The following is a 72,089-nucleotide window of genomic DNA, read 5'->3' on the forward strand; positions in this document are numbered from 1 at the left end:
GGTGGGGTGGTGTGTGAGAACGAGGGGGATCCTCTTTGGGCGGTTGTGGCGGGGGCGGGGTGTGAGAGACGTGTTGCGGGAAATACGGGAGACGCGGTCGAGGGCGTTCTCGATCACTGTGGGGGGAAAGTTGCGGTCTTTGAAGAATTTGGACATCTGGGATGTGCGGGAGTGGAATGTCTTGTTGTGGGAGCAGATGCGGCGGAGTCGGAGGAATTGGGAATAGGGGATGGAATTTTTGCAGGAGGGTGGGTGGGAGGATACACCTCCTCCCACCCACCCTCCTGCAAAAATTCCATCCCCTATTCCCAATTCCTCTGCCTCCGCCGCATCTGCTCCCACAACAAGACATTCCACTCCCGCACATCCCAGATGTCCAAATTCTTCAAAGACCGCAACTTTCCCCCCACAGTGATCGAGAACGCCCTCGACTGCGTCTCCCGTATTTCCCGCAACACGTCTCTCACACCCCGCCCCCGCCACAACCGCTCAAAGAGGATCCCCCTCGTTCTCACACCCCACCCCACCAACCTCCGGATGCAACGCATCATCCTCCGACACTTCCGCCATCTACAATCCGACCCCACCACCCAAGACATTTTTCCATCCCCACCCCTGTCTGCTTTCCGGAGAGACCACTCTCTCCGTGACTCCCTTGTTCGCTCCACACTGCCCTCCAACCCCACCACATCCGGCACCTTCCCCTGCAACCGCAGGAAATGCTACACTTGCCCCCACACCTCTTCCCTCACCCCTATCCCAGGCCCCAAGATGACATTCCACATTAAGCAGAGGTTCACCTGCACATCTGCCAATGTGGTATACTGCATCCACTGTACCCGGTGTGGCTTCCTCTACATTGGGGAAACCAAGCGGAGGCTTGGAGACCGCTTTGCAGAACACCTCCGCTCAGTTCGCAACAAACTACTGCACCTCCCAGTCGCAAACCATTTCCACTCCCCCTCCCATTCTTTAGATGACATGTCCATCATGGGCCTCCTGCAGTGCCACAATGATGCCACCCGAAGGTTGCAGGAACAGCAACTCATATTCTGCCTGGGAACCCTGCAGCCTAATGGTATCAATGTGGACTTCACCAGTTTCAAAATCTCCCCTTCCCCAACTGCATCCCTAAACCAGCCCAGTTCGTCCCCTTCCCCCACTGCACCACACAACCAGCCCAGCTCCTCCACTCCACCCACTGCATCCCAAAACTAGTCCAACCTGTCTCCGCCTCCCTAACCTGTTCTTCCTCTCACCCATCCCTTCCTCCCACCCCAAGCTGCACCCCCATCTGCCTAGTAACCTCATCCCACCTCCTTGACCTGTCCGTCATCCCTGGACTGACCTATCCCCTCCCTACCTCCCCACCTATACTGTCCTCTCCACCTATCTTCTTTTCTCTCCATCTTCGGTCCGCCTCGCCCTCTCTCCCTATTTATTCCAGAACCCTCACCCCATCCCCCTCTCTGAAGGTTCTAGGCCCGAAACGTCAGCTTTTGTGCTCCTGAGATGCTGCTTGGCCTGCTGTGTTCATCCAGCCTCACATTTTGTTGTCTTGCATGTACAGAAAGCAGTTGGGACAGCAATTTATACATTCGCCTTCGTAAGATCATTTTGCATACAGGAGAAGGAAATCTCATTGTATCTGTATGGAACATTAGTGAGATCATACCAAGAGTGCTATGTGCAGTTTTGGTCTTCTTACTTCAGGTATAGAGAGCATGCAGCAAAGTTTACCATACTGTTTTGTGTGATAGCAGATATGCTCTGACAAAAGATTCTGTCAAATGGGACAAGATTTGCTGGAGTTTAGAACGGAAGGCAATTATTGAGACACATAATTTTGACAGGCTGGAGGGATTGGATTGAAGAATATGTTTGCACGGACCTGAGATCCAGAAAAGTAGGTCACAGTGTCAGGAGCCACAGTGGGTATCAGGCTGGGATAAGAAATGTCTTCATTCAGAGGGTGGTAAGCATATGTCATTCTTAAATATAGAAAGTTGTGGAGGTAAAGTCATTGAATAGATTTAGAATGAAATAGATTTTTGAGATATTAAGAACTATGGGAGTTAGTGGGAGTACTGCATTGAGATACAGTATCACTTGATAATGCTGGAAAGTGAAGTGGGCCCAAGAAGGCATATTGCCACTATTTAATCTTTTATTTCTCCTATTTTCATGTTTCTGTGGAAAGGGGTGGGAACAATTCAAAGTGAGAGTGGGAAGTGGTAGAACATGGGGGAGCAGGGAGTGCCTATGAAGGGCGTATTGTCAACAGTTACCAATACCCTGTCTGGCATGACTGAGTCGGATGCCTGTGGCTCAAAAGGTTCACGAGAACATAGGAGGAACATTTGAGGACTCTGGGACTATATTCATTTGAGTTTAGAAGGCTGGGGGGGGAGGGGGATCTCATTGAAACTTACAGCATACTGAATGGCCTGGATATTGGGAAGATGGGTCCATTGGTCAGACTGTACGACCTGAGGGCACAGCCTTAGAGTAAAGGGAAGACCTTTGCAAATGGAGATAAGGAGAAACTTCTTCAGCCAGAGAGTGGTGAATCTATGGAACTCACTGCCACAAGAGGCTGTGGAGGCCAGGTCACTGAGTACAATTAAGACTGAGATAGATAGGTTCTTGATTATCAAGGGGTTGAAGTGTTATGGGGGGAAAGCAGGAGAATGGGGTTGAGGAGCTTGTCAGCCATGATTGAATGGCGGATTGCTTGATGGGCTGAATGGCCTAATTTCTGCTCCTATGTCTTATGTCTTATGGTTAACTGGGAAGGTGAAGAATTAGACTGAAAACAAGAAACAAAGAACTGCAGATGTTGGAGATGTGACTTCTATCAGAAGTCACCTAAAGCAAGGGATCTATGAAATTCTACCACTGTTGTCTTCCTTCCTCATCCAAATAGCAAATGTTCTATGGAAAAGAAATGGCTGTGTCCATACCCAATGTATGCACAGTAAGTTTCTTTTCTCTCTCCAGCAGGGAGTTCCACTTTTGTGCAATTTGAGGCCCTTCAAAAAGTAATAGCATTAAAGAGATATCTGCATAGTATAAATAAAAGACATCTGCTATCACAGAATGCTGCATGGAGATCTTGTGCATTGATCCAACACACTGACTAGAAGTCCGAGTGATAAGTGACATTCTTTCTCAGCTGCATATGTACTGCAACTCTAGGGTTCCAGAAATGGTGATCGGCATCAGAAGACCAATCACAGCATTGACTTCCACCTCCAGAAGTTGGGTCTCAGAAACCTTTTCAGCTGGGAAAAAAAAATTACACGGAATGCTGGCCACAAGCACTCTTGACTAAACATTACAAACATATCCCACCAGTGGCTGTGAAGCACAAATAACATCTTGTGGCCTGGAAAGATTTACCTTTGTTGTTAATGTTGCAATCACCTCCCATGAATCCATAGCCTGCAATTAGTTTTTTGAGCTGTTCACTTCACACCTTGAACCATAAAACATCCCCATAATTATCCTATATGCACTGTTATCTCCATTGGATATGGCAGATGTTATGGGAATCAGGAGAGGATCTCATTACGGTTGCTACATGTTCAAATTGCCACTGTATATATGCTGAAAAGCTCTGGTAACAGAAAACTGAATCAGAGTAAAAATCTGTGCAACATCCATGAAGAGACAGCTCTCTGGCCGCCTTGTTAGGGCCTCCATGTCCCAGTGTTTGGAGGGTGCCATTTAAATATTATTTGTGTCTGTAACTGAGGAACATGCATATTTTTGATGAGCAGCTTTTTTTCTGATAGTCTGCTTGGAGCTAACAACTAACTCCATGAATCCAGGCACAGAAGCTATGGCTGTCCCTATATCTGCTGGACTCGGGGCTGCTCGACAAATGAACAAGGGTCACGTGTCCAGAAGACAAGGACCAGCATCGATCTGCTGAGGATGTAGAGCCATCCACACACTGAAGCTTCCAGCAATGAGTGCCCTCATGATTTAGCAAAGGTGCAAAGGGCAAGAATTACTTGTCTTCGAAGAAATCATGCACATGGGAGAGAGCAATTGTGCCAAACTGTGCAGAGGTGGTGGTAATTGCATTCCTTCTAATTTTCCCATTGCTGCGCTGACCTCCAAGCTCTGTGTATAGCGGCACCTTCTGGAAGTCAAAGCATCTGTACACCAAATTGCTGCACAGCTTTGAAATAATATTTCAAAATACTATGACAATATCTCCTGCTATGCAGCACCACTTTCCACAAGAGCTACTAGGCTCCATAGAATGGCCCGGCCATTTCCACTCAAGTTTCCATACATATCAAGTCTAAATCTTCATCCTGGTACTGTTCAGAAAGAGGATGCTGTTTTGATTCCCAGGATCTCCGCTGTAGACAAGTGGAAGCTGCTCAGAGTTTATGGTATGATAATGGAGATCCATGAGACATAGCATTGTGCTCAGTAAGAACATGCAAATGTTCTACAGGGGAAGCAATACATGCAGCACCCTACAATACTTAAGCTGGCTGAGGATACACGAGGCAGTCTTACTGGATGTTCCTCCAAGGAATCTGTGGCTTCTTCCTCCTGAGGTGGTGGATAAGGAGATGGTGTTGTAAGACAAAAACAAATGGCTGGAAAATCTCAACATGTCTGGCTGCATCTCTGGAGATAAATCAAAGTTAACATTTCAGGCACAGGGCTGAATTTCTGAATCCAGGTCTCTAATTTCTGCTTTTGTTTCAGATTTCCAGATTCCACAGTTCTTCTTTTTTTTTGATGTCCTAAGAGGCTGGTGTCCTCACAATGCCTACCACGTAGATGTTGCCTGTATGAAACTAGAGAGAATGAGTTGCTAAAGAGAGATAGAAGTATAGCCATGCTAATATCACATTCGTGGTGGTAACGATGGAAGAGCAGCACAGCACTTGATCTTTTATCATGGCATTATCGACATCACCACATGAACGGTCATTGTCCTCTCATGCTAAGGCAAGGATTCTTAATATTTACCATACAATTGAATCTGAGAGGCAAAAGGGGTTGTGAATGAAAGGTTTGATTGATAAAGAAACTGGATTGTTCTGAAGAGAATTATTTTCTCTAAAAGAAAGAAAACTGTCAATGCTGGAAAACAGAAAAAAAAATCACAAATTTCTGGAAAATCCAACATCATTTGCAGGGAGAAAGCAGAGTTAGCATTTTGGGTCCAAATCTTCTTCAGAACAGAAAAATTTCTTTACCTAGAAAAGAAATTAATATTGGAGCAAAACTGCTTGGAGTCTTCTGCAAGTTAGTGTTACTGTGTTGGAAAAGATCAGGGAATATTATGTTAGTCAGGTTTGCCACATGTGTGTTGCTTCAGGGCTAAATTTCTTTAATCATTTTGAGAACTTTTGAGGACTAATTCACCTAAACTGCTCATGGTTCAAATACGCTTCACTCAAGTGGTGTTGATGTTTCATAATTTATTGTCCTTATGGCATTACTGCATTGAGGAAATTAGATCAGCATGGTACAGCTACTCCCTTAGTCAGCTGGTAGAACAGGGGAGGTTGACAGCTTTGCTTACTACAGTTTCTACTGCCTGCCTGTTATGGAATTGGTCATACTGTCATCAATGGACTGGATCCTTTCAATCTTCTGGAGTTGATTTGTGCAACATCAAAGTGGAAGCAATTGTGATAGCCATGTAGCAGCTCACACAGATTTGTAGCTACTATAGGACCTTCCCATGGCCTAATGTGATAGAGGAAAACCATTCTGTAGTCTAACAAGAAGAGACTCCTGCTAAAATAATTATGCAGTTACTTTGGTGTGAGAGGCATCATTACTCAGACAAAGGGGAAACCTGGACTCTAAGTCCCTCTCTCTCTTTCAAGGCCCAGAGCTATTCTCCCATTCAATGTTGTATGACATCATCAAATTGGATATTGCTGAAGCATTTCTCACCATTAACATTTTCAGAGCACTATACATGACACCTGAAAGTGTTTATCAATCACTAATGTTTATATACTCATGCCTATAATTGCATTTACCAACGACCACCAAATCTCACCCTCTAATTTAGGCTTCATAAATAGAGGTAGTCTGAGTACTCTGCCAGAACATGTTTTGTTTGGATATGAAGATTGGTGATTGTTTGGATTGGAGGACTTCTGTCCAATAGAAACAGATTCGATGGAATCTTAGATTTCTGAACCGGGTCTTTCTGACAGTTTATTGTGTCTTTTTTTTCAATAATATTTCTGAATCTCCAAGTCAGACGATTTCATTTTAACTGTGTTTGGAATCTTTGGACATTGGTTGTTCCTATCTTAATGGTGTCCTCCATGGAGTAGAATACAGCCCATATTCAATCCTTGTTCTCAAACTACTGGAAAATCTGTGCAAAAGTGGAGACTCTACATTTCAACTTGTTCACTAGGTTGGATGCTTGAACTATACCCTTGTGGTTCATTTACTGGTGAACTCAATATGTTTAGTTCCTGAGACATACTACTGGAGGATTGCTCCTTACATGGCCTGATCTCTGTTGTTTGTTCTGGTGATCCAGTGATTCTTCCTTGGAAGATAAAGAAGTGAAATGTTTGTGAACTTTTGCCTCCTTAACACCTGCCAGCAGATTTGAGTATGCTCTAATGGTTCAATCCCCAGGCTGTTTTGCTATCTGAATAACATCAGTTAAAGACTCATTAAGAATCTCAAGTGTGGTGTGCTGGGAATTGACTTTCTCTTCATTAGGATCTCGTCCCAAACTTTAACTCCTGCTGCCTGAACTTTCCTCAGTCGAATTATGAGAAATATTACAGCTAACTGTGTATTGTCACTGCTTTTCATCTAGATGACGACAAAATAATTATCTCATGCCGACATAGTTAATTTTTAGTGTATTTATCTTTTTGGGCTCCTCCAACAGGCTATGAAAGCCAATAAAATTTTTAACCAGTTGCTGCTTGATCAGTTGTTCACTGTCTGAAATTTGTTTGAGCAAACTAACTTTCTTTGTTTGTTTCTTGGCTTGTCATGCATTAACTAGTTACATTCCTTCCAACACTGAACACCAGAAATTCATGTTCAACTGAGTTCTTGATTAAGGCGGCTAAATGAGATCCACATAGCTGCTCCCCATGTTCCACATTGGATCCTCACAATAATTCCCCTGGTGAAAGACGCATGTAGTGAAGTTGCTGGCACCCTCCTCATTTAAGGCTAGCATCTGAATGGTCTGTCTAGACTACTGTGCCAGAGGAAGACTATTTGTTAGCCTAATGACCAGAGGTTCTTATCTTTAACATGATGCAGCTCTCTTGCGTAATAATAATCAGTTAAAGTGTATGATAGATATTGCTAACAAGGCCATAAGAGACATCTGGGAGCCTGTCTATCTCCCTCAAGATCCAGAATTATTCTAAGTCCATATGTCATCAACATATTGGGAGATTCTTTAGGCACTCCTCAACATTAACCTTTTCAGAATATAACACCATATAACAAATAGCTGCAGGAGGCTATCATGATGCTTTTATTGTGAATTATTCAGCAATTTACAATCTCCTCCATTCAAGAGGAGATAGATTTACTCCATAAAGGCGAGAGAGATAATAAGGAATGTCAGCACCTGTGAGGTTGAGAAAATGATCAACATTGATATGAAACAAGTAACGGTGAAATGTGGCTAATGGATAGTGAAAAATTGTTAAGAAATTAAATGAAAGACAAGACACAGTAATAAGCCTTCTTTTTTGCTCTGTCATGTAACTCTATCACAAAAGGCCAACAGATGCTGCATGGGAAGTATATGTAAGGACGGCGCATCTTACTAATGCGGGTTTACTTTTGAAGAAAGCATCATAGAAATAATCAGTCAAAGATAGTGAATAATGGACATCCAGTGGAAATTGTCGACTTGAAACTCCAAAAGACTTTTTTTGGTAAAGAGCAATATTAGAGGTTTCAAAACAAGAATCAGAGCCTTTGTTTATTAGTGACATCCTACTGTGTTGGACTGAGAATTGTGAGATAGTAATCAAAAAATAGTTAGAAATTAGAGAATAATAGGAGAGGAGCAAGGCCTTTTGGCACATCCAGTCTGCTCACTACCATTTGATATAGATGTACTGAGTGGACAGTAAACGGTAGTGTCCAACAGAGATTCATTTTGGGATTTGCCACAGTATTTTTATAATAACATTTACTCTAGTAATTTTACTAATAAACAACAATAACAACTTATATCTTGCCACATGCATAGCACTTCAAAAGATCACTATCAAACAAGTTTTAATTAAAATCTGATTGAACTGTTGAGGAGAAGAAAAACCCACAGATTTTTGATAAATATTCACTGTAAGAGCCACCTCCTAAGGATGTTGCTCAAATTCAACAGATCTGGATGTGCTGGGGAATTAGATCATGACTGACAAATTATGTTGAATATATTTCAAGAAAGAGTCAGTGGAGGAAGAGAGTGGTCTGGTCATTAAGGTTTGTAAATCTCTAAAGTTCATGATGAATTGTGTGAGGCAATAGCAAGTTCAAACAGGGCAGGACATTGTGAGAGAAAGCATGTCATGCTTTTTCTTATCCAGACCTTGGTTCAGCCTCATTTCAAATTCTGGGATTTACTGGGATAACATACTGGAAATGCTACTCCCAGAGTTGTAGCCAATATTAAAGTTTTTTTTAAAATAACTACACAAAATTCCCCAATTTATTTGATATTCATAGTCAAGTTGTTTGAAAACACCAACCAGGTCACTGTACTTGACAAGATTTACTTCTTATTAGAAGTAACTAAATCTAGCTACAGGAAACAAACACAGCAGGTGGAAATCTGATCACATCCCCTTATCTTGTTCTCAATCCCAAGCTGTTCAGTTCCCTGAGAACTCATCACATCATGTTAGAAGGCAAAATGCTTGTGTTGTCAATAACTGGTCACTAGTCCATAGACTACTCAACATCTTGTTGCAAACTAAAGATTGGATAGGCAACTCATTCAAACCAATGAATATACAGCACCTCAGCTTCACTTACTGTTTATTCATAAAATGTATGCTTGTTTTGAGTGTCAGTTTACTTGTTTTCAAAACATGTAGCAATCCTTGTAAAACACTAGTTTTAAAACAGTTTGTGTATTTTGCATTTCAGTCCACATTTTTAAAAAGTACAAAAGATGAAATCTTTACAATGTCACAAAGTTCAGTAATATCAAAGTTTTGGAAAGAGAAAGGCCATACGTTTTAATACCCAGCTTACGCTACCTTATTTACCAAGGCAGCCACAAAGATCAATGTGACTTTAGAGATACATTGGGCTGGATTTGCAAAATGGTCAAGTCAAGATTAGAGACTGGCAGGTACCCAATTTTCTGATACCAGTACTCTGCCATCTTTAATGAGAGTAGTTTTGTATCAGATCAGTTGCCCGCCATTTCCTGATGGGCAACCCATTCGAACCAATTAATAAGAAACAAGTCTTCGAAAGATATTTTTTCCACTCCAGTTCACACAGCCCATATTTATCTGGACTACATTTCAGTTTGATGGGCTTTAATGTTGGGTGGGTAATGGAACCACAAAGGATGCCCTCGCTTGATCGATAATGGCTGCCTTATAATGGCAGTAGCTGGATATCCTGTGGAAGGATTGCCCCTCTACCATGCAAAATTTTTTTAGAATTTTAAAGATTATAGGTGTATTCATGCAGGCAACTCGTTTTAAATAATTCAGGCTAAATTTACTTGACTTGAAATAAAAATCAGGTGATATGTAAAGTTGACTTTTTCCCAATTTAAGCTGACTTCTAGATTCAGATTCGTCTCTTATTTTTTTTCTCAAAGCAGGGTAGTTTTTCTGACATGATTGCAACGCTCAGAAATGTATTGTGCAATGAAACAAACACAAGTATGTGTTTTTCTTCTATTGAATGTTAAAGTTAATTCATTATCAGGATTCTACATAATTCCTGACGCAAATTTGGATCAATGTCCAGAACACCAGAATTGTTGAAAGCATAATATTTGTATCTAAGTGAGATGTGAAGGGATGGGAGCCAACAGAGAGCGGTATTAAAATAGGCAAATAAAGGTCTTGAAAGCCTTTAGAAAGCCTCTGACTAAGTGGACTTATGCCGTTGCCTTGGCCCATGGGAAAGGAGACAATGAAATTTCAAGACAAAATAAGAAGAAAGCTAATTCAAGATGCAGGAAAGAAACTACAAGCAAATGATTGATCTTTTCATCGTTCGCTTCACATTTAATAGCTGAAAATATCCAGGAATGTCTGAAATATATCCTCAAATTAACATCACTGAACCATTAAAATTAACTTCAGTATACTTATTGTTGCCTAGCAACCGTGGATCCGCAGCTCACATGAGAATAATTATGACTGAAAATTTTATAGAATAGGACATTGAGAAATGGTATTCATGATACCTCCACTCACAGTAAAATGAAGCTCCTGTCCCCTGTAGGTGGTTGCCTTTTTATAAGTGTAGCTATAGAATGTTACGAGTATATGATTTAAATTTTCGAGCGCTAGTTCCAAAAATGTGGAATTGATTGTGGTCTATATCCTTGAAAGGGCATTGATAACTTCATAAATACTGAGGTAGGTTCATGGTAGTATAGATTGTGTCAATGTCATTCTCTTCATTTTGCTGCACCAGTTATTCGAGGTTCTGTTTTGTTCTGTACTTCCTGCAAGTTAATAGGTCACCCCTTTGCTTTCTCAACACATTTGGCAAGCACATACATCATTGCTTTTGGGGTCATTTTCCCATTCTGGTCTCCATAATCAATGTAAATTGGTCAGAATAAGTGAAAATCTCTCTTTTTTTTAATATAAGAAGTTCCCTTTGTTCAATAAATTATTTTTAAATTGAGTATTTAAAATGCCAGTGAAATATAAATTCAGCTAATAAACCTGGAGTTAAAAGGCTCTCTCAGTAATGTGAAAAGAGACCACAGTCAGCACGGCTCTGCTGGAGGGAGATCATGTCAAACAAATTTGGATGAATTTTTTTTAGGAGGTGACAATGAGGATAATGCAGTTGATGCAGTTTATCTGGCTTTCAGCAAAGCCTTTTATAAAGTCCAACATGAAAGGCTGATAAAGAAGGTTAAAGCACATTTGGATCCAAAGTAACTTAGCAAATTGGATCCAAGATTGGCTTCATGGTAACAGAGGGTGGTGATAGAAGCCCGTTTGTGTGGCTGGATGCTGATGTCCAATTGCATGCCATTAACCACAAGTATTTGGTGCCTTACAGTTTGTGAAATATATATCAACAATATAGAAGGAAGGGGGAAGATGATGATAAGTAAGTTTGCAGATGAGACAAAGATTAACCATGTGGTTGACACTGAGGGAAAAAGTCTTGGGATCAAGGCATATTTAGAAGGATTGGTCAAATGAGTGTATCAGACAGAATTTAACCTTGAGTGTGAGGTCAATGCATTTTGGACAAAGTAATAAGTCAGGGGAATACTCAATGAATGGCAAGATAGCAGGAAACTCAGGATCATAGGGATCTTGCAGTACTTGTCCACAGATGCATGAAGGTGGTGCGAGAAATTTATATGGTAATAAGGAAGGCATCAAGGGCACTTGCCCTTATCAGTTGTATAATAGATTATAGGATCAGGGAGAATATGTTGGCACTGTACAAAACCTTAGTTAAACCACAGCTGGAATACTGTGTGCAGTTCTGGTCACTGCACAATCAGAAAGATGTGACTGCACTGGTAGGCTGTAGAGGAGATACACCAGGATGCTGTCTGGGATGGAACTTCCAGATAAGAAAGGCTGGGTTGTTTTCTTTAGAACAGAGCAGGACCTGATTGAGGTGATAAGGTGTAGAGCTGGATGAACACAGCAGGCCAAGCAGCATCAGAGGAGCAGGAAGGCTGATGTTTCTGGCCTAGACCCTGGATGCTGCTTAGCCTGCTGTGTTCATCCAGCACTACACCTTGTTATCTCAGATTCTCTAGCATCTGCAGTTCCTGCTGTCCCTGATTGAGGTGTATAAGTTTTGAGGCATGGCCAGGGTGAATAAAAAGAAACAGTTCTTTTTTGTTCTAGGGCCAATAACAAAGTGGCTTAGTATTAAGGTTAAACCCAGAAGCTTTGGAAGGGATTTTAGGAAACCAATGTTCCCTCAGATGTCGGTGGGAATCTAGAAAGGAGTTCCCAGGAGGGTAGTTGAGACAGGAAACCTCGCAATATTTAAAAAGTATTTGGGTGACATGCAATGTTGTGGGCAGGTGCTGGAAAGTGGGACTCATGTAGATTTAGAGTAGTTTAGTCAGTGCAGATTCAATGAGCCAAAGGATACTTTCTGCCCTGTATTATACAATGATTCTAAATCATTGTAATAATACTTATTTATTAAACAGTGATGGTTACGTTTTCAAGGTGAGACTTAGAATGAGACAATCTTGGAACGTTGCAGCACTACTGCTAGAAATTGTTGTATTTACTAGTTAGAACTCTGAGAGAATGACTACAGAGTGCTCAACAAGGCCTGACTAGAATACTTATAGTGTTTACCCAAGCAGACTGTGTTGGGGTGAAACTGTAATCTCCACAAAACTAGCTTATTACCTGCTCGTGTTACCATTGTCGTCATAACATTGGTCCAGTCCAGTTTCTGGTCAATGGTTATCTCCTGGATGTTGGTCGTGGAGGGATTTAATGGCAGTAATTTCTTTGAGCGACAAGAGGACATTGTTAGATTCTGTTGTGTTTTGAGATTGTCATTGTGGGAACTTGTGTATGGAAATGGACAGCTTCAGTATCTGAAGTGTTGTGAATGGTGTTAAATAGAACATCCCCACTTCTGACCTTGTAATGGAGGGAAAATCATTGGTGAAGCAGTTTAAGATGGTTGTGCCTGAGGAATTATATCAAAAATCACAAAATACTAGTTTATTGTGCTAAAGTGCAGATCTTCGTCTCCTGAAGAAAGACTGAAGCTCCGAAACTTTTTGTTTTCAAATAAACCTGTTGAACGATAACTTGGTGCTGTGTGACTTCTGACCTTGCCTACCCCGCTCCAACACCGGTAGCTCCATACTGAGTAACTACTGCCAAGATGTCCTGGAGTTGAGATAGCTGACCTCCAACAACCACATCTTTCTTTCTTTGTGCGGGGTATGACTTCAACCAGTCAAGTGTTTTCCCCCGCTCCCATTGGTTCCCGTTCTGCTGCTTCTCATTGATTCAGTAATCTGTCAAATTCCACTTTAATAACCAGGGTGTTCATTACAACCTCACCTCTAGAGTTCACCTCTTTTGTCCCTGTTTCGATCAATGCCTTAATGAATTCAGGTTTAAGTGACCCTGGTGGAACCAACTGAATTTTAGTCAGCAAGTTATTTCTGAGTAAGTGTCAGTTGAAAGCATAGAATAGTTTAAAGGGTGGCAGTTAGCCAGATTGTATTTGTCCTGCTGTTTGTAGACATGACTGGGCAAATTTCCACACTGCTCAGTAAAAACCAAGTTGGTCGCGAGGCTTGTTCAGGCTGTGGCAATTTCTGGAGTGTAAGTCTTCAGTGCTATTGCCAGAATACTATCAGAGCCTGTAATCCTTTCCATATCCAGTGCCTTCAACTGTTTCTTGAAATCATGTTGAATTAATCACACTGGTTGAACACAGGCAACTGTGACAATGGGCAGCTCAAATGCTGGCCAGATTCACAGTCTGTGCTTCAAAAGTGTTTGACTTTTATTGCCTCTACAGTGGCCAAGCGAACTATTCCATTGTATCAAAATATAACAAAGCCAAAAGGGAATGAAAGGAGATGGATTATGAATCATCAACCCAAGCACCAGAAATGACAATTGTAAACCCAGCCTTATCAACCCTTCACAATTTATCTCACTAACATCTCGAGGCTTGCCCAAAAATTCGGAATGCTGCCATACAGAGAAGCTAAGCAACAGCTTGGTAAGATCTTGTACGTATGACAATGCCCCACCTTTACAAACCCTGGGCGAATCTATTTCCACCAGCAAGAAATGGTCACTAAAGGTCACTGCACAGTGGCAGACAGTTAGAAAGAAGTTACTCTGAGATTCCTCAACATCCACCCTAGAAACCATGTAATTTCATGGCATCAAGTTTCATTTGGGAAGGAAACTTCCTCTTCATTACTGCCTACTCCTCCGTCCCAGATGATAACTCAATCCTCTTTAATTTTTAAAATGAGTTAGAGGAAGTTCTGCGATTGTAGCAACAAAACAACACTGCCTTGACCTCATCTTCAGAAAAGTGACCTGTCACAAATGCATCTATCCATGGTAGTATTAATGAGAGTCACCACATCAGTATGTTCTTGTGGAGACAAATTTTACCTGAAAATTGAGGGTACGCTCCATCGTATACTGTCGCAGTAACAAGGGGCTAAATGGATTCAAGACAGTGCCAATATTAGGTGACTCTTTGTGAGATCCCCAGAGCAGATCTTATTCTCTCACTTCTTATAACCAACTGTTCTGCACTTTTAAACCTCTCTATGTCTTAGAACCCTATGATCTGTATGTCCTGGTTTGCTCTAATCTGACTATACTGTTCGCAAAACAAAACTTTACACTATTCTCAGGTGCATGCAACAAAAATAAATCAAATCAGATTTTGAACACCTCTAGCAACTCAAAAGTGGGCATTCGTGAAGCCCTTTAGGCTATTAGCCATCAGAACTATATTCACGACACAAGCTATTCCTTCTTTGCCAGTACATCTACCCCCCCCCCCCCCCACCTCTTGAACATTGCTCTCAAATGGGTCAACCCTTATTAAATAAAGAGGGGAAGAGCATGCTAGGAGAAGGACCAGGCATACTTGAAAATGAAGTGTCAACCCAGTGAAACCACAACATATTCTTCACAACTGTCAAACAGAGGAAGCAGTATGTGATTACAGAGAATAGTTATCCTAAAGTGAAGGTTAAGTGAGCATAGTCTTACCAGACCACAAGGTTGCCCACCCATCAGACAGAGAAATATCTGGTGGTGATTTACCCTGAGGATTACCACTCCTTAGATTAGGGGGAGAGGTTGTGAAGGACAGTCTTTCCTTGTAACATTAGCCAATACAGGAATTGAACCACTGTCATTGGCCTCACTCTGCATCACAAACCAGCTGTCGAGTCAACTAAGCTAACCGGATTGGATTTACAGTTTGCACTTCTCATTTGGATCAGCTATGCACATAGTGTTGTTACAACAGCAGCTCTGAATTCTGAGGTGAATCCCTCACTTCCTGACTCCCCACTGCCTATCCACATTGTAATCTCCAAGGCACAAGTTAGGAATGTGATGGAATGCTTCCTACTTGTGTGAATGTGTGCAGCCCTAACAATACTCGATGATTGACACTATTCAGAGCAATGCAGCCCAATCGATTATCATATTATACACACTCACTGACACACAGTGGCAGCAATATATACTATATACAAGATGCAATGTAGCAACTCACCAAGGTTCTTTCAAAAGAGCCTTCAGAACAACAACCATTGTGACAATCTTTGCCACCCAGAAAGACAGGGACAGCAGACGGATGCAAACATCACCGCTTGCAAGTTTCCCTTCACATCATCCTGACTTGGAATGATGTCACTATTCCATCATTGTTGCTGAATCAGAATACTGGAATTACCATTGTTAGATAGTGTGGGTATAACTGCACCCCACGGGTGGCAGCACATCAAGAAGGCAACTCACCACCACCTTTCCTCAGAGCAAATAGGTGTGTGCAATAAATGCTGGCCAGCTAATATCAGTTAACATTTTTTCTCCAAATGATATAATCTTCATAAAAATTCAGATTATATGTATTTGAAGTTACTGTGCAGTGCTTCTTGTATGATAATTGTCTATGCTTTTGAAACACATTTGAAGCTATGAAAACATATTAATGTCAGTAAATCAAGATTGGCAGGTCAGTGTATTTGTTTCACAGCAAAGAGGGAGCACTGGGATGTTTTACTTTGAACAATGTGAGATCAATTAAAAAGTAAAGGAATTTGAAAATATATAGAAGAAAATCAAGATTCAAATGATAAACACAAAATACTAAGATATTGATACTGTCAAGAATACCACAGAAATGCAAAGCGATTGAAATGGAGTGTTATGTCACCAGTCTTGAACATTTCCAAATGTTTCAGGTATTTTGTTTTCACTTTCCTATACTTTAGTATTCATTCATCACTTTGTGTTTTATAGCTAGCACCACAACACGTCTTTTCCTCCTACAGGTAGAACAGAAGACTGAATCATAAGTAAGGCAGAATAAACACCCCCAGAAAAATGCAAAACCTGATATCTCCACAGATTGCTCAGCTTAATTAGCAGAAATGTTATTGAACAATGCATAGAACATATAGAACGTTACAGCACAGTACAGGCCCTTCGGCCCTCGATGTTGTGCCGACCTGTCATACCGATCTCAAGCCCATCTAACCTACATTATTCCATGTACGTCCATATGCTTATCCAAAGACAACTTAAATGTACTTAAAGTTGGCGAATCTACCACCATTGCAGCAAAGGGTTCCATTCCCTTACTACTCTGATTAAAGAAACTACCTCTGACATCTGTCCTATATCTTTCACCCCTCAATTTAAAGCTATGCCCCCTCGTGCTCACCGTCACCATTCTAGGAAAAAGGCTCTCCCTATCCACCCTATCAAACCCTCTGATTATCTTATATGTCACAATTAAGTCACCTCTCAACGTTATTCTCTCTAATGAAAGCAGCCTCAAGTCCCTCAGCCTTTCCTCGTAAGACCTTCCCTCCATACCAGGCAACACCCTAGTAAATCTCCCCTGCACCCTTTCCAAAGCTTCCACATCCTTCTATAATGCGGTGACCAGAACGGTACACAATACTCCAAGTGCGGCTGCACCAGAGTTTTGTACAGCTTCACCATAACCTCTTGGTTCCGGAACTCGATCCCTCTATTAATAAAAGCTAAAACACTGTATGCCTTCTTAACAGTCCTGTCGACCTGGGTGCCAACTTTCAAGGATCTGTGTACGTGGACACTGAGATCTCTCTGCTCATCTACACTACCAAGAGTCTTACCATTAGCCCTGTACTTTGCTTTCTGGTTACTCCTACCAAATTGCATCACCTCATACTTGTCTGCATTAAACTCCATTTGCCACCTCTCAGCCCAGCTCTGCAGCTTATCTATGTCTCTCTGCAACCTACAGCATCCTTCGTCACTGTCCACAACTCCACCGACCTTAGTGTCGTCTGCAAATTTACTAACCCATCCTTCTACGCGCTCATCCAGGTCATTTATAAAAATGACAAACAGCAGTGGACCCAACACCGACCCTTGCGGTATACCACTAGTAACTGGTGTCCAGGATTAACATTTCCCATCAACTACCACCCTCTGTCTTCTTTCAGCAAGCCAATTTCCGATCCAAACTGCTATAGAACATAGAACATAGAACATAGAAAAGTACAGCACAGTACAGGCCCTTCAGCCCATGATGTTGTGCCGTGGAATAATCCTAATCCAAACATAAAATAATGTAACTTACATTCCTCTCAATTCACTGCTGTCCATGTGCATGTCCAGCAGTTGCTTAAATGTCACTAATGACTCCGCTTCCATGACTACCACTGGTAAACTATTCCAGGCGCTCACAACTCTCTGGGTGAAGAACCTCCCTCTGACGTCTCCTCTATACCTTCCTCCTAACACCTTAAAACTATGACCCCTCGTGGCAGTCAATCCTGCCCTGGGAAAAAGTCTCTGGCTATCGACTCTATCCACTCCTCTCATTTCCTTGTACACCTGGATCAGGTCACCTCTCTTCCCTCTTCTCTCCAGAGAGAAAAGTCCGAGCTCAGTCAACCTCTCCTCGTAAGACAAGCCCTATATCTCCCACAATTCCATTCCTCCGCAATACCATAATAAAGGTGTGCAAATATCTTGAGAGACTCAACAAAATGAGTGCTATGTACAAATAAACTATGTTTCTTTTAAGCTAACTTAATTAACAATTGTTAGGGATACAGGCTTCAGATCTGCTTCAAACTGTAAATGTTACTATATGAAGCTGGTTGAAAATAATAAATGCTTCCTTGTCCTGAAAGTTCACGTCATTGGTTTAATGAGTGATATTACTCATTAAAGAGCTGCAAATGCAGAAACAAACCTTTCTCTATTTGATAACGTCACTTAGAGCAGCACAGCCCATTTTTACTTCATTTGGAGCATGTTGTGAAATAATAATTTTGAATTTTGATGATAGGTAACTATTTTTGCATTCTTCCTGATTTTTATTTTCTACATTTTATCTTATTCGCCACAATGGTGATTCACTCTTACCCATTTTATACACTTTCCTGAAATCAAAATTACACTGAACATTTGGTTGTGCATTGAAGCATTAATTTACTGGGGAAAATATACACCATTTAGTGTACAACATGAAGAAAAGCTGAAGTATTCAAACAAAATGCTAGCAAACTCATTAAGACTAACAAAGCAATTTCAAAGTGGTAGAAAAAAGTATCAAGTAAGAAAGAATAGAACATAATAACTGTAAGAATAAATCAGTCCTCAAATTGATAATATCGGTCAAAAATCAATACTCTGTACATTTCATCCTGCTGTCATGGAAATGATAGATTGAAGAGCAATTCCAATTAATCTTCTTATTTTATATCTTTATCCCAGTGACTCAGAACAGATTGATACCCTGCAACAACAGAAAAAGGCCTTTTTGAGTTCATCAAGGGGATTGAGATGGTAGGAGTGAGTTGCTCTGATGTTTCTTGGCCTGCTGTGTTCACCAAGCTCTACACCTTGTTATCTAAGGGGATTGAGATCATTTTTGTACTTTCTAACATTGCAGGTAACTGCAATGATATTGTTATTTTTCTTACATTGGACCTTGCGTAGTTGTTTTCTCTTAGTTTAAGATACACAAATTTACAAAGAATTGGCAACAGTCGTGCACTGAAAACATGATACTCTGCACAACAGAACTGTTGCTGATAAAAGCAATGCCTATTATGTTTGAATGACATTTTCTCTGTTCATCATTTTAATGGAAGCCCTAAAATAAACAAATTAATGTCATGATTAAAATAGCATTCAGGGAAATAGTGCACCAATGTGTTAAATCTGACTGTGTGGAGTTTGCACATTCTCCCAGTGTCTATGTGAGCTTCCACTGAGTCTCCAGTTTCCTCCCACAGTACAATGATGTGCAAGTTAGGTGGAGTGGCCATGCTAAATTACACATCGTGCCCAGTGATGTGTAGGTTAGGTACATTAGCCATGGGAAGTGCAGGATTACAGGGATGGGTCTGGCTGGATGCTGTTCAGAGGGTTGGTGTGGATTTGTTGGGCTGAATGCCCTGTTTCCACACTCCAGGGATTCTACAAAAAAAGCTCTCATACAATCACTCAATTTCTGGCTTAGAGTGACAATCATTTTAAAGTTCAAAACGTATGGTGGGATTTAAAAAATGAAATTCTTGATGTAAAGGAAAAAAGTCATTTTTCTTAAATCCAAGGTTTGAATGGAGAGTTGTGAATTTTGCTAATATGTTAGTACCTTTTCTTACATCATTTTTATGTAAATTCTTATTCTCTCAAACAGCAGAGACAAATTTCATGACAATAATTCCTGAAATGAGCCTCAGAGCAGGAACCTGCTTGTTCAGTTTTTGCTGCTTGCTCCTTCTAGTATCTACCTTGGCTTGAAGACCACAACATCTCAGGGTATACTCACTGAGCAGCAGCTGTCAGTGTCCCCTGTCCAGAGATTGGCATCAGGCATGCACCAGCTTCAACATGGAACATGACACATTTCAGATGAATTTGGAATACAGTTGTTTATGTCGATGCTAGAAGTTGGAGCCTGTCAATAACTTGCGATGCTTTTCACAGGGTGACAGGCACATCACAAGCATCAATGTGGGCTGTTCACTTTCTCCCCGAGTACTCATCAACCTCACTTCTACTTGGATGCTCACAACATTCTCTGCCTTGTCATGGAAGCCTTTTTGCACTTTATTGCCTTCTTTCAGAACATACAGACTGACAATAGTTCAGCCTTGCTTTCCCTTTTTAGCACAGATACAGAGCTAAGCAGCTCATCTGTAGGTCTACCACTGCACACTCCTCCCACCAAGCATCGTGATCTTTTACTATTGCATGTAGCATCTTCCCACAATAAATCAATCCCAACCCACCCCACTCAGGCTATTAGCATTTCCAGCCATCTGCGATTCCTATTCACATCCACCTTTTCTCCACCTGCACCAGCACTAACAGTTGTGCCACCCGCATTCATATCATTCAATCCTTTTGTTTCACTCATTCCAAGAAAAAAATAAACCACTACCTGGCTGAAAGAGCTCCATGATGCTCCACACTCATCTCTTCATCCCATATGAGGAGTGGATGCTTCAGTTCTGGTTGAGCAGTGAGCACTTATATGATGATACCAAGATCTCCATGCCCTACTAACCAAGTAAGATTCATTGACAATTGCTGCATTGCTCTCCTTTTACCAGCACTGAATATATTATTGATCAGCCCAAGCTTCGACCTTTATTTGCAAATCATTCCTCATGTTTCTGTGGTCACCAGTGGCAATTGTGCAGCTGCCATGAGGAGCTCAGCCTGTCAAGGCACAACGTCCTCCATCACTTCTCAAGACATCGCGCCTCCCCCAAAAAAAAACTGAGAAGATTAACTCCTTCACCACCTCAGATACGAACATCTTGGTGGATATTCAATCTCGATTAGAGTAGGGAATACTTCACTGTCATGTCTTCACAACTGGTTTAGGAGGAAATGGCCCAGGCCGTAGGCCCTCAGAGCGCTGCTTGAGAACAGGCATCTTCTCAGTGCCCAGGCAGGAGTGAACCCCATGGTGTTGACCATTGTTATCCCAGTTAAAATACACAAGCTGTTCCAGAAGCAAGACAGGTATATCAGAGACACTCGGTGAATGGGATTAAATATTTGTCGGAGTCCCCTCACCCAATGTTGGCTCTGCCATGCTGTATCCAGTCAATGAGAAATGATTTCATGTGACATTATTCTGTTGAATGTAATTGACAAAGAAGTCCTGTCTGTGATGCTTTGGCTGACAATGCCGCTCTTTAGCATATTGAAGGTTTTATTTCAATTGTATTTTTCTACTCATTATTTTCACAGATCCTCATGACACCACTGAATTCTCCAGTTCCACGGGATAAATCATCCAAGGTTTAAGCAACACCTTCTATGCTCCAGACCCACAATCTTGGGAGCCTAAACCTGATATTGAGGAGACATCTTACAGCCCTCATTAGCCCCAGAAGATGTTGTATTGTGTCATGATGTGGGATTCTGGTTGTGCATCGTGTACAGCACCACTGCCTCTTTGTCACATCTCACTGGGTTTGTGTGCTGGAAATCAAGCTCCACAAGAAGTTGTTACAAAAATTAAATATTTTGTCAAACTACCAAAACTTTCCGATTTATGTCTTTTTAGACAAAGATTAATAGAAAACACAGGGCAAGATTCTGTACTTAATAAGAATGACTAACTATTACAAATAAAAAGATTCTCGCTGCAGGCAAACAACTGTGAATTGTCTAACTCTGAAAACTCTAAATCCCTCTTAAAACTTCTGTTACACCAACATACAAATAAATATACACAGATGAGAAAATGTCGATGTTATAGGTTGAGTGAAAAACTAAGAAGGCAGTTCAATGGTGCCTGTTCAGTCTTCACTGAAGTGGTCCTTTTGGATCCCCAGGACTTGTTGCTTCCTGACCCCTCTCCTCTTCAGGTACTGTCACTTGCTTGTAGGGGGCACACAGCTAATGGTTCACAGCTTATATAGTAACTAAATATTTGGTTGGAAGCTATAGTTTACAGCAACCGGTGAGCGAAACTAAAAACGCTTTCTTTGGATTTTAGATGTTGTTTATTTTTGTGGGAAGGACACCATCTCCCCTTCTGGAATCTGAACGCTTCTCACTATATTGCTCACAGCCATAAGCTATCAGCTATCTGGAAGCCAATCGCATAGTTGTTGTCAGACAAGAGACCTTTATTGTCAGAGATAATGGGAACTGCAGATGCTGGAGAATCCAAGATAATAAAATGAGAGGTTGGATGAACACAGCAGGCCAAGTAGCATCTCAGGAGCACAAAAGCTGACGTTTCGGGCCTAGACCCTTCATCAGAGAGCATGCTCTCTGATGAAGGGTCTAGGCCCGAAACGTCAGCTTTTGTGCTCCTGAGATGCTGCTTGGCCTGCTGTGTTCATCCAACCTCTCATTTTATGACCTTTATTGTCAACAAGTTTATCATTACAACTCAACTTCATACACCATACTTGGGGGTTGCAAGATAAGTCTCACATTATATATACCTCTTGGTATCAGTTTGGGAAGTAAACATCACAACTGCTGAACAAACAACAATGTTGATAGCACGATCGATAATTACTGGTGTTTTGCTTTAAAAAGTTCGGTGATCCCTGCCACAATCCTCGTTTCTTTCTTTTTTTTAAAAAAAAAAGGCTTTTCTCTTATTTTAGTCCACAATCTAAAATAAAAAGACAGATGGTCTGTGCACATTTCTCACCTGCATGGTACTCCATGAAAAATGTGTTACTGTGAATCTCCCATATTTTAGTTGCATTGGGAGGGTAGCTTTTGCTGGAAACTCTGCATTAGGAGGCTACTCCGCATCCACTGGAGATTTCTGCTTGTTCTAGGCTTATGTGTTCCTCCTTATTTTCTGTGGAAGTCCTTCGTGCAGCAGCACAGAGATGACAATATCTTTTGTGCCTGCATCTATTGAGGATGGTTCTGATAATCCGACATGGGCAAAGTAAACAACTAAGCAACTCCTCAGTAATGACAGCACCCAGCAGTCATAGTATGCACAAATGACTTTGAAAAATTGTCCTTTGAATTTGGACATGGAAGCCTTTGACAAGGAGGGCAATAGGATGCATCTGCATGGAACTTCAATATTGTTGAGTTGATTGCAAAGTTTGCTGCTCAAGCCATTGGCTACATGTACATAAAGGAGATTGAGTGTGCTCAGAAGAATGAGAATTTCTGATTCCCACACCAACGTTACCCAAAACGGGCAGAATTGCAAATAAGTGTTCACATTTTATGATTCAATGAACCTTCCAAATTAATCTCCCACACACTTTGCTTCATTAATCTTCAGAAGAGAAAAAACAAAACCAGCCTGAGTTATTCTTCCAATAGTTTCCTCAGGCTGGAGGATACCTCCAAATAATTAATGGTCCTATTGGGGTAATAAGTCTCTTTCTCAGTATGAGACAAAAAGGGGCTTCCAGAATGATTTTCCAACATGTAAATTGAAAATATGACATTATTAAAGTATCTCCTCTTTGAGCATTTGATTTTAAAAAAAAGGTTCATGGAATGTGGAATATTTTGGAAGGGCTGTATGCATTACCTATCTCTACTTAAGGTACCAAGATTTTGTTTGGAATTGCTACAGTGTTTGTTATTATGGTGGCTCTCAGCATGACTCAAGTTTCGTCCCAGCACTGGTAAAGGAAACAGTGAATTATTAAGTTAAACGAATGATTTTTTTTTAACTGTCTCATGTTTCTAAGGTAATACAGTGAAAAGCGTTTTGTTGCTACGATCCAACAACATTTTATGTTGCAGAGAGAATAAAAAGTAAGTATTTAAGTTGAGTTCGTCTTCATCAGCTGGGTCCCAAACACAGCTCCAGGCCTTCTGCAATGTCTCTGTGAGGTGGGCCTCAAGAAGTCTCGACATCAATAACAATGCTGAAGCCCCAGGAGACCCTGGCTCCGCATACCACTGCTGCTTTGCTGACACCGCCAAGAGTCCAGGCTCCGGGCTTACCACTGTCAATGGTCACCACTCCAGGCTGAATGCAACTAGAAATCTCCACTCCAGGCCAACATCACTGAGATCGATGACCTGCTGCTGCCACCAGGAGACCCTGCTCTGGACCTGGCAAAGCCAGGACAGCATCCTCTGGACGTCGACACTACCGCAGTTGACAACCTGCCGCACCCGCGAGGAGGTCCCACTTCAGGCCCACAGCGGCCAGGAGCCCCCACTCTGGGTACTGACACCAACAGAGCCAATGACCTGCTGCACCCACCTGGAATCTCTGCTTCAGGCACAGCCACTGCTGTAGGTGGCACTCCATCGACACCACTCCAGCACCCCCATGACATTGGGAAAACCAAGGAAAGAAAGAAAAGAGAAGAAAAAAGATACAAAAAGGAGAGAGAAAAAAGTATGTGGCTGGTCAGGGGCATACAGGATCAGAAGCCCAGTCAGGATGTGTGTAACTTGGAGGGGAACTTCTACATGATGGCCATTGTGAAAGAAAATTGAGGGAAAATAGGGAATAAGTTCACTACTAATTCTTTTGCAATGTCAGCATCTATATCTTTAACAGATTTAACAACTATTCTAATTATTTTAATCTCTGTATTCAGTATGTTTCTTTTAGATGTAAGATGTGGTACTTTTTTTAAAACTTATTTTGCATTCCTCTAGCTGTGTTGAAGTGGCAAACCTAATTTTTCTTTACACATTTTACTTACCAATTAAGTTAATAAACTTTGCCAATGAATAAAATATCAAAATTTTAACTATCCTTAGACCACATACTCCAGAAATGGTACCCAGATTTCAGATTATTTTTACAATGAGATGTTTTTACTGTGGTAATGTCTACTGAGAGAGCTATTATGTGGGACAGAAAATTAATATTTACCATTAGAGAAGGAATCTTCTTAAATAGGACTGAACGTTTTTGTGTCCATCAATCAATTATTTGCATGGATGTTGTTAGCAGCTATGGAAAAGCGCAATATTAACAGAAGTTGATCTCCCAAGCATATCTTGAGCTGTCGCATCCAAAGCTGAGATACATTTATTCCAAGTGGTAAACAATTGCCTAGCAGACCTGTAACAGAATAAAGTTAGATTTTGTTTTAATGTGCAAAATAAAAAATAAATTTTACAGGAGACAGTTCAGAATTCAACATCACATTTTTACTAATCAGAAAAAAGGAAACAATGAATATGTCATAAAACACAATAAAGTTGCTCCTGAAACTGAAATGAAAATGTCACAGCTTTGGTGACGAGTCTGCCATTGCTAAGCTGGTTATCTATGTTTTACAGCACCAGTTTCCTGTTCCACTGCAATCTCTATTTGATGAAGAATGAATCTCCTGCATGAATAATAAATTATACATAAAAATATGGCAACTTCAGAAAAATGTTTGTAGTTTCATAATAAAAGCTCCTTTTTGATAGAAATTTTACTATTTATATGCATTTTAAAGTGTTGTCATGCATTAGTTTGGATAAGCTAATCAAAACTGATGTCCAAGATGATGGACAATCCCTGGGGATGAAAAGGTGCCAAGGGGTTGTGCTTCCATACTCATTAGTGCATAGCAGGAACAGATACTTCCAGGCTCAGTTTTGAAACCTCTACTGTTTCCCATTATAAATGATCTGGAGATGGCAAATTATTTCAAATTAGCCACATTTGCAAACGGTACCAACTTCTGATGGTCCGTCAAATTGGAGAAAGCTGCTCAAAAACTACAAAAGGAATTAGATGAAAGTAGTGTGTCCAGAAATCAATGTACATGAAAATATTGTGGATATTAAGTCCGAAATCTTACAGCTCGATCTTAGATCACAGGCGGCTAAAGATGGATGATCAGATGTGCAGATCAGTGGCACATGAAACTTATCCGGTTAAATGTTAGTTGGTGCATTTTTGAAGAAGTAGTAAGATGAAGGTATTCTCAATGAATGGCAGGTCAATAGGAAGCTCGAAGGAACAGAGATAATTTAAGGCACTTGTCCACAGATCCCTGCAGGTTGCAGAATAAGTTAGTTGGGTACTTAGGAAAGCATATGCCTTTACCAGCCTGTCTTTAACCAGTTATGGCATAGATTGACAGAGCGGGGAGGTTATGGTTGGGTACTACACTGAGCGCAGTTCTGGTCTCTGCATCACAGGAAGCATGTGATTACATTGCAGGTGGTGCAGAGGAGATTCACCATGATGTTGCCTGGTGTTATGAAGAGAGTCTAGATAAGCTCAGGTTTTGTTCTTTAGAGCAGAGAAGGTTGAGCGGGGTCCTGATTGAGGTGTAAAAGATTATCGGGGCACAGCAATGTTCATAGAAAGCAGCCATTCCTCTTAGATTAAGAGTCAATCACAGGGTGACATGATTTTAAAGTGAAGGGCAGGAAGCATAGCTAGAAAATTTGAGGAAAATGTCTTTTACCCAGAGGCTGGGAATTTTGAATGGACTGTCTGGGAGGCTAGTTAAGGCAAAGAACCTCACAAAGTGTTGAAAAATACTTGGATGAGCTCTTCAAATGTCATAATATTCAAGGCCATGCGCCCAAGGCTGCGAAGTGGGGCTGAAGTAGTTTTACAGTCATTAATGCCAGTGCTGACTCACTACAGCAAAGGGTCACTTCAGTATGATTCTCTGAATTACTCACATAACGGGAAAATAAACCACACATCCACCCTGCATGGTGTATATCATTACAGTGTTGAAATGATTAAATCAGAAGTTGAAAGATCATTTGGAATTGAAATAAAACTTTTAAATGCTGAAGATAATCAGCAGGTTATAATTGTCCGGTATTTATTTTATATCACCAAGAAATGTCGAGATAACATTACTCTCAATATGTAGAACAAATTTTATTCACAGTGCTTTAAATTACCAGCTTGCTATCATAGGTCTAGCTTATAGCTTTTTCCACAATGTTTTATTTTTCACACCCTGAGTCCATATCCAAGCTTAACCAGTCAAACCCAGTGAGTGCCTATAATCAACAAACTCACATATTCAAACAGAGATCACACACAAATACCACATAATTTCCCCCTTTTAAAACTAAAAAGTCCTCATTTGAAATTAAACCATTCCAACAGCAAAGTATGTAATTATATTGCTGAAAAAGACAGTGTTGAAGTTTTATATATTGTACTCAACCAGGAAAATTCACAAGAAATATTAGTTGAGGGAATATAGCACATTTACACTGTTTGAGACAAGCCTGCAGATTGGTTGGCAAGTGTATTCCTGAAAATGACCTAGTTCTTCACTCTTCATGAAAAAGAAATTCTCAGAAAGAGACTCCTCAACATGTAAAAATGGTCTACTTGTTTATTTTACTTGCATGCCTTTTCAAAAGCAGTTCAATTTTAATTCTTCCTTGATTTGAACATGATATTCAAAATTGATGAGTTTTTTTCTGCAATTTTGGCATGATTTTGAAAAGCAGTTCAATTTTAATTCTTCCTTGATTTGAACATGATATTCAAAATTGATGAGTTTTTTCCTGCAATTTTGGCATGATTTTGAAGGTATCGATCAGTGGTGTGGGTCACGTTGGTGAGACCACTAAAGCTGCGTCTGCAACTCTGAGTCCGAAAATGCATTTCTGTGATATTTTCCAATCTAACTTGGCAGATTAGACTTGGTTGTCAAGATCATGACTATTCCCAAGGCCAAATCATTATCCTCCACTAGATTTGTTCTTGACCCATTAGCTACAATATTATAGAAGATTGACTGGTATTCTAACATTAGTTTTTAATATTAAAGTAGTTGATCATTGTATTTCATCTTTTTTTCCCCACTGGCATCAGTCCATTTTTGGTACATAAGCACAAGAAAATTACATAATCTTTATTCGCAAGGCATCAATATAAACTGAAACGTCTTGCAGTGATGTTCAAAAATAGTATTCTACCTAAATTAATATACGGAAACACCATCTATATTTATCACCTTGACAATATCGGTATTTGGGTGAAATACTTGCCTTTCAATATCAAATTAAAATTGTTCCTAATGCATTTAACTTTTTATCGGCTATTTCCTTTCATCAAAAATGAAGGATAAAAAATCCCATCATACCTTATATTGATAAGTTCTTTTTTGAAACAGCAGTTGAGAGGTTTTATTTGGTTGTACTGTAAGAAAGGGCATACTGCTTGCATTTTCATCAGAATTTCAAATATAAAAAAAACTTTATGTAATGAGTAATGTAGAAATTCTTCATCGTATATTGTGTGTGTAAAATTGTGCCTTTAAAACAGAAACAAGTAAAATAGATTTCCTAAACTCTAATAATATGAAACACACTAAAAGACCAGAACTGCAGAATTAGTACTCCTGGGCAGGTTTCCAACTTAGAAAAACAGACCATGCTATAACTTAACTTGTGCAGTGAGCTGAAAAAGCTGTGTTTTCTTTTGAATGGAGCATCTAAAGCTAACAGCCCACCTTACTGATCCATGGACTAGAATAAGCTGACTAGATATGGGGGAAAGAAGGAATACTAAGAGCAATGGTGGCCAAACCCCACATGCATTGAGTCAATAAGTCAGATACTCTGAGTGCATACAAAAACCTCTTTAAAAACTTAGTACTACTGTCCTATGCAGTCACCTAGAAAACCCAAATATTGCCTTACGAGGTATCTCATGTTCGCAAAGATCCATCTAAAAGGTATGTCTGCAGAATAATTTACCAGATCGTTGATGTGGTGCAGAATCCTTTGGTGCAAAACAAAAGTTATTATTTGCAAGCTCGGCACTTGAATGGCTTGTGTAAGTCCACCATATATCCATTGAAAAGGTAAGGCCACTTAAAAGCTAAAAGAAACAAACATTTTTTACATGGTTGGCAAGAATTATGGGATATGTGCAAATGGATACATAAACAACAGGTTAAAATAGACAGCACAGAGTAAAATTATAAAGACAAATATAATTGGCATTGAGTGTAAAACTTGTTTCAGGTAATATGCTGAAATTGGTGCACCAAACTAAAGTGAAAGCACATTACGGTGAACTGATATGGCAAGCAAGCCCAAACGCGATGAAGAAATGAATTTCTCCATCTATCTCAACTTTCATTTGAAAAATTGCAAGCAATGTTATTTGTAGTTACAATTTATCTAATTTACTCACTATCAATGGTCTGCAAACAAAATTTCATTCACTAACAAAACTGTGTGTAAATTTTAGTTACTCCTTTCACCAGAATTTGCACACATAATATTGAAATCATGCAGGTCTTTTAATGATAATGTGCACGTTGTTATTAACTCTTTCTCTGCTTTCTCTAGGGAGATTTGTTTTCTTCAAGGAATGTTATTCCTTTGGCAAGTGCTATTGCCACGATGTCTGTTGTTGCTGATGCAGTTCCTTTGTTGGGGAGCAGTGGAATTCTGTGATAACATCTTGATCAGATGTCTGACACGAAGGATCAACTTCTCTAGGTTTATGTACATACCTGCAGTTGCAGTTGTAACTCTGGTTGTTCATGAACCAAGTTTGATTGAGATGACAACTGATGTAAAAATGTCCCAAGTTGCCACATGGGCAGACTCCTGTTGAAAGTATTCAACATTTGTTTTCTGATTCTGCAAGGCTTAGCCAATAAATTAACAGTTTGATCAAAGTGTAATTTACCTTTCCATCACTTCGCCTTGATTTTGTCACTCACATCTTTCATTATTTCCAGCTCTGGATGTTTTTCTCACTAAGGAAAAGTATGTTGGTGCATCATGACTGTAGATTTTGGGCTCGACCACTTTCAATCAAATTAGCCGTGTGTCTTTTTTAATTCAAGGGCTGCCTTGTACAAGTCAGTGTTGATTTGTTTGAATTTTTTAATATTACGATTGACAGTTTTCACTGCCACCTCAGCCTTTCCATTGGAAAGGAGGCAATGCGAAGATATTGAGTGGGGTTGAATTTCCCAGCTATTTATGAAGTGTCTGATTTCTACACTCATGAAATGAGGACACTTGCCACTATTCACAATGTGTGGCATGTTGAAATGATGAAAATGTGCTTTCAGGCATTCTACAATTTCATTGGTAGTTGTTGCCATCAATTGTTCTCAGTCCACTGAAGTGTTAAATGACAGTGACAAAAGAAATGTTCCTGTAGGAACGAAGATGTCTACTGTGAGATTTATCCATGACCTGTCTGGGATATTTTGCATCATACACAGCACTTTGAGCTTATCCAGCTTTCCACTCTTTACAAACATTTCACTGGCTAATGTGGTTCTTAGTTCCATTGCTTATGTCTAGCCAGTAAAACCCTCACCCCATCCCCCTCTCTGATGAAGGGTCTAGGCCCGAAACGTCAGCTTTTGTGCTCCTGAGATGCTGCTGGGCCTGCTGTGTTCATCCAGCCTCACATTTCATTATCTTGGATTCTCCAGCATCTGCAGTTCCTATTATCACCAAAGCACTTCTCCGGTATTCTTCAGACTTGAGTTAATTGTTTGAAGGCTTCAGCATCTCTTTTCTCATCTTCAAAGGAGCAATAAATACTTTGTTTGTACAAGATGCCATCTTGCGCTCTCATTTCATCTCTATATGCTCAATACTCTGAAAGCAAAGCTTGGGTATTTGAAGCTTTCAGATGCTCATTTCATCAATACTTCCAGCTGGGCTTAGAGAGTGTGTCTTTTTTGCATCATTCGTTTATTTTAGGCAAGACACTTATCTTTCAGGTTCAATGCTCCTGCTGAGTTGATGACTTCCAGATAATGTTGTGCTTTTTCTTTAAGCTGAATCAAGAAGATTTTCTTATCATCCTCAACTTTCTTGATTGCTGCTGATCTCACCAGCATTTCTACAATGTACATCTGGTTTCCTGCCACCCCACACTTGGCTTGCGTGCAGGCTCCACTGTCATTTAGACCCTCCCAAACTGGTGTATTCATTAAAATGCTCACATGTCAGACACTCCACCTTAACTTGAGCTTAGTATTGTTCAATTTGTACTCATGTCCTGGATGCAAATGCAATTACTTGTCCTTATTGCCTAAATACTACGCTGTCCTCTTTTAGCAAAATCACTCTGTGGGGTAACTTTATCATTGATGCTGTAACATCTCAGCACTGACACTGTTTTCGCAACTTTTTTTGATTCTAGCGGAAACAACTTCTCATTCTGTGCCTCAATACTACGGTCCAGTACTGCTGCACATCCTTTGCAATGTGTTTGCATAAATGTTCACACTGATGACAAATTCAGTAATAATTTTGCAAAATAATTAATACATCCATCAGGTCATTGCACTGTTTTCACATCTGTTGGTTGCTATACCTCAGCTACTGCTCTGATCTTGTTAAAATTTTGGTGAATGGAAAATTACAGGCCAATTAGCCTAATCTCGGTCATGGCTGCAATTTTGGAGTCCATTGTGAAGGATGTAGTTTCTGAATATTTGGAAGTGTATAGTAAAATAGGGCAAAGTCCGCATGGTTTCATCAAGGGGAGATCATGCCTGACCAGTCTGCTAGAATTCTTTGAAATTCATTTTTAAACGAGGGTAGACTAAAGAGATCCAATGGATGTTACCTACCTGGACTTCAAGAAGGTCTTTGATAAGGTACCACACAGGAGGCTGCTGAGTAAGATAAGAGTCCATGGTGTTAGAGGCAAGGTGTTAGCAAGGATAGCAGATTGGCTGTCTGGCAGAAAGCCGAAAGTGGGGATAAAGGGTTTTTTCTCAGGAAGGCAGCTGGTGACAAATGGTATTCTGTGACGGTCAGTGCCAGGGCCACAACTTTTCACTTTGTAGTTGAATGATCTCGATGAAGGAACTGTGAGCATTCTGGTCAAGTTTGCAGACGATACAAAGATAGGTGGAGGGACAGGTAGTATTAAGGAGGTGGTGAGGCTATAGAAGGATTTGGATAAGTTAGGAGAGTGGGCAAAGAAGTGGTAGATGGAGTACAATGTGGAAAAGTGTGAGATCATGCCCTTTGGTAAGAAGAACAAAAGCATGGATTATTTTCTAAATGAGGAGAATATTCAGAAGTCTGAAGTGCAAAGAGACTTGGGAGTTCTTGTCCAGGATTCTCTCAAGGTAAACTCGCAGTTTGAGCCAGTAGTCAGGAAGGCAAATGCAATGTTGGCACTTATTTTGAGAGGATTTGAATGTTAAAGCAGGGATGTACTTCTGGGGCTTTATAAGGCTTTGGCCAGGCCACATTTGGAGTACTGTGAGCAGTTTTGGGCCCCGTATCTCACGAAGGATGTATTGGCCCAGGAGCAAGTTCAGAGGAGGTTCATGAGAATTGTCCCAGGAATGGAAAGCGTAACATTTGAAGGACATTTGAGGACTCTGGGACTATACTCATTTGAGTTTAGAAAGACAAGAAGGGATCTCATTGAAACTTACAGAATACTGATTGACCTGGACAAAGTGGATGTTGGGAAGATGTTTCCATTGGTCGGAGAGTCTAGGACCCAAAGGCTCAGCCTTAGAGTAAAGGGAAGACATTTTAGAATGAAGATAAGGAGAAGCTTCTTCACCCAGAGAGTTGTAAATCTACAGAATTCACTGCCACAGGAGGCTGTAGAGGCCAGGTCATTGAGTACGTTCAAGATTGAGGTAGATAGGTTTTTGATTATCAAGGGGTTCAAGGGTTACGGGGAGAAAGTGGGAGAAAGGTGTTGAGGAATTTATCAGTGATGATTGAATAGTGGAGCAGACTCGAAGGGCCGAATGGCCTAATTTCTGCTCCTATGTCTTATGTTCTTTTCTTGTCAGCATTTGACCCTATATACTTTGGGCATCATGAATTGGATTTTTTTCTTGTTCAGATTATGGTTCATCTTGCGACTCCTTAGCAGTTTCCTTGGATTCTGATTGTGGTCTGCATTAGCTGATCCATCATTTCTCCACATCCATAGTCTAGCACGTCACTTGCAATAGTTTTCAAATTGGGAATATCACCGGTTAGCTTATGCTGTGCATTATGGTACTGGCTCAGAGCAGAATGTAGTTAGAAAACTGTTGCTTTCATTTCGTTACACTTGCCAGTCACCATCCTTCACATTGAGGGCAGTAAAATCTTTGCCTTTACGAGTTGTAGCAAAATATCTTCAATAGTTGGCAAGGAGCAGTGAGATCTATTTAAAGCTCGATTGTGATCTTTTGGCTCTATGAATATCCTTGCTTTCCAGATTTTTAATTACTGCTACTAATGCTGCTAATCCAGTTAGTAGGCATTGTCACTGTTTTAATTACTTCCTTCTTTTTCAGTTCTTCTGTCTTAAGCTAGAACTTGCCTTGTTCGATGCCGAGATGGTCACATGTCTCATTTATTTTGCTGCGGATCTCCTCTGGTAGATATAGGGTTACAAAATCAAGCTTTATTCCTGCCTCAGCTGAGCAGAGTGGATTTTGGTTAGCATTACGGTCTGAAACTTCAGATCTTCATTCTTCCCATTGCATTGGGCTCTCAGCTAAACTTGGCCTCCTGCTGCCTCAATCTAACTTTCAGGGGCTTTATTTTTGGATCATCAAATTGAACTAATTCACAAATGTCTGCAAAGTTGTTTCAGATAGGATTAGTATCTACCTGACACTTCATATTCACTTGATGCACTTCTTCTGTGTCTGGTGTACCAAGTCATAAATAATTATATGTCCTGATATCAGGTAAAGCCGCCTATCGTATGATGTAGAGTTACTCAGCAGAATGATCACCACACATCTCTCCAGCAGCCTGTTATTATAGGATTCCTTGTCATAGAACGTAGAACATAGAACATAACAGCACAGTACAGGCCCTTCAGCCCTCGATGTTGTGCCGACCTGTCATACTGATGTCAAGCCCATCTAACCTACACTATTCCATGTACATCCGTATGCTTATCCAATGACGACTTAAATGTACCTAAAGTTGGCGAATCCACTACCGTTGCAGGCAAAGCGTTCCATTCAGCTTCACCATAACCTCTTGGTTCCAGAACTCGATCCCTCTATGAATAAAAGCTAAAACACTGTATGCCTTCTTAACAGCCCTGTCAACCTGGGTGGCAACTTTCAAGGATCTGTGTACATGGACACTGAGATCTCTCTGCTCATCTACACTACGACAAATCTTATCATTAGACCTGTACTTTGCCTTCCGGTTACTCCTACCAAAGTGCATCACCTCACACTTGTCTGCATTAAACTCCATTTGCCATCTTTCCAGTTGAATGCTTTGTGCAAAATGATTCAGCCTCTTACAATTCGAGTATTATTTTCTCAATTCTGCATATGCTTTAGTTTGTTTTATGTGGTATTCTCTGCAATATTTACTTTCGGCTCACTGGCCTTGATCTTTCTGTTGGATCTTCTACAAATGTTTGCTCCCGCCGCACCCCCCCCCCACCCCCCCCACCCCCCACCCCCCCACCCCCAGCCAAATTACTGTCTCATTTGGCCTGGAATGTCTATCAGCATGCTTTCTGCTCTTACAATATATGCTATATTTGATGATTGACTAGTTCAGGACTTCTGTACATGTTGATAGCTTTGTTGAGAGTACATTTCTTCTCATGTAGCAGAGTACTGTCATCGGGGGATGTCTTATCCTTAAAACAGTTCCACCTCTGAAGAAGTCATCTTTCAGTGCCTAAACACTACATTCAGTTAGATGTTCTCCCTCTTCCATTGACTTCTAATGTTTGACATTTACTATTCACAAGTAATTTCAGTAAAGTGTTCAAAATATGCCTTTAAAAGTGTTCAAAATTTCTTCTGTGTGGGTTCTCTGTTCCTCATTGAAGCTGAGGGAGAAATACACCTTGTGATACTCTTTCCCCAGCACTGAAAGCAGAGTTACTGCTCATGTTTCCACGCTCTTAACTTAATTCTGTAGCTTTTTTTTTAAAATGCAATTTTGTTTCTCATTTCATTCCCACAGTAGCAGGGAATGGAAAATCCGTGTGTGCTATGACTAATCGTCATACAAAATTGCCGAATGTAGTTTCTAAACTCTTCTTTGTTTACCTTTTTACAATCCCTGCCTTTTTTTACAGCTCTGTAAAATTCCTTCAATCTCAGTTTCACACTTCTGACACCCTGTTTCAAGTTATGTGTTTAATTGCTGTCACAAAACAAAAGGAAAGTAAGTTATAGCAAATGTAACAATCATATGGCAACTTCAAGTTATTCAGTGTACTGTACGAATGCACTTCTCCAAATAAAGTATATGGCGTACACAGGAAGTTATGTTACCTTGGCAAAGACCCAAGATCTAAAAACTACCTTTGCCTCCTCTTTGCCCATATGTGAGGTCCCATAGGACTGGACAGCAGCTAATGTTGTCCCATTGTTTAAAAAGTGTAACAGGGATAATCCAAGAAATTACAGGCCAGTGAGCCTCACATCAGTGGTAGGGAAATTACTGGAAAATATTCTCAGGGCCAAAACCTGTAAGCAAATTGGCTGATTAGCAGTAAACAGCATGGTTTTGTGTTGGGCAGATTGTGCCTCACTAATTTGATCCAGCTTTTTTGAGGAGGTGAAAAAGATAATTAATGAATGAAAAATGGTTGAGGTTGTCGACATGGACTTCAGCAAAGCCTTTGACCAGACCCTCCTGGCAGATGGGTACAAAAGGTGAAGTCACAAGGCACCAGGGGTGAGCTGGAAAGATGGATACAGAACTGGCTTAGCTGTAGGAGGCAGAAGGTAGATGTGCTTTTCGGAATGGAGGTTTGTGACTGGTGGTACTCCTCAGGGATCAGTACTGGGACCTCTGCGGTTCATAGTCTACATAAATGATTTGGAGCAAAATGTAGCTGCTCTAATTAGTCAGTTTGCAGATGATGCAAAATAGGTAGGGTTGCAGATTATGAGGAGGATTGTCAGACGATCAGCAGGATATAGATCAGTTGGGGTTATGGACAGAAAAATGGCAAATGGAAATTAATCTAAACAAATGAGGTGAAGCATTTTAGAACATCAAGTACAGATGGAAATTATACAGCGAACCTTAGGAGCATTGACATGCAGAGGGATCTGGGTGTGAATGTCCACAGCTCAGCTCGGGTAGATAAGGTAGTAAAAAAGGCCGATGGCATGTTTGCCTTCATTGGAAGGAGCACTGAGTGCAAGGATAGGCAAGTTATGCGCTCCTCCGGAGAGCTTTAGTTGGACCACACTTGGAATATAGTGAATAGCTCCGGTCACCGCACTACCAGAAGGATATGAATGCTTTGGAAAGGGTACAGGAAAGGTTTACCAGGATGTTGCCTGGTATGGGGAATTTTAGCGATAAAGAAAGGTTGAATAAACTGGATTTGTTTGTTTTCACTGGAATGCAGGTGACGCAGGTTCAAGGTGCGAGGGGGAAATTTAAGAGGTGAGAGACAAATTTTTCAGACATAGGGTGGTGAGTGCCAGGGACATGCTGCCAGAGGAGGTGGCAAAAGCAGATACCATAGCAGCATTCAAGAAACGCCTGGATGAATACATGAATACAAAGGGAATAGAGGGATCCTGTCAGTGAGAGCAGTTTTAATATGGAAGGACAAAATGTACCAAAGGTCCTGTCATTGTGCTGTACTGTTCTTTGTATACAACAGATGTAGTTAATAGCTTCTGAGTGAGCGGACATGTTTCTTAGTTGTACGTGATATATGTAAACATATATATGATATGGCAGGGAATTTGATTTTTAACGAACAACTAGTGATAGTTGTAAAGTAGAGAATAGGCAAAATTTGAGTCCTATTGTTTCAATATTTCTATGGATCAAAAATTGTTAAGGCTGACCTTTTTTTAAATAACAGGAGAAGAAGTCTTCTTCAGAGCAAGGAAGAGTCAGTTTTGTTCTCAGTCAGTGGAAGAGCAGATGTGTTCTAATTAGAAATAATAGAACTTTTAATGGTTTCAGTAGATGTAAGAGAAGATCAAAGTTACAATCAGCATATGGCATGGTGTTAACCTCAATGATTGTGGGGATCGCGAATTGGGAATATTTCATCTGACAGACTTAAGGTTGCCAGATCGAACCCCAGTTTCACATTCCTGCTGCATTATTCCAATTCAGTTTTCAATGTGCTGAGCTGCAGTCTTCACCACTTTACTTGAATTATGTTATTTGAGTGATTAATTTTCTTTTTGCACCAATGCAGTGCAGATGGCATGAAGCTATAAATTTTGTGCTGCTCATTTATTTTATCATGCAATAAGATTTATTGAATATTCATTATCCTTGCAGATTAACTCACAGCAAGGGGCCATTTCCAGGGGTGCCTGCACAAGTCAGCAAAGGGTAGAGTATTTTTGTCAGTCCACAAAACTCAATGTGAATAACGTTCGATGTTTTTGTTCTTCTCCACACAGTTGTATCTCAATACTGCAATTGAAATCTCCTGGGCCTCATAAAACCAGTTTACATTTCAAAATCGACCTCCTTCACTAAATAAATTGTCATTCCAACCACTTATTCAAAGGCATCTATCAAGATGGCTGCAGATAAAGCACTATCTAATTGAAGGGATATGTGATCCAAAGTTATTTCAGGCCACGATTGATCTATTCAGACTGGGCAGCTGCAGTCCAAGTTCATCCCCTGTCTTCATGCGTTGTCAAGCCTGCTTCTGAGTATCTGTTTTTGAATAGCTCTGTCAGCTTCTTTGAAGCTGTTGCTTGGGTTTGTTATTTTTCCACATTCTGAGTATAGAAGGATATTAGGTATGCAAGTTCACAGCTAACATGGGAATTCATTACCCCATTTGTAGATCTGACAGCATCAATGCACTGAACTCTCACTCAACTCAGCAACGAAATGATCCCTGGACAGCCAAAACTCAGTTAGACTCAGGAACACTGGGTTGCGATCAAATGAACCTCTTGAAGAGTATAAAGAGTGAAAGGGCATTCTTAAGAGAAATCAGGAAACAAAAAGGGGATATGAAGCAGGATTGGCAGATAAAGTTATGGATAATCCAAGCAGATTCCATATATTCATTACTAGTGAAAGAGCAAGTGGACAGAGAGAGTAGGGTGCCTTAGACATCAACAAAGTCATCTTTGTGTTCATAGAACATAGAACATAGAAAAGTACAGCACAGTGCAGGCCCTTCGGCCCACGATGGTGTGCCGTAGAATAATCCTAATCCAAAAATAAAATAACCTAACCTACATTCCACTCAATTCACTGCTGCCCATGTGCATGTCCAGCAGTCGCTTAAATGTCACTAATGATTCTGCTTCCACGACTACCACTGGTAAGCTATTCCACGCACTCACAACTCTTTGGGTGAAGAACCTCCCTCTGACGTCTCCTCCATACCTTCCTCCTAACCCCTTAAAACTATGACCCCTCGTGGCAGTCAATCCTGCGCTGGGGAAAAGTCCCTGGCTATCGACTCTATCCATGCCTCTCATTACCTTGTACACCTCGATCCGGTCACCTCTCTTCCTCCTTCTCTCCAGAGAAAAAAGTCCGAGCTCAGTCAACCTCTCCTCGTAAGACAAGCCCTCCAGCCCAGGCAGCATCCTGGTAAACCTCCTTTGCACCCTCTCCAAAGCCTCCACATCTTTCCTATAATAGGGCGACCAGAACTGGACACAATATTCCAAGTGTGGTCTCACCAGGGTTTTGTAGAGCTGCAGCATAACCTCGCAGCTCTTAAACTCGATTCCCCTGTTAATGAAAGCCAAAACACCATATGCTTTCTTAACAACCTTATCCACCTGGGTGGCAATTTTGAGGGAGATATGCACTTGAACACCAATATCCCGCTGTTCCTCCACACTGCCGAGAATCCTGCCTTTAATCCTATATTCAACATTTAAGTCTGACCTTCCAAAATGCATCACTTCGCATTTATCCAGGTTGAACTCCACCTGCCATCTCTCAGCCCAGCTCTGCATTCTGTCAATGTCTCGCTAAGCCTGCAAGAGCCCTCATGCTATCAATGGCACCTCCAACATTTGTGTCATCAGCAAACATACTAACCCACCCTCAACCTCCTCATCCAAGTCATTCAAAAAAACTACAAAGAGCGGAGGCCCGAGAACAGAGCCCTGTGGGACACCACTCAGCACAGACCTCTAGGCAGAATACTTACCATCTACAACCAATCTCTGCCTCCTGTCAGCCAACCAATTCTGAATCCAGACAGCCAAATCACCCTGTATCCCATACCTCCTGACTTGATGAATGAGCCTGCCGTGGGGAACCTTATCAAATGCCTTGCTGAAGTCCATGTACACCACATCCACTGCTCGACCCTCGTCAGCCTGTCTCGTGATTTCCTCAAAGAACTCAATAAGATTTGTAAGGCATGACCTGCCCTTCTCAAAGCCATGCTGACTCCCTTTAATCACACTATGCTTTTCCAAATAGTTATAAATCCTATCTCTCAGAATTCTTTCCAAAAGCTTACAGACCACAGATGTAAGACTGACTGGTCTGTAATTTCCAGGGATTTCCCTATTCCCTTTCTTGAAAAGAGGAACAACGTTTGCCTCCCTCCAATCTTCTGATATAACTCCCGTGGAGAGTGAGGAAGCAAAGATCTTGGCCAGCAGCTTAGCAACCTCCTTTCTCACTTCCTGGAGCAACCTAGGATAAATCTGGTCTGGGTCTGGGAACTTATCAATCTTAATGTTTGCCAAAATTTCCAGCACATCAACTTCCTTAATCTTGATCTGTTCAAGCCTGCTTTCCTGCTCCTCAAAGTTCTAATTCACAACAAGGTCCCTTTCCTTAGTGAAAACCGAAGCAAAAAACTCATTTAGGGCTTCCCCTATCTGCTCAGACTCCACGCACAAGTTCCCTACGCTATCCCTGATCGGCCCTACCTTCTTCCTGATCATTCTCTTATTCCTCACGTATGAGTAAAATGCCTTTGAGTTCTCCCTAATCCTTCCTGTCAAGCCTTTTTCGTGCCCCCTCCTGGCCTTCCTCAGTCCACTTTTGAGCTCCTTCCGAGCAAGCCTGTAATCCTCTTAAGCTGTGCTAGACCCTTGCTTCCTCCACCGTACGTACGCTGCCTTTTTCTTTTTGACAAGGAGCACCTCTGTACCCGTCATCCAAGGCTCTTTAATCTTACCCCTTCTTACCTGTCTCAGAGGAACAAATTTATGCATCACTTGTAACAACTGCTCCTTAAACAGCCTCCACATGTCTGCTGTGCCCTTTCTGTGGAACAATTGCTCCCAATCTGCACTTCCCAACTCCTGTCTGATAGCATCGTAGTTTCCTTTACCCCAGTTAAATATCTTCCCCTGGTAACTGCTCCTTTCCCTTTCCATGGCTATGGTAAATGTGAGGCTGTGGTGGTCACTGTCGCCAAAGTGTTCTCCTACCACGAGATCTGACACCTGTCCTGGCTCATTGCCGAGCACCAAATCCAAAATGGCCTCCCCCTCGTCAGTCTGTCCACATACTGAGTAAGGAAACCCTCCTGAACACACCTGACAAAAACGGCTCCATCCAAACCATCCGCACTAAGGAGGTTCCAATCAATATTGGGAAAGTTGAAGTCACCCAAAACAACAACCCTGCTAGGTTTGCCCTTTTTGAACAATCTACCAGCCTATAAGTTCTTCGATCTCCCTACTGCTATTTGGGGGTCTCTAGAAAACCCCCAGTGAGGTGACTGCTGCCTTGCTGTTCCTAACTTCCACCCATACTGACTCAGTTGATAAACCTTCCTCGGCAACCTCAGCCCATACCACCTCAGTAGACGTGCCCACATCAAAAGTTCTTTCAGTCTGAGGTTCAACCTCAGGAGATGGGAGAGGCAGTAAATGAATAGTTTACATCAGTTTTTAGCTGGAGAGAAAGGAAGGTAGACTAGAGAACTCAAGTAAATAAATATTGATGTTTTGAAAACAGGTCTCAGAAAGGAGGAAGAAAGAAGAAACAAAGATGGATAAATCTCCAGGACCTGATTAAGTGATTCTCAGGATGCTGTGGAAAATTAGGGAGGACATTTTGGCGCCCCTAATAAAAATATTTAGTATCATTCGTAGCCATGGGTGAGATGCCAGAGGACTTAGTGGCTAATATTGCACCTTTATTTAAAAAAGGCTGTAAGGAGAGGGCTGGCAACTGAAAACTTGAGATGGTGGTAATTTGTTAGAGGTGATTCTGAAAGAACTTATTTATGTGCACTTGGAGAGACAAGGGGTAATTATGGCTCATCAGCAAGATAAATTGTGCCTCACAAACTCGATTGTGCTTTTTGAGGAAGTAACCTATTGGAGTCAAGCCAGTATCTGGCAGCAACCTTTGCTCAGGACAATCACTCCCGTTTTCCACAACAATATGTCATCCTATACTGTAATCTGGTTTCTCCAGATCCAAAAAGGTTTCAATTCTGTTTTTCCCATCACCACCAGCTTTGGCAGGACAGGATCTTCCTGCATCCGAAGTCTGATATTATCAGCTGTCCCTGGAAGTGTGTCCAGAAAATTTACAACTATTACAGACTGTTCCAGTGGCAGTACCACTGATGGTATATCTGTTGGTGGGATGTACTCATTGCATCCACATTTGCTACTTGGTCTCCCAGACTCTATGCCAACGTGTCATTACATGCACTTCATATTCGAGCCCACCTCTGAATTCAGCCTGAAATCATCAGCAGTACTGCCTTGTCATATTTAAGTATCAGAGAATTTGTCCATTATTATTACAAAATTACGTCGTTTAAGGTATTGGTGAAACTTCATGCCACCAATTATGATTGACAAACCTTCCTTCTCGATCCAAACATATTTCAGTTCTGTGTTAGCCAAAGTCTTGGATGCATACACTATTGGATGTTCCTTTCCAATGGGCCACCTATGATCTAAACCTACCCTGATGCTGCACAGCGAGGCATCACATGTCAATACCAGATCTCACTTGAGATCATAGTGTGCCAATACCTTAGAGAATGATAGTGGTTTGTTCATTTCCTGGAAAGCTATGGCTTGGCTATGTGACTATTTCCATCATTGATCTTTTTTTAGGTGTTGATGCAAAGGTGCCAGAATGGATGCCAGGAAATGTATGAACTTTCTTTAATAATTCACGAGTCCAAAGAATGACCTAAACATAGACAGGGGAGCCAGAGAGCCATTGATCAGACTTACTTTATCACCTAGTGGGTGTTCCAGTCTTGTTGACTCTGCAGCCCCAAGTAGGCCACTTGTGGTGCCTGGAGCAAACATTTTTCCCTCCTAAGACATATGCACACTGGGAGAAATAACTAAGGACTATGCTCAAATTCTCCAAGTGTTCCTAATGGGTCTTCCTGTTAATAGCACGTCATCTGGATAAATTAACGACTTGGGTGGACCTTGTATAATGTTCTCCATCATCTGCTGAAAAATTGCAGAGGTGAACAATACCCCAAATGGCAGGCCTGTGTATTAGTACAAACATTTATGTGTATTAATTGTAGCATATTCTGGGAATCCTCATCTAATCGCAATTGCAAATATATACGGCTCATGTCCAGCTTCAAGAAAGACAGCAACCCTGCCAGCTTTGCTTACAAGTCCCCTATTCAAGGAATTGTGTATTTATTCAGCTGTGAAAAGTGGTTTGCCACTTGTTTGAAATTCCAACAAAAGATGAACCGACCAAGTAGACTTCACATTCGCTATGACCAGTTCTGCCCATTCCGCAAACTGGATTGGTTTCACGATATCTTTGCTTTTCAGCCTTCTGGTTTCAGTCTCTACTTTTGCTGGAAGGCAAGTGGCATTGGGCAGGCCTTACAGAATTGCTTCCTGGTCAATATGCATGGTGGCTTTGGCTCCTGGACCTTTCTGAAAAAACTTTTGCGTATTTAATTACGACTTTACGCAGCAGCCATTTTATAATTGAAAAATATTGAGCCATTTTAGGTGAATTTTTCTCAACCAATTCCGCTCTGTTAAGCTTGGGTCCAGGCCTTTTACTACAAGCAGTGGGAACTGAACCAGCTGCTTCTTTTTGAAAAAAAAGAGACTGGAACTGAAGTTGCATCCTTAACTTGTAACAGTTCCCCAGTATAGGTTCTCAGTCTAATTCAGTCTTGCACAAACTTAAGATTTGGAGTCCAGAGCAAATTTTGTTAAAGACTGGTTTTGTAATCACTGAAACGGTTGAACTGGTATCGACCTCCATTGGTTGATTATTTAATTAGATGATTGTTTTGACTGGTTCTGATTTGGACATTGCTCAGCAATTTAACTGTTCCAAGCCAGATGTAGGTGGACTTTCCAGGTTGTGCATTCTCCTGGATACTGACCATGAGTTGTCTTACTCAATTTAATTCTAGTGGGAACAAAAACAGAAGTTGCTGGGAAAGCTTAGCAGGTCTGGCAGCATCTGTGAAGAAAGTAAATCACAGTTAATGTTTCAGGTGGGTCACCAGACCCCAAATATTAATTTGGACTTTTTTTCTTCACTGCTGCTGCCAGACCTGCTGAGCTTTTCCACTAACTTCTGTTTTTGTTCCTGGTTTAATGCATTCACAGTTCTTTCAGTTTTTATTTGGTTCTAGTGGGACCCTTTTGCTGTCTCAAGTCTGCATACTAGCAGAAACTACAATGGTTTGCCGGCCTGAATCCTGGAACATAATTTTAACTGCTTGGCCAAGGCTTAGCTTTGTTTTAGGGTTTTAGTGTGGGCTGACCTAGAGTCCCTCTGTTCTGGGTATTTCCAGAGTGAGGTTGTACAATTGCTTTCACTCAAGTGACGTTCCACCAGCTCAGTTGGACTGGCAAGGGTGTCCACTTACAACAGAATATTGTGCTACTCGTATACTCCACTTGCCACATTTTCTGATGATAAAGCCAATTGCAGTGCATGTTCAAAGTCCAGTTTGGCTCCATGTATTAGCTGCTTTTGCATGGTTACATCATTAATACCATACACCAAATGGTCTTTCAGCATCTCATTAAGGGTTAAACCAAAGTCAGATGACTCTGCCAGTTGTCTTAAACTTGGGAAAATTCCTGATACGACTCTTGAATTGCCAAATAAAACTACTACGTTTCTCAGAATTAGAGGAGGCATAGGGTCATAATATTCCTTAATTAAATCCGTTAACTCTTGAAAAGATTTAGCATCTTGTGCCTCAGAAAGTTACACTCTCAATAAATAGAAAAGTTTCAAGTCTACAAGTTGTCAGGAGAATTGTTCATTGCCTTTCATCTGCCCCATTGTCATTTGACTGAAAAATATAATGCAATCTTTTCACTTACGGGGTCTATTCTTCAACAGCAGAATCACATGTGTCAAGTTGCCCAATTAATGGCACAATGCCTGAAATGCTCACCCCAACTCATATGACCACTGTGAGAAAATTTCTGCAGGACCATACTTTTTTCTCATTGCCATTGAAATAAGTCCACAGATGTTGACATCCCACCACAAAGTCATTCTTAATTTTCCTGCAGTGAGACCTTGACAACTATCCAGCTCCCTCAAAGCTGGTTCTTAGAGCGAACACAACCTCTGACACTCCTGTTTTTATGTGTTAGCCAGGGCTCTCTGACTGGACTAGGTTAACAGCCCAAGTAAGGGATTTTGTGCTCTATGAGGCCCACCTAACTAACCTTGTTACAGTCACTACACATTCGTCTACAATTGCCAGAGAAAAAAATGAACTGATAAAACATTAGTGATAATGGGAACTGCAGATGCTGGAGAATCCAAGATAACAAAGTATGGAGCTGGATGAACACAGCAGGCCAAGCAGCATCTCAGGAGCACAAAAGCTGACGTTTCGGGCCTAGACCCTTATATTAGGTGGCAACATTGCAGCATTTGGCATCCACATCTAAATTTGACACACTAACTAAAATGTATTTCATGACCAGCTAATTGAGAAAACTTCAATTCCTTGAATTAAGGAACTTTTAACCATAAAGAATGATGACTTGACTTTGAAAAACAACCATGAGCTTTGCAGACCAATTTTGATTGCTATGTTTGTCTTGAAGAGGTTATATAGAATATTCTCTAAACAGTGATACTCAAAGTATATACAGATGGTAGCCCAGGCCACCCTGGAATGCCATCAAAAGCATGGCAAAAATGAATTGTGAAGACAGCAACCAGAAAACGATCACCTTGGATATGAAGAAGACAGAGTTTGTAAGGAGTTGCTCCTCCTTTCAAAGATTCTATCTCTTTTAGGTTGCTTTGTCATTAACAAAAGAATATGAATTAGGGAGAACCAGCCTGTGATTGGATGCACATTTTGGAAGATAACTGAATCAACATCAGACCCCGTGCCTGGGGCCTAGGAAGTGGGTTTTCTGTCTGCTGCAGGGGCAGGGAGAGAAAGAGACTGCACATGACTTTATTCTTTCATGGGACATGAAAGTTGCTAGTGAGAATTTAATGCACTTGATTGCACTTGAACCGAATGGCTTGCCAAGCTGATGCAGAGTGCAGTTATGAGTCACCCACATTACTGTAGACTGAAGTCACAGGCAGGGCAAAGATGGTTTATTTTCTTCCTTAAGGAAGAACATTAGTAAAGTCAACACAGTGTGGAGCTGGAGGAACACAGCAGGCCAGGCAGCATTAGAGGAGCAGGAAAGCGGACATTTCAGGTCGGGGCTTTCTTCACAAATGATTTCTGAAGAAGGGTCCTGACCCGAAATGTCAGCTTTCCTGCTCCTCTGATGCTGCCTGGCCTGCTGTGTTCATCTAGTTCTATACTATGTTATTTCCGACTCCAGCATCAGTAGTTCTTACTATCTCTCATTAGCAAAGCCAAGGTTTTTTTTAAATGACAATCAATGGTAGCTTCAAGGTATCAGTACCGAAATTAGCTTTATATTCCAGAATTATTAATAAAGTTCAAACTCAAAGAGTCACTACAGCTGGATTCAAATCTGCGCTCCTAAAACATTTGCCTGCGATTAGGATTACTAATTTAGAAGCACTTCGTATTCCACTACTTCCCGCCTGTACAGTTAAACATCAGAACAGATATTTGAAGATGTGTGATTAGAACTCTCAGAACATTGAAGGAAATGAACGTTTGATCACCTACACAGCTTATCTATTGTCAGAAACTAAAAACAAGTACTTTCCTGGTGATTGGGAATCCTATTCTGCATTCACTATTGTGAACCTTGGCACATGTATTTTTCAGGTACAATGTTTACTCTCTATATCAATAAACTGCTGACTGCATTGTTAACTGTCAGGATCTGGCCATTGATCTCCACATATTTACAGATGGTCAGATTGTCTTCACCAGCACAACTTAAAGTTGTCACAACTGAGCAGTTGACCTGCTTACGCGTAGTGTAACAGGCAGGGTTAGTGATAGTGAAATGACTTGAGACATTAAAGACAATAAGATCAAATAATTTTACGCACAACTGTGAATTGTGTAATGCGAGGAAAATTTGAAGTCCAATCTGTGACAGACAGCATGCTGCAGAAATTAAACCAGTACCGAAAAAAGAAATCTCCTCATGAAGCAGAAGACAAAACTTGTAGGATTATGCTCTATGAGCTTATGCTGTTTGATCATTGCATTGTATGCAGTACTTGAGCAGTTACCAAAAGCTGTTGCAACAACATGTACTGAATCTCATACGTGAACGACAATCTGATGTTAAGTTGCAAACGTTGATTCTGTAAAGCAGTCTGTGGATCTGGAATAGATTACTGTATAGACAGGCTCATTAGAAACTGCTTGGCATGAACTCTTGAGACTCAAATTTAGTCAACTGTGCCCTGCATTTCAAAAACATCATGGCCAACAAATCCATGACAACACATCCAAGTAGATGTTTTTAAGTAGCCCTCAACAATCAATATTCTTTATTTTTTTGCTCATGAATCATGCATCAAATAACCGGAATTCATCACAAGAAATTCTATAACCGTCATATTGGTCACAGACTTTTTCAACAGGTTGTCTACAAAATGGCATTTACTGGACATCAGCACTAGAGAAAATGGACTGTAATTTGTTTCCAATCAGTTCATGGAATTCTTTGCAAGTTATGCAATTCATTACCATCTGACATTGAGAAACAAGTTACAAATTAGATTAGATTCCCTATAGTGTGGAAACAGGCCCTTCGGCCCAACAAGTCCACACTGACCCTTGAAGCATCCCACCCAAACCCATCCCCTATAACCCACACACCCCTGAACACAATGCGCAATTTGGCATGGTCGATCCACCTAGCCTGTATATCTTTGGACTGTGGGAGGAAACCGAAGCACCCAGAGGAAACCCACGCAGACACAGGGAGAATGTGCAAACTCCACACAGACAGTTGCCAAAGGCTGGAATTGAACCTGGGTCCCTGGTGCTGTGAGGCAGCACTGCTAACCACTGAGCCACCGTGCCGCCCCATGAATAGTGATATCAAATATTTCAACAACGTGATGAAAGGTAGTCTAAGAGATTAACATGTCGGGGGAACACATTTGAATTATCCATGCATACTCCAACTCACTCCTATTGATCCATCCTACACTCTGACCAGAAAGACATCAGCAAACATATGACGAGTCATAACTTTCACATGCTGGCGACCATTCTTAAGTTGTCCCTGCTATCCAATGAGATTGTCGAGGCAAAGGATACTTCGATTAACAATCCTGTATAAGGACATCACAATTTGACATTAAGTGTTGGATTTGTATCAAACAGCCAAGTCAGAGCCAGAAACTTGCATCATCTCTATCAGGTAGTTGTTCATTACCAATGTTTATCACTTGGACAACAATACTCTGTGGAATATGTGATGTTTGTTAATAGGAAGACCAGGATATTTCAAGGACAATGATTATAAATATATATTTTCTTTTCTGTTGAGTCGTTGTGATCTGAACATCTGCCTCATGGAGGTAATCATGTGGACCTACAATCTCAAGTTCATAGCATTCACTGTCATCATTAGCAAATTTTATGTCTCAAAGGCTATTCCTGTCCATCATGTCCAGGCTTCATTTTCTCTAAGAAATGACTTAATATTCACATGTTGAATGTTGAGCTTAGATTAATTCCTAAAATCCTTTAGTTTGGAATGTCATAAAGATGTCATGTTTGATTAGTCAAGAGTTTCATGTTTGATTGTATATATCTGAACTGCTCAATGTGCTGTGTTCTGTCAGTCAAGGATGTAGATATTGTTACACAGAAACTGAAGCCAAACAGTATAGTTGAGAAAGCAGATATTTCAAAAACATTACACTGAACTTCCTGCACATGCATAGAATTTTGTATGTGTCATCCCTCCATATCTCTGAGGCATAAACTACAGCAGTCGGATCTAAGGCTATGCTAGTGATTGATGGATGCAGTCTCTACATTATGACTAATTAAGCTAAAATAATAGTCTGCTGGGATAAAAAGCTTGTCTGCACAGCATAAGAAAGAGCAAGAAGTTACAACTTCCATCATTAAGCCTAAGTCCTGTCTAGCTTGAAGAAGTTTTTACATCATTGTCAATGACTGGTTAAGCGGAAATGGACTGGATTGACAATTCCCAGTCGTTACAAAAGCTGTTTTTTGACACTGTGGTGTATTTCAGATGTCAAACTGTCACTATTGAAAGAAGCAAAATTTGTGCTTGAAATTTATGAACATTATTCAACACAGGGGATATCAATAGATTTTAAAAATTACATAATTTTATTTACTTTTGATAGATGACTGGAAATTAATTAAATCCTATCAACATGTTCGAAGGAACCAAAAGACTTTTTGAACTAAAGTAACTTGCAAACATTGTGGTTTTTCTTTCTCTGCAGAGATAAATGGAGTTACTGGTCTGTGTCAAGGAATAACATTTTTAGCAATATGCAATGCCTAGCAAGGGGCCAGATGATGAAACTAATAAAGAAAGATGCTTCAGAGATATTTCATATTGATGGCATGTTAGAATATTGACAAAACTTCAGATAGGCAAGGAATATAGACCCGCAACGTCTGTTTAACTAAATTTTAAGTTTAACCAATGCTTTATTTTGCTATTAGCATTCTTGTGGCTTTTGAAAGCTGCAGAATTGAAGTTGATTGTTGAAGTTAGACTTTATTTTTCCAATGCAGCAAAACTGGTTCTAAAAGTCTCTTTTCTTTTCAATCTTTTAAATCATACAAACTGGTGTTTAATTCTCAAGCAATAACTTTTTAAGAAGTCAGTAATTTGGTAGTCTCTGATATTATTAATTACTTTTGATTCTCAGATATATGTGAGTTTGGCACCAGATCCACAAACATTCAGTAACTCCAACACAGACAGTAGGCAGTAGCAGTGTGTACTATTTACAGGATGCACTGCAGAAATTCACCAGATAGATTCTTATACAGCATCTGTCAAAGTCACAACCAATTCCATCCAGTAGGACAAGAGAAGCATTTACATGGGAGCACTGCCAGTTACAAGTGCCCCTCTAAGCCATTCACCATCCTCACTTGGAAAATATCACTGTTCTTTCACTGGGCCAATGTCCTGGAATTCCATCATGGCATTGTCAGTTTACCTATAGCATGTGGACTGCAGCGGTTCAAAAAGGCAGCTTACCACCACCATCTCAAGGGCAACAAGCAAAAGGCAATAAAATGCTAGCCCAGCCAGTGATACCCATGTCCCAAAAATAAATTTAAAACAAACGGAAAAGAAGCTGTTGTTGTAAATAGAGTTATAAAATCTTAGAGATATATAATGCAGAAACTGACCTTTCGACCCAATTTGTCCATGCCGACCAGATATCTCACATAAATCTAGTCCCATTTGGCTCAGATTCCTCTAAACCCTCCTTATTCATCTCCCCATCCAGGTGCCTTTTAAATGTTTTCATCATACTAGTTTCCATCACTTCATCTGGCAGCTCATTCCACACATGCATCACCCTCTGTGTGAAAAGTTTGCCTGTTTCGTCCCTTTTAAATCTTTCCTCTCTCACCTTAAACCTATGCCCTCTAGTTTAGGGTTCCCCTACCGCAGGGAAAAGACCTGCTGGGCCTTTAAATATTAGATGCATTTACAATAATGGAATTACCACCAGAAGTTTCAAACAGACGCAATATCAATGCAGTCTCTAATATAACAGCGTGAATAAAGAATTATACTCATTATTAGAAAATTGTAGCTCAGGGTAAATTTGATGAGGATGAGGATGATATGAAGCTGTCAATAAACTGCCCTGTGTGCCTTGGAAAGAAGGGTATAACATTCATTGCTGATGCTTGCAGTTTTCATTCTTAATGGATCATTTGTAATATTAATTTTTGACATTAATTATTAATATCAATATTAATATTAATCCTACCAAACCTAGTAAAGGCCATAGTATTTAAACTGAATTTTTAGTGTTTTTGCATGATTTCACATCATTTTCATCTTGGAATAGCAGCATAACCCATCAGGGGTAGAATCTTAACATTTTAAACTACAGGCCTTTGTAAACTGTACAACAAAGCTTGCACAATTTTCTTGGTGAATCTAAACCTCATTGTAGGGTGTTTCTGAATGTGTGAATATTGTTTAGCCTTATAAGTTACTTATCTCACTCATATGTGGGTGAAGGTCTGGACTTATGAGTCATACTGAAGGACGATGAATAATGCAATCAACACACATTTTTGATTTTTAATAGTAAGAAAATAGAACAAAGAATGTCTCGCTTTTGGGAAAAGGAACACTGTTTAAAGTACAGGCTGTTGGTCCAAAGACAAAAAAAACCAATCTTTTTCTAATACTAAATTAAAATCAGAGATAATGATCATTTCATCACTGGTTCCAAAGAAGCGAGAGAGACAATGTCATCTATTATTTTGATATATTCAAAAAGTCAACAGAACCCATCAGAAGATAATTCAAACACAGTATAATATTCAAGATCAGAAGTTTCCATTGTCCTGCAATACCAGCTCGGTGAAGAGTGGTTAAAAAAAGTACACATTCCAACAAAACATCCGGGGGACTAATCAAGCCAAATCTGTTTTGTTTTGTTATCTGAGTAGATTGGTGAGAAAACTATATAACTGAGTTAGTATCAGATGGAAAGGTTCAAACTGTGAAGAAAAGAAGGAAGAATCATGTAGCATATAACTCTGCAGGATCACTACATCAGATGGTGTATAATTGCAACCAACAATATCTAACATTCAAGAGGTAGGTATCAATATATCCCCTTGTAGTATAAGTGATTAATAGCTATGATGTTAGTTGTTGGATTGCATCATCAGTGATGTCTGATGATCATAGATTACATGCAACTGGAACCTGAGAGAGAAAGGTTCTGTTGAAGTCCCGTGCCACTCTACCTATAATTAGACTGAATGGCTAATATAAGTTTATTAGTTTATAACAGCATTGGTTTATAGCTGTCTTCCTTCAAAGGTATGTTAATCAGCTACAGACTTTAATTCCTACCTTCCTGAATCTGTTTGGTTTTCTCTGGATATCAATAACTCAAGGCAGTCTGAACAACTGGATATACCTGATTGCTCTTTATTGAAAAAGGGTACATCATGAAATTTTGTAAAAAAATAGTCATTTATCACAAGCTCATCCATACAATGCTGACAATCACAAGTGACTTGGCGTATATGGGCTTTTTCTGAGGTTCAGACCAAAACTGCTGATCGCCCTACTGTTACTCAACCTGTTGATCAGACAACTCTGACTCTTGAGCGAGCTAGCTACTGCTCTGACGCACGGTCTCATCTGTCACTTTACATGCAAGCAGTCTGTAGGATCAAACCTTAATACCATCCAGTTGTCAGCGATTGATTAGCTGACCCCTGGCAGATGTTACATATGTGTAATTTACCTTGATTTGTTAATCTTTTGCTCATTAAGTCAACTACTTGTGTTCTCTGAAAAGAGAATTATTTCCCAGTTTTAATTACTTGAACTCAGGCAAGCTTGCTCAGTCTAACTCTTCCATGCAGCTATATAACTATATGATAATTGGCAAGATGGTGATGGAGTGTGGCAATATTTTGCAAGCCGTCTAGAGCAGATTTTAAATTTAAATATCTCTTAATTGTTCTGTTGTTCTAAACCTCAATTCTAAGTCTATTAGAATTACTAAAAATGTTCTGTTAAATCAACCAGCACAACAGGCTCACAGTAGACATCATCTCTCTGGTTCTGCAGTCATCCCTGGAACACCGGGATAACATAGATACTTACATCAGGCTCCTACTTATTGACTACATTTTCACCTTCAACACCATAGTTCCAAACATAGTCATCTCTAAACTCCAAGACTTAGATCTCGGTTACCCCCTGGATCCTTGACTTCCTGACACATTGACCACAATCAGTAAGAATAGGAGACAACATCTGCACCAAAATCCACAACACCAGTCCCCCACAGGCTGCGTACTCAGACCCCTTCAATAATCCTTATACACTTAAGACTATGCGGCCAAATTCCACCCCAACTACTCACAAGTCTGCGGGTCAGATCTCTAACAATGATGAGGCAGAATACAGGGAAGAGATTGAATCCTTAGTGGCATTATGTAAAGACAACAACCTCTCAATCAACATCAACAAAATGAAATATTTGCTTATTAACTTGAGGAAGCAGAGTAGAGGGCATTTCCTGTCTGTATTAATGATACAACAGCCAAGAAAGCACAATAACATCTCTCTTTCCTCAGGAGGCAAAGGAAATCCAGCATGACCACAAGGATTCTTTCAAATTTTTGGAGATATACCATAGAAAGCATCCTATCGCGATGCATCACTGCTTGGTATGGCAACTGCTCTTCCCAAGACCACAAGAAACTACAGAGGGTCCTGAATGCTGGGGGATGTTCTATCCATGGCTTTAATTATTTCTATTGTGGCAGGAAACAATCCAATAACACTCAAGAGGCTTGACAGCATCCAGCACAAAGAAGACTGCTTGAACGTACTGCTTCCATGAACATTCACTACCTCCACCACTAATATCCAGCAGCAGTAGTGTATACCACCTACAAGATGCACTGCAGAAATTCACCAAATTTCCTGAGAAAGCTTCTGTCAAATCCAGGACCACTGCCAACTGGAAGACATGGGTAGCAGATACATGGGAACATCTTCACCTGCACATTCCCCTCCAAATCACTTACCATTCTGACTATAAAAATATACTGCAGTTCCTTCATGAGTGAAATTTGACCAACAGAAAAGTATACTGCACTTGCATCTCCCAAATGGTGTTTCAGCTATTGACTGTTTAGTAATAATTTGAAAGCACTTTTTCATTAAGCTTCCTATACTGGGCCTAACTTAGAAAAAAATGTACAAGTGCAAAAATGCAAAGAAAGCAATTTTTGCATGTACGTTGGAGATTTTTGCGGTGGGGGCAAGGTGAGGGATAGGACGCCCTCTACATCTTGGAGGAGTCTGTCTTTAGAAGCTGTTTCAGGTCCAGATAACAGGTTTTTAGTTTTTGTCTTTGTGGCAAGTGGTACATTTTCAGATGAAAATATGTGCACAGCCCTCACCTACAATATTGATGCCTTAGTAGACTAAGTAGTGCACAAAAGCAGGGCCAGCAAAGGCCAATTTATATTCCTCAACTCTTAATTTGTCCATACAGATAAAGAATGCTGAACAAGTTCATCAATACAACCTTAACAAGGTCTCTCTGATGAAGGGTCGAGGCCCGAAACTTCAGCTTTTGTGCTCCTGAGATGCTGCTGGGCCTGCTGTGCTCATCCAGCCTCACATTTTATAACCTTAACAAGCGATGGATTTCTCTCCCACTTTTCCCTTTTGTTGATTTGTTAGAAGGCAGCTTTAAAGTTGGTAATAGAAAGCGGGAGTCGATGTGGATTTATAGGACAACGACATGCTGAACATGTTTATTAGTATTTCAGGCATTTAAAGGACTGTTAGATAAGCACTGACTATGCAAGAAATGGAGGGATATGGACTAAGGGCAGACAAGAAGGGAGTAGTTTAATTTGACATCATGATCGGCACAACATTGTGGGCCGAAGGCCCTTTTCTGTGCCCTATGTCCTATATATGTTCTGAAATGACAGACATTGTTGATCACAGGAATTCTGTAACTGTGGTGCATTGATTTAACCAAACTTTTTACATTATTTCACAAATAACTCAGTGGCAAAAGCAAATAAAAATCTCCAAATACACAAAATTATTTAACATCTGTGGAAAGAGTAATGGTTAATTAACAGATAAGAAACTAAAATTACTTAGCCTGAGCCGCAGGTCATCCTTTTTCTTATGGGAGCTAACATAAGTATCACAGCATCATAGTGTCTATCTTGTCAAATCACAACATACTGTCTTATCACGTCGCTACATCCATTACGTTTCCTCGAACACCACCAGCTGCAAGTATTTTAGTCCAGTTCCAATTCACCTCATGAGCAAATATTTTAAAAATCAAGTCATTCTGGTACTAAGAACTGGGATTGGTTCTTTACCAATCTGGGCTCTAGAAGGTTTGGACAGGACAAATTCTGGGAACATAGGCAGGGATCAAGCCAGATTCTTGGTTTTCCCAGGTTTTATCCACTCTTTTGAGATGGAATCAAGGTATTTTGGTTAATTTTGAAATTCTGAGACATCTTGACAAGGAATATTTTTTATGATGTCCATTTTTTAAGAAGCTCTGGCTTTTGCACAGCCAGGTTTTAGCTGACCATCCCCGATGAAAATATCATTCAACACGCCAATGCATATTTTCTAATCAACCCATGCAGGGATGTTGTTAGAGATAATGGGAACTGCAGATGCTGGAGAATTCCAAGATAATAAAATGTGAGTCTGGATGAACACAGCAGGCCAAGCAGCATCTCAGGAGCACAATGTGCTCCTGAGATGCTGCTTGGCCTGCTGTGTTCATCCAGCCTCACATTTTATTATCAGGGATGTTGTTACATACCTTTAGACCACGTGGTGCTTTAAACTCAGGCCTCCTGGTTTATAGCTATGGACACTATCATTGTTCCACCTATCTCAGCAAAGAGGTCAACAACCAGGATGCGCAGTTTCAAAGTGATTGGTGAAAGAATTGGAGGGGAGTTAAGGAGAATTTGTATCACCCAGAGGCTGGTAAGATTATTATACTCGTAGAATGATATTAACATCATATGGGAAAGTTTAAAATTATTCATTTCGAAGCAATATCAAGAAGATAAAATTTGGATGTTTTCAAAAAGGTTAGAGATTATTCATGTGAATTTGGTTGTCTTTATCCACAAAACATGAAGGTACATAAATATCAAAGTTAAATGATATGTTAGCCTCACTGCAAGGGTATAGGAGTGTAAGATTAGATTCCCTACAGTGTGGAAACAGGCTCTTTGGCCCAACAAGTCCACATCACCCCTTGGAGCATCCCACCCAGACCCATCCCCCTATAACCCACACACCCCTGAACACTATGGGCAATTTAGCATGTCCAATCCATCTAACCTGCACATCTTTGGACTGTGGGAGGAAACTGGAGCAACCGGAGGAAGCTCGCACTGATACGGGGAGAATGTGCAAACTCCACGCAGACAGTGCCTGAGGCTGGAATCAGACCCGGGTCCCTGACGCTGTGAGGCTGCAATGCTAACGACTGAGCCACCATGCTGCCCCTAAGGAAGTCTTAAGGAAGATTAAGGAAGTCTTTCAGCAACTGTATGAAGTTTTAGCTCGTCAATTCCTAGAGTGTGTTGTACAGTTTTGGGCCTTGTGCCTAGAGGGAAAATACTCCTGTTTAAGTAGAATATATTGAAGTTCCATTTCATTTATTTCTGGGATAATGGAAATGTTTCTAAGATGAGAGGTTGGGTAGAATGGGCCTATTCCTTCAGGCTTTTAAAAGAATGAGAGGTGATCTCACTGATTTGTTGAGGACTCTAAAATGCCATGACAGGGATAAGGGTTGCTTTCCCAACTGGAGCATATAGAACTACAAGGTGTAGTCTCAGGATAAATATAGACCAATTAAGACTGAGATGAGGAGAAATTTCTTCACCCAGAAAAATGTGTATCTTTGGCAAACCATTTCCTGTGCTCTGTGAATGTTTGATTGTTGAGTTTATTCAAAACTGAGATTAATAGTTATTTGGACTGTAAAGGGAATCAAGGGATATAGGGATTTGGTACAAAAGTGGAACTGCAGTCAAAGATCAACCATAATCTTACTGAATGGTGGAGTAAACTGAAGACAACATAGAGCTTATTCTAGTTGCTATTTCATCTGTTTCTACATAAAATAACAATTTGAAAAGATTGTGGCCCAGATACTCAGTCAGCAACAGAGTGCTGAAAAGGAAGGATACTCAATAGGATTTTCATGTTTTTTGATCTTCAATGCATTCTGGTACCAGAATGGGGATAATCCAAGTATCTAGCAATAATAATGTAATCAAGCTGATGAATCCATCAATCACATTAAAGAATTTTTATCAGCAGCAGACCTGTAAGCAAAATACACTGTTTATACTTCACTTCTTTATTCAGTTTACAGGCAGTGAAACAAATAAATGGGAAATACTCATGGGATTAAGTTAGAAACTGAAATATCACAAAGTTTAGCAAAAAAAAGGGTATCTGTGATTTATTTTCATAAAGGATAAATTATTCAAATATAATGTTTTTTCTCAGATCCTGATGATTTTTCGGCAGTCGTTATGAATTTAGTACACCTCAAAAAAAAAGTCACTCCTCATTCACCAAAGTGTAACTTTTTCAAGAGATCTACTACAAGAGCAAGAATATATAAGGTCAAGTTCTTGTCAGTCAATGATTTTTATTTGAGTCTGTGTTGATTTCTTCTATGCAGTTTAATGGAAGTAAAGAATCACTGACAACAAATACCAAATTTCCACATTCAAATACTTAACTTCAGATTCGAGAAGTCACTGCCAGTTTCAAAGAATTACCTACCAGAGGATCATAACCACCAAAAGGTATGACAATTAGACATAGTGTAATTAAACATAAGAGAAGACCATTCAGCTCATCAAGTTTAGTCTGGCATGGCGTTAGAATCAGTAATAAAATAATGTGTCTTGGAACAGCTATTTCTGACTAGTGTATTTTTCTGGATTCTCAACTTGCTGAATTTCCTATTGACCTTTCCCAGTTATTACAAAATAATTGTTCAAGGCATTTTCATTAAAATTATGATTGCCAATTTTACTGATTTGCAAAATTACTTAGCTGGTGTGGGTTTGACTTAAAGTAAGATAATCATTATGAAATAAGCATACATATTCATCTGTAGGGTCAGTATCTTTTTACTCCTGTGCTTTTTAAAAATGTAGAATGAAATGAGAAACAACTTTTTTTTAAAAACAAGTAATCTGACACCAAAGGCAAGCATCCTATATAGTTGTTCGAAGAAGCAGGATGTGCGCTCGGGTGGCAACAAGAAGATGATTTGTCTCTGGACTAGTGGCCAGTTGTCAATGACAAAGATTTTTTGTCTGCCATACGATTGCTTGTCAGGTACATTCATAGTTTGGGGCTGGGAACAAAATGCAGAGAAAGATCATGATCTCAGATACCAAAATGAGGAGCTGAATGAACACAGCAGGCCCAGCAGCATCTTAGGAGCACAAAAGCTATGATCGCCACCAGTTCTGAAGCTCTTCCTCTGTTCTCTGTCACCAAAACTCAGTTTAATCTTGAAAAACACTTAAGCTTTCCTTCAGCAGTTGCTGTAGGCTGTGACTTTTAAATAATAAATGAGAGACATTTTACAAGGAAGCCCATTACCCTGTGTCTCTTGCAAATCAATAGAACCATTCAGAAGAGGGAAGCCAAGTAAATAAACATCTAGTTCAGAAAGAACAAAATGAAGGAGAAAATACTATTGGACTGTTTTTTTCAATTGTTTTCCCTGTCTCTGCATCTAGGGGTGTGTGTGTGTGTGTGTGTGTGTGTGTGTGTGTGTGTGTGTGTGTGTCTGTGTGTGTGTGTGTGTGTGTGTGTCTGTGTGTGTGTGTGTGTGTGTGTGTGTGTGTGTGTGTGTGTGAGAGAGAGATGTACATAAATCTGTTGTGTGCTTTTTCTTAATCTGGTTCTAAAGATCAGGGAAATTGACAAATTCTATGTAACTACATTACAGTTTTCAACTTTTATGAGAACTCTGGGAATAGCTGGACTTCTTTCCAGGAAGCTACCCCCATAAGTCTTGAGAATACAAAAGTAGCCTTTTAACATGTACTAAGCAGGCATTATGCTTTGATTAAAGATTATCATGAGAGCTACTACGAAATTCCTTTTTCTAGTCCAATGCTATTGCTCCCATGTGAAGATGAAAAATAGGCTATATATTCAAAAATGAAGTTGTAGACAATTAAAGTATGAAGAATGTATTTTCTTCTCTGATTTAAGTCACCAGTATGTTATCAACCAAAAAAACCACATTGAACTAACATACTACTATACAAAAGCAAAATGCAGTGTGTACTGGAGAACTTAAACAAGATGAGAAAATGCTAGAAATACTGAGCAAAGTCAGGTATCATTGGTAGAGGAGGAATCAGAAGGTGGAACTTATTTGTCCTGGATTAGGTCCCAGTGGTGCACTTGGAAATAGGTAACAGGAACAGGAACAGCTGGCAAATATGCAGCAGCCTTTAATAAATGTGGTTAGACATGTGGCCCAGCCAATTATGTTGCAGGAGCAGAGAAGGAATTCTTTCAACCTGCTGTAAACTGATGGGGTTGGAGGTACAGACATCATTTTAAAGCAGCTTTGAGATATTCCTGTGGTGAATACAAAGCAGTAGCTTTGACATTGCAGAACAGATGGGAATGCATCTCCTGAACAGTCCCGCAGGCTCAGCCTTGTTTGTCCAGATGAATGATCAGCATTGGGAAGGAAAGAATCCAACTGGCACATTGCTCGAGCAGAAAAAGCGTGGCTCCAAGGTTCAGTCATATCTTTTGGTAGGTTCTTGTAAAGGCTCCTTGGGAACAGCAAAATGCTGCTCTTTCTAACTGCCAGAACTAGAAGACTTTCCTGCCTAACCAAGGCTGCCTGGCCAAATGTAGCACCCTGGCAGGGAGTCCCTATGTGCTTCTGCATGAATTAGTTGGCCAAGTACCTCCTTTGTACTGCCAGGCTCTCAGGTGGGTGACAAGCAACGTCTAATCAAGTGTTGGGGGGTCAGGCAGCGAGGATTGCGCAGGTAGGTAAGTGAAGTGGAAACCTCACCAGTAGATGGGTGTATTTAGGCAACATGTTTCAGGCTCCCGCTTCCATTGTTGAAGAAGTGGTAGGAACAGGGGTTTGGACAGGCCAACTGGGAGGGTCCATTATCAAGTAGAATATCATTTTCTTTTCTGCCTGCAGGACAAATGGCACATAGCTGCTGCAGAGGAATACTAAAGATGGCTACTCAGCATTAGGATGCTTACATCTGCAAAGAAGGAGGAGGTGGTGCAACTGGTCAAAGAGCGGGGTGGCCACAACCGTCAGCTTTTGTGCTCCTGAGATGCTGCTTGGCCTGCTGTGTTCATCCAGCCTCACACTTTGTTATCTTGGATTCTCCTGCATCTGCAGTTCCCATTATCCCCAAGATAGACTCAAAGTTGGCTTTGATCAAAAAGGAGACAAATATGAAAGTGGGGAATAAGGATTGCAATTAACACAAACCTAACTTTTTAAGTTCTTCAGTGCAGGTCTTTACTTTCTGGAAAGCTGGGCTAGTCCATCATCAGAGACCTTGCAGTCTAGTTCTGAGGATGAGGGTGTCAAAGCCTCCAAGGATCTAGTATGACACCTTTCCCCTCCATTCTTCATTAGCACATCTTATGCAATCAGTCACAATCTGAGAACACATCACAGACATACCAGATCATCAAGTAGAATTGATGGCAGCTCAGGTCACTGACAGCCAGAGCTGTGTGAACTCCAGGCTGATGACACGCCTCTGGTCATGGCCACATGGAACCTACTGGGATACAATGACATGTGGAGAGGGGAACATTGTGTAATTCTCTGCAAATAAAGGAGGAGCTCATCCAGGGCATAAGTTCTGCCATGTCTCTGTTGGGTAAGTGCTTGGTTTCCTCCAGACAGAATCAATCATCATGGAGAGTATGATTTGATTGAGCAGTTCAGTGGATGGTAGAAATGCAGTTGGATCTGCATTGCTATCAATTAGGGCATGAACTATTTTATTGTGGAAGCCTAACGATAGGCATTCAATTTTCTTCCAGCTTCCATTGGTCCTCCAGTAATCAGGGAGGAGATACATCAAATCTGAAGAGGGAGGAGGAGTGCCAGGCTACAACACTTAGGACACTTCTCAGGGTGCACCAAGGGTCAACAGCTGCTTCTCAACTGCTCTGCCAGTGGTGCCGGCTGGTCTGGTAACCATACAGAGAGAAGATGCAGCTGTACTTGCCAAGGAGACATTCAGAATGCTATGGCCTTCTATCCTCAAGCAATCAGAGGACAGATACCAAGGCCATCTCAGGCAACAGGGCATTGCACTCAGGAACCTGCCTTCACCTCAGCTGCTGATGTCAGGGTAACATCCAATTGTACCCTTCATACAGAAAGGGTATGAAGATACACCAGGGTAGAATACGCTTCAAAACTTTATACGCTATATAGGTTTGTTTGTGATTAAGTAGCCTTTTGTTTTAAATCTTATTCATGTTTGTTGGATGGTCTTATTATTGTCACCTGGTTTGCAATATAGATCCTGCAAAATAAGAAACAAGTCTGCATGAGTAAAAGTAGAATAACGACCTTTCCATTGCTGGGTTGACAAGCATTGAGTAGCCTGTCGATGGGCAATGATGCTTTACTCTCATTAGGAAACGTAGGGGTTTTATGGTGTAAAGTCTGAAGCAAACAGGTTGTCAGAAGCATCAGGCTTGCTGGCAACAGGTATGATTGAGAAACTCATGAGCAACCCTCTTGCATCTTTTTATCTCTCCCACACTGGGTTCAGGAAGCTCAACATTCTGATCTGGCTGCCTTTCTCCCTTCCTCCCCATCCTCCTTGTAAGAGGAGACATGTATCACTACTTCAGATCAGTGCTTGGCATAATGATACTCTTTTACTGGGGACTCTGAGCTGAGCAAGTTGAAGCAACCCAAGTAGCGGAATCTCATTTACAGGAGGATGCTGGTTTGTTTGATCTTCACATTTGTTAATTAATTTGATACGGAATAATATTTTTCAGCTGGTATTTGACAGTGCCTTACTGGTGTCACAGCCACATCATGAAAGTAGGACTCATTTAATCTAGAATCCATCCATATCAGGTAAGGAGTCAGTTGTAATGTCTGGGAGTGTGCACAGAATATATATATCACGAGAGCTCCCTGGGAGCACATCACTAACCTGGAGGAAATGTCTCCTGCCATTGCTCAGCAACTGCATTTTAACAGAATGGAGGCATTTTCTGTTCATTAATGAAGTGGCTAGTCTCAGGATGCGTTGATTGTTAAATGTGTACAATTGATAAGCATGTGACAGTCGCAAGCCCTCAGATTTTTTTTTACTGGCTGAGTCTCTTGTAGCAGCTGTATTACCGAACGCCCAATGCACAATGTCAGCAGTGTGACCCATCCACAGCAGCACTGCTGCGAGTTACCAAAGTTCCTAAACAGCAATTATCAAACTAGGACTTTCTACCACTTGAAAGGACAAAGGGAGCAGATGTATGGAAACACCACCAACTGTATGTTTTCTCCAAACCACACACGATCCAAAATTGGACTATATCATTATTTTCATTCTTGTGAGGACAAGATTTTGGAATTCCCTTCCTAATAGCAATTTGGGTGTCGCTAAATCTAAAAAAAAACTGAAGCTGTTCAAAAGTCAGTCCACCATCACCTTCTCAAGAGCAGCTGAGGATGGGAAATAAACCCTGGTTTAGCTAGTGATGCTCACATCTGGTGAACAAATATATTTTTGCAAAGGCATACTTATCTTTTCCTTGATACAGCGATGGACAGCTACCTGGAAAATGGTGGATGTATCTTGGATATGTAATTAGAAGACTCCACTGGAATTCATGTGTAATGCCTCTATCATTTTCAAGGTGAAATGCAATTGTGGAAGAAGCCACAAGATGTCATGCAGCAAGACGCACAGGTCACCCACATTCATCATTGGTGTTGTTTCTCAGATGTTTAAATGTATTTGAGTTGAGACTTGTATATTCAAGATCTTCATCTGACTGTTCCCTGGGTGTCTTTACTTTGATCCTGCCCAGGGTTTGGACCATACACAGGTTGAGCTTACTGACACTTATGGAAGAATTATAGAATCTCTACAGTTTGGAAACAGGCTATTTGGCCCCACTAGTCCACACCAATTCTCCAAAGACCATCCAATGCAGACTTACCCTCATACCCTATCTCTGTAACCCTGTATTTCCCATGACAAGTCCATCTAACCTACACGTCTCTGAACACTGCAGGCAATTTAACATGGCTAACCCACCTAACCTGCACATCTTTGGTCAGTGGGAAGAAACCGGAGCACGTGAAGAAAACCCTCACCGACACGGGGAGAATGTATAAACTCCACACAGACAATCGCCCCAAGACTGGAATTGAACTTGGGTCCCTGGCACTGTGAGGCAGCACTGTTAGCCATTGAACCACCGCGCTGCCCCACGAGTGTTTCTAGACCTTGTTTCCACCTCCTTCTGTGCTCTTTTTCCTCTGACCAAAGCTCCAGGGACAATTGAGAGTGACTGAGAACCATGTTGGTTGCAGAATGCCATTCAAGGCCCTGAAAGGATTCATCAATGGAATCCCTGCCATTTCTGAAACACCTGACATCTGTGTTCAAAGTTTGTCAACCACAAAAGCCAAGATCCTGCAGCTAATTAAATCTGTCCTTGTCCTCTATGATATGCCCTAGATCATCTTGCCTTCCTTTGTAACTTCCTGTTGCTTATGCACGACCATAGTCCTCCCTCAATCTCCATACAGTGATCCTTGTCCTTCCCCTTGATTCACAGCCTCACTCCTGCCATCGAAGAAAGTGGCTGAATAGAGGTAGGCAGCTTAAAGAGTCTCACGTTCTCCTCATAGGCTGACATGCCAGCTCGCTGCCAGCTTTGAAAACTGCCAAACTGAATACCATGATCTTCATTCGTCTCACCTTGAATGTCTCACATATAATTAACAGCCCTACCACATCATATCTCATTCCACTCCCTCAGCTGACATTGATTTCTGCCCTGAGTTAATGGACAGAATGTTGCCATTTTCAATTAAACTGCCAGTCGAGTGGAATTCATGGCACCTCTTCAGCCATGGTTTGGAGCAGTTTTTCTCATGCAATCGTCTACTCCTTTACCTCATTAATAAACTGCTCTTGGGAATCATGGAAGTAGAGAGGCAGAATTGTTCACCACTACTGAGACCATCTAGTATACATATCTTTGGTGCCATATTGAAAGCCTATCTGCACATCACTTTAACTGCCGCAAGCTAAGAATGCCTGCTTAAAGGGTAGGATTCAGGACAAGGGCTGGAGGAGAGGACAGATTGCTCACTGCTTCATGGACAAGGGCCTGGAGGTATAATTGAATGGGATAATGGAGAGGAAGGCAGGATGGCATGTTCTCATACTAAGCCAACCTGGATTCAGTTTGCAGCTTGGGTCATTGCTGTGTCATGGATGAAGTGGGATGCCCATTAGTGTGGGAGAAAGATTAATGATCTGTTGCATTCAACAAGGGTAAGTGCACCAATCTTCTCTCAGGAACATCACTCAGAGGAGCACTACTCACTCAAACTCTGCCAATGCACCTACCTCTCACCAAAACTCATGGACTACAACTCTTATTTCTATCTACATCAAGTTCACACAATGACTCTTACCTACTCCATCCTCCCAAATTCCTACCACATCCTGCCCACTGCAATTTCTGCTCAATTATTGGAGGTAACTCAGCACTTCTGTGCTCATGTACAATCAGTAAATGCTATTTCATCCACTTCATTCATACTCAACCCCTCTTTTCATTGAATTGCAAGAATAATTGGCCTATAACCAGGTTAATGTTCAAGACAATCAGAGTGTGGGGACCAGTGAATATCAACTTTCTTACTCTGCACAAATAGAGCAGTCTGAATTTCACTGAAGAAGAGCATGAATGCTAACATAGGGAGGACAGACCTCAAGGACCAACCCACCCGTCGTGCATCATTGTTCTGTGCTGCTTTCCAATACCAACAGTACTAACTCATTCTCCATATGTGCTCAAATTTATCCCTCCGATCAATGGATATTTTCTCTTCTTTTAAACAGGCATAAGTAGTACTCAGTGATCATCCGTAAAGACACAAGCACCAGCGGCTATCAGCTCCACCTCCACCTCTGAGAAGGAAGCCACTGAACATTCAGAGATGTACTTGAATGTCTTTCAACTGCACCCTTTCCCGTCTCAGAGACTTTCACCTCGATGGATGCTCTTTCTAGGTTGGACTCAGGAGCGCAATCTGGTAAGCACATTTCTAGCAGCTGCTAAAGGAACACTTAGAGAATTCCAGGCACCTGCTCACAATCCCCATCTTATCAACCATTAGTGAGTTTTCAAAATGCACAGTTAGTCACAGCAACAACAAGGCAGGTTTGTCAGAGGTATTCATTAAGCTGTACTGAAGGATGGATGAGCCCAACAACATTCTCAGGCATTACAAGCAGAAAGAGAAACCATAGAGACTCCAAAAGTTTTTTTTTGACAAGACATTCCAGAGGTACCCAGACTCTCCACATCCCCTGTTTATGATTCTAATATCTGCAGCAGTTCAAATTGAGGAAGGACACATAGATCACCCACGTTCGTCATTGGTGTTGTTTCTCAGACTTTTAATTGCAGTTGAGCTGAGACTTGTATACTCAAGATCTTAATCTGATCCATCCCTGGACAGCAGATTCCATGTCTCTGGACTCAAAGGCAGGAGGGATGGCCACCAAAGGCAACAAAACCTACCCTAGACCAGGCTTCTTCCACACTATCTACCGAAGGCAGGGCTACCCTATGGGATGTGATGGCTACTGGGGTAGGATTGACACTTGGTTGTTTTTTGGAATAGATGAACTGCTCTATAAGATGATACAATTCAGAAGGCTGGGACATCCTTAATGAGTGCTTGCACTGCATTTAGACCAGTTGAAGAAAATGTTAGTGAGGCCACTGCTTCTCCTGGATGCTTTGCAGCAGCTCATTGGCACAAGGTTCCTGCGCCCCCTGTGGACGAGAGTACAGACAGCAGGGACAATGAGGAGGTTGTTCTTGCTGATGCAATAGCAATCACTGTGCCTTTCTATGTTGGCTTTGGAGTTGCACAAATGCCTCAATGACTTCAGCCACGTCAATCTCCATATGAGATCTGTGAGCAGATAATCTGTTGGGAATGTCAGGAAGATCAATTTTACACAAGGAGCTCCTGAGGCCTTACATCCATCCCAATGAAGCCTCGTGCTTTGCCTTCAAACTATGTAGCATAGAGGCAGAAGTGACTTATAGCTTTGAAGTCTTATTTAAAGCTAACTTAGATCAGGAATATATCCTTCATAATTTCTATTTTGAGTTACAATCCTTTAGCTATACTGTAAATATCTTAGATAATTTAAGTGGCCAGGATTTCTGTCTCCAAAAGATACATTTCCCCAATTAAGGATATGTATAAGATATGAGTGTCCCTTTAGATGCAACAGAAAACCTTAAGTGATTCATTTATGAATTTTATAGTTTAAGGTTTTATTTACTGAAATTAACAAGTAATATCTTCAAGTTGGCAAGTAAACTGGAGGATATACAGGGATTGTGAGGAATGTGCAGCAAGTCAGCATCACCTGCTAAGCAGACAGGGATAGCAGGCCTGCATGAGAAGATTTAAAAAAAAACCCACAGCAGAGACCCCCGTCAACCTGCTTCTACCTGTCTGAGACAAAGTGTGATGTCATATGGAGCGGGTAAATGATTTGTGAGTGCTTCTTTCTTGTCTCTTTTGATTGGTCAAGTGGTTAAATCAGCAGACAACATACAGCTGAAGAGAATGGTTCGGAAATTCATGTCTAAAATACTTAACATATAATTTAATGAATTAAATGGAAGAGTGGCAGTTGAACAAACAAAGCATTGTACCTGTGGTATTTGGGAGCTGATGGATGCTGGTGTGATCCACAGTGACCACTGTAGCAAGAGTTAGCTGCTTCAGCGTCTTCAGCTCAGATTTGATGAGCTGGAGTCAGAGCTGTGGATACTGTGACACATCAGGGAGGGTCAAAATTACCTGAACACTGTATTTCAGGAAACTATGACATCCTTTAGATTAATTGCTCTAAATCTGGTCTGTGGTCAGAGACAGTGTGGTTTAGATGTGAGGAAGACTTACATTGGGATCCAGAATTTTGCTTTGGGAGGAACGTCAGCCAGTGCTGTTGTCCAACTAGTTGCGGAGTTTTTATTCTAGGTGTGGGTGAGAGCATAGACTGCAGGGTCAATGTGCAAAGTGAACAAAGCATCATGGTCCAGAACAAAATTCAGGTGATGAGAAAAGAGAAATATAGTAACAACAAGGAACAATGTAAGTGGCGAAATAGAAACTGTCCTGTGACAGAAAGACAAAGAGCTGCACAAACTGTTGTCTACTTGATACCAAGGTTTAGGATATATCTTCTGGGTTTCTGCTGGATCCTCTACTTTCCCCTCAGATGTGCAGCTTAGGTGAGTTGGCCGTGTCAAACTGCCTATAACGTCCAGAATTGTGCAGGCTAAGTGGATTAACCATTGTAAATGCAGGATTACTGTGATAGGGTGGAATGCTCTTTGAAGATTTGATGGGCAAAATGGCCTCTTTCTGCATTAGAGGAATTCTATGTTTCTTTTGTAATCAATTCCCCTCACAATAAATGATAATCCTCTATTTATGATACTTCCTTCTAAACTGGACAGATATATATTGTTGCACCACAAATCCACATTCATGATACAGTATTGAAACAGTTTTTATCAGAGGCAAAAACTACATTTATTGTGCCTGTGACAAAGTAACTATACATCCTCATTTTATTCAGGAGGTCTGCAGACTTTGACAGAGTTGACCACAGCATCCTACCCCAACCCCTCTCTATTGTGATCTGCTTACATGAGATTGCAATTGGCTAGTTTCATTCATATCTACCTAACTGGGAAATTGAAACTATTGACTTTGGACCCACAAGTGCCCATTCTGGCCACTGATGCTAGTTGTTTCCCTGTTTTGAAGCTGAGCCAGACTGTTTGCAACCTAGTGTTATATTTGACTCTGAAGTGATCTTCCAACTACATATTTGAGCCATCACCAAGACTGCCCCATTCCATCTCTGTAATGTTCTTACTCCATCCCTTGCTTGACTCGTTACGAAATGAAAGTCTCATCTATGCATTTGTTACCCTAGATTTGTCTATTCAACACCTTTCTGCTGGCTTCTTGTCTGTAAGCTTTACATAATCCTAAATTGCACCAAATTTAATTTGGCCTTCAGTCTATATTATCTACCAATTACGTTGTTTCCATTTAAATTGTCATCCTTGTTTTCAAATCCTTCAATGGCTTTTCCCTTTACTCCTTCTGTTATTTCCTGTAATTCTGACCTCTGAAGTATCTATAATTTTCAATGTTCTTATGTTTGTGTCCTTGCCTTCAGCTGGGCTCTAGAATTTTCTCCTTGAACCTCTCCACCTCTCTTTCTTGTTTTCCTAGTTTGCTTTTATAAATCTACATCTTCGATACTTCCTAATGTAACTCATAATAATATCTCAGTTTATAATGCTCCTGAGAAGCATGTTGTGACCTTAAATGAACTATATAATACATTTTGTTGTTGTTGTAGAGTAACATAATCCATGGTGCAATTCTTTAAAAACACTTTCAAAAATATTTCACTTGGCAGAAATAAACCAAAACTATTTATTAGAACTCCCAATCCTAACGAAAAGAGCACTAAAATTGAAATTCATCTTGTCTGTCAAATAGCTAATTAAAACCCTATTGCTTCACTGTACTATGTGACTTCAGAATCTAATTTCATAATAGATCATAAATAGCAAAGACTGCTGTAGTTTTGATCAAAGTAAGGCCTGTCATAAAACCAATAAAACTGCTGCCATGGAAAATGTCAAGCTGACAATGCATTCTCTTTGAAAAAAGGACATAAATTAATATTATAGCTGCCATTTACCTTTTGCTGTTGATTCCAGTTTTTCTTCACAATTAAGACCAATTAATATGAATGTTGAGGGCTTTGCAGAATGATATACATTGTGCAGTTCAAATCTTTTATTTCCATTGAGATTTGTGATTGAGCTTTCTGTCTTAATCTTCAATAAAAATGATCCTTTTCAGAACATTTTGGCTGATGAAGTTCTGTGTAAGTGCTTTTTCACTTGAGATATTTTATTTTAAAGTATTTTATGAAAGAACAGTTAAAGAGCTTTTGTCATGCCTTTATGATTTTTTCAAGGTCAAGAGCCAACATTATACAAAAAATGACTTTTGTAATCCTGTACAAAGACAGTTAAATCAACATTATTAATTTAATGACATTTCTTAATGAGCAGAACATTGTCATTCATATTAAAATTTTTTATTCAAATTGGTAAAATGAGAAAACTTACAATTTTTTGTAACTTTTTTTTAAAGTCCTTGAGACGTGAGACTGTCCACTGCTGCCAATACTTGAGAAGGATGTGAATTATAGACATTATTCTTGAACTGTGACAGCCTGTGGTTTGAATTTTAGAGTGAATTCCTGAAATTTGATCTAATGAGAATAAAGGGAAGGTGATAGAGCAGCACTGGGTGAGGAAGAGAAGGCAATTTAAGGCAATGGTGTTTTCATGCATTGCTACCCCATCCATTTATCGTATGAGGTTGGCAGCTTTGGGAGGTACTTCCAGTAAAACCTTGCTTTGTGCAGCCTGAACATAGTGCACATTGTAGGATGGTATGACAGGACAGTCATCTGTCAAGTAGACTACTTCTTCCTGGAGAGTGTTATGCATTTTGAACATTTTTGTAGCTGCATCCAAAAGGGCCAGTGGAATGCATTCATTCACAACCGCTAACATGCTGTAGTAGCCTATGAGTTTGTCATGTATTTAATTTATTTGACAGGACCTTGTCATCTAATTGTAGCTTTCAATGTTCGGAGAAAGCAAGAACTGCTGATGCTAGAGTCAGTGACAGTGTGGAGCTGGAGGAGCACAGCAGGTCAGGCAGCATCAGAAGAGCAGGAGAGTCGACACTTCGGGCCCAGACCCTTCTCCAGTCCTGTTGAAATGTCGACTCCCCTGCTCCTCCAGTGCTGCCTGTCCTGCTGTGTTCCTCCAGCTCCATGCTGAATCGATTTGTTCGATTTTCAGCTGTTTTGTGTTTGGTTATGTGATTCTGGTAACTGATCTTTGACCAATGTACTTTATTGGTTAATCACTGAGCCACAGAATTGTTATCGTAGAGAAGGAGGATATTTGGCCCATCGTGCCCACACTTTGTGCCAATTTCCTGCCTGTCTCCTACATCCCTGCACACTATCTTTATTGAAGTAATCATCAAAACCCTATTGAATGCCTCGAATGAACCTGCCTCCATCATATTACCAGGCAGTGAATTTCATACAATCATTACTTGCATTTTGGAAACATTTTTCTCACATCACTTTAAATCATGTCCTCATGATATTTTTCTTTTACATACAGAAGCAGCTACTTCCTATCTCACCATCCAGCCCATTCGTGCTTTTGAGAACCTCTGACAAACTTGGGTTTTGACTCAGAAATGAATTAAACACAGAAGAAACTGAAAGCTGCTAGAATTACGAAGGTACTAGCATCATAGCTATTGTTCCAAGGAAAATCAAATTTATAATATATGCAACACTCAGTGTCAAGGAGAGATAATAATGCTCAGCTTTTATGGCAATAGTGACTTCCTAGCACTTATGTGATGTGATTGTTATCTGTCACTGATTAGCCCAAGGTTAGGTGTTGTCCAGATCATGCTACATTAGGACATAGACTCTCTCATTGCCTAATGATTGTAAAAGGAGCTAAATATTCAGCAACCAGCCCTTTCTGATCTTGCTATGCCATTAATAAAATTGATGAAGATTATTGAATCCAAAGTAGCTCATAGGACAGCTCAAAAGATAAGATGACAAAGAAAATTGAAGTTTAAAACGTTGTGATATTATGCAAATATGTAGCAGCAGAATTTACTTGCAGTGCTCTGCAATCGTGCAAAATAAATGGTTCATTCTAGTGAAAACAAAGTGGTATGCTCAGCTACATACTACAATAAATAACTCTCACCAGTACACAATCATGCCATTAAGTTTCTATTTTGCAAACATCAATTGAAACTGAAAAAGAGAGCTATGGGTAAAAATAAGAGATAAAGCGAGGCAACAACAGAGGAAAGGATGGTGGGGGAGGTGAGGGAAGAGAAAATGGGGATAGTATGATGGGAGGGAAAGAGAAAGAGAAGAGAGAGAAGAAATTTGATCATGGTCTTCAGAGGCGAAGGAGGGAAGAGATTGTTGTGCAGGGAATGAGAAAATGAGGGTAAACAAGTTGAGTCCAATCAGAAAAGTAACTGATAGGGGGAAGACAAGTTGCAAGTGTTTATTTTGTATGAAGCTAGATCTCCATCATAAAACAATATTTCATTGTTAGAGTTTGATTTTATATGATTTGTAAAATGATGGTCAGTGTGGAGGAGGATATGTTGTGCCTGAGGAGGTGGGTTCCAAATATCTAATCAAAGTGGTTTAGGTTTCAATTTTGTACAGTGTTGAAAGTACAGCTGAAAATCCAATTATCTTAAATTCTGTGAATCTAACCAAAAGACTTACTTTGGAAGATCAAATCTTTGCTTGCCCTTATCCAGTTTTCAAGGTCTTTCCATAAGGCATAATTGAAACAGTTCAGCATTGTACTAACAACAAATTGCATTAGTTTCAGATCATTGCTTTTAAAGGGGATGCATTCAGGTGGTAGGAAGTCATCATGTTTTACTGAGTGCTTTCAAAAGAATGCTGTCTTTCAAACCCTTACTGCAAACATTGTAGTAACTCCTCAATTGATTTAGTGTTTAAAGAAACTTGGCAAGTGTTCATTACCGGATAACATTTACACCAAACCCTACAATAAATGCTACAGAATTTATTGTGACTAAAAGAAATACAAACGCTCCTCAAATGGAATCAAAGATTCAGACTTGCTCTTTTGGTCTCTATCTTTGGTTTCACTGTTCAGTTCATAAAAATATCAATTCAATGCAAATTTATGAGTAATAACATTACATTAATTTTCAAAAACGTGATTTAAGCCTTTACTAAATTTTCTTTAAGACGATTGAAAAGAACTAAGTTTAAGTAAAAACTAACGTCAATAAATTGCACCAACGGTTTATTAACATTATCATAAAACATAGAACTATACAGCACTGGAACAGGCCCTTATGCTGTGTTGAACATGAAGCCAAATGAAACTATTCCCTTCTGTCTCCTCTTGGTCGATAACTCTCCATTTCTTGCATATTCATGCTCTTATCTAAAAGTCGCTTAAATGCCCTTATTGTATCTACTTCCAAAACCAGCCTTGACAGTAGGATCCAGACTCCTAAAATCTTCTGTGTGAAAAACATGCCTCTAATGACTCCTTTGAATTATCCCCCCTCACCTTTAATGTATGCTGCACAGTATTAGATATTTCAACTGTGGGAAAGGATTCTGATCGGCAACCCTAATTTTATAGAACATAGAACATAGAACATTACAGCACAGTACAGGCTCTTCAGCCCTCGATGTTGTGCCAACATGCAATACCAATCTGAAGCCCATCTAACCTACACTATTCCATGTATGTCCATATGCTTGTCCAATGGCGACTTAAATGTACTTAAAGTTGGCGAATCTGCTACCGTTGCAGGCAAAGCGTTCCATATCCTTTCTATTCTCTGAGTAAAGAAACTACCTCTGACATCTGTCCTATATCTTTCACCCCTCAATTTAAAGCTATGCCCCCTCGTGCTCACCGTCACCACCCTAGGAAAAAGGCTCTCCCTACCCACCCTATCTAACCCTCTGATTATCTGATATGTCTCAATTAAGTCACCTCTCAATCTTCTTCTCTCTAATGAAAGCAGCCTCAAGTCCCTCAGCCTTTCCTCGTAAGACCTTCCCTCCATACCAGGCAACATCTTAGTTAATCTCCTCTGCACCCTTTCCAAAGCTTCCACATCCTT

This window comes from Stegostoma tigrinum, chromosome 12, assembly GCF_030684315.1.
Source record: "Stegostoma tigrinum isolate sSteTig4 chromosome 12, sSteTig4.hap1, whole genome shotgun sequence".
NCBI classification, from domain to species: domain Eukaryota; kingdom Metazoa; phylum Chordata; class Chondrichthyes; order Orectolobiformes; family Stegostomatidae; genus Stegostoma; species Stegostoma tigrinum.